Source organism: Arvicanthis niloticus, chromosome 4, assembly GCF_011762505.2.
Source record: "Arvicanthis niloticus isolate mArvNil1 chromosome 4, mArvNil1.pat.X, whole genome shotgun sequence".
Taxonomy (NCBI): domain Eukaryota; kingdom Metazoa; phylum Chordata; class Mammalia; order Rodentia; family Muridae; genus Arvicanthis; species Arvicanthis niloticus.
This window is the reverse complement of record NC_047661.1, coordinates 46,262,492-46,334,580: the sequence shown is the minus strand read 5'-3', so window position 1 is coordinate 46,334,580 and position 72,089 is coordinate 46,262,492. Positions and strand designations below refer to the sequence as shown.

General features: G+C 38.5%; 1 protein-coding gene across 3 annotated transcripts; it reads left to right on the top strand.

Annotated features, from left to right (window-relative positions):
* Positions 1 to 27,765: 27,765 nt before the first annotated feature.
* Positions 27,766 to 59,030, top strand: LOC117707502 (vomeronasal type-2 receptor 1-like). 3 transcript variants are annotated; one of them, XM_076932474.1, is made up of 7 exons: positions 27,766 to 28,007; positions 30,622 to 30,913; positions 33,292 to 34,129; positions 37,653 to 37,681; positions 47,532 to 47,762; positions 56,310 to 56,433; positions 57,792 to 59,030. In XM_076932474.1, the coding sequence occupies exons 1-7, from the start codon at positions 27,766 to 27,768 to the stop codon at positions 58,772 to 58,774; spliced, it is 2,739 nt and encodes a 912-aa protein (XP_076788589.1). In that variant the 3' UTR covers positions 58,775 to 59,030. The 3 variants fall into 3 exon arrangements, with proteins under 3 accessions (XP_076788589.1, XP_034356786.2, XP_076788590.1); XM_034500895.2 differs by lacking the exon at positions 37,653 to 37,681 and having other exon boundaries at positions 33,292 to 34,161; XM_076932475.1 differs by lacking the exon at positions 37,653 to 37,681 and having other exon boundaries at positions 27,772 to 27,998; positions 33,292 to 34,161.
* The last annotated feature ends 13,059 nt before the right edge of the window (positions 59,031 to 72,089 follow it).

Below are 72,089 nucleotides of genomic sequence, written 5' to 3'. Positions count from 1 at the left end.
TACTTAAAAGTTTCTGAAAGGCAAATGACACTGTCAACAAGAAAAAAAAAAGCAGCCCATACAATGAGAAAATATTTTGACAAAATTATAAAATGAGGTACAGATCTAAACATAATTCTCAGGAGAGGAGTCTTAAGTGGCTGAAAAACACAAAAAGAAATATACACCATTAGCCATTAGGGAAACACAATTCAAAACTATGTTGAGATGCCATCTTACTCCTGTCAGAATGGTTAAGATCAGTAACAGAAGTGACTGCTGATGCTAACAAGGATGTGGAGCATGGGGAACACTCCTCCAATGCAGACAGGAGTGAAAGTTTTGAGAACCACTTTGGAAATCAAAATGAGAATTTCTCAGAAAGTTAGAAATTAACCTAACTTAACACTTAAATATACCCCTTATGAACATATATCCAACAGATACTTTACAGTACCACAAGGACACTTGCTTAATTCTATTCACTGAAGCTTTATTTGTAATAGCCAGAAGCTGGAAACAAGCTAGATCCCCCTCAACAAAAGAATAGATAAAGAACATGTGGTACATTTACACAATGGGGGTATGACTCAGTTGTTTAAAATAACTACACTGTGAAAATCTCAGGCAAATGAATGCAAGCAGAAAAAATTATCCCGAGTGAGGTAACACAGACCAAGAAAAACAAATTGGTTGGTGTTCACTTACAGGTGGATATTAGTCATTAGGTAAATGATAACAAAGCTACAATCTATAGATCCAGAGAGGTTAAAGAGAAGGGGTGAAGAGAAGGGGTATAAGAAGATGCATGATTCCTCATGAGATGGGGAAATATAGGTCAACTGGGGGCAAGTGGAAACAAGAGAGGGTTCTTCTTGAGGAGATGTGATGAAAGGCAAGATAACTGGACCTGGGGAGTATTTGGGGAAGGGGGTTATGGAAACCTAGTGCAATGAAAGCCTCATGAAATCTATGATGGTGATCCTAGGGAGACCTCGTAGTAACGGGGAGAACAAAATCTCAATTGACAATCTCAATTAACCAGGCAAGTCTTCTAGTAATAGAACTGAGTTTAGTTCAGTTGAGTTTTTGGTAAAGTGGCTTCCATGGAGATACTCAAATAACTCTGCTTATGCAACAGAGTTACTCTCTGAAAACTAACTAGGGAGCCACATTGCCAAAGGCAACATTCACACAGCTCACTGCATATGGAGATGTCGAATTGGTGTCTGCATGGTGTGCCTTTTTTAGAATATTCTAGTATCTTTGATGTATGAAAGTACTCTGGAGGTTATTGAAAGGGAAAAATGGACCCCAACAGCAACCAATCCTTTGGACACCAATCTATCTAGCCTGCAAGCTGTGCTGGCACAATGGTTGTGCAGAACTTGTGTGAATGACCAACCAATGTCTCATTTAACTTCATGCAATCCCAGGAGAGGAAGCCCATGCTGGATACTGCTTGGATAACCAGGAACCAGAAACTGTATAGCCCAGGATCCTAGAGTAAAACTAAACTTAACTGGTTAAAAAATCAATTAAATCATTCCTAATGATAATCTTTTATAATCATAAAAATGTGCCTTGTCCTGTCATTATCAAAGAGGCTTTATCTGGCAACAGACAGGACCAAGTGCAGAGATGTTCAGCCAGACATTGTGTGGAGAGAGGGTCTAAATCGGAGCTCTTCATCAGATACCTTCTCTTAGAACGCAGGGGTAGACAAATAAAAGGTAGGTCTCATGTTCAGTTCACAAAATGTATTGTCGTATAACAAAGCTGGAAGTGGACAATGCTAGTATGAGTCACAAAATGGCTTGACATATATAGGACACACAGAGTCCCATAGCACTGTAATTTCAGTAGCAGAAGGGAAGGTGTCATGCTGATACTTGCAATGTTGTAAGGACACAACTAAGAAGAACACATTTCTGGTTCTTTATCCGTATGGCTACTTCTTTCTTGTTCTTCAGGTCTATTTTCAAATCTCAGCTCATTCAGAAAGCCTTGCATTAACCCTGAATCAACCTACCCCTCTTTATCAGAGTCACAACTTTATCACATTGTACAGGAAGTTGCAGTACAAAATCTACTATCCCAAAAGACAGCAAGTACCCAAAAATGGGAGTATATATCTTGTCACTGCAAACAGTCTATGGTCAACCCTGAGTCCAGTATTCATCAAGCATTCAAGAGTGGATAGACGGACAAATGCAGGAATAGATGGTGTGTGGGAAAAAGTGTATTCATGGGTGGAATGCTACTAGAATGTTAAACAAAAGGGAGGAAATATAAGCATGGAATGAAAAGCAGCATTCCAAGAACTGCAGAACAACTAGTCTGTGTTACAAGGATGTGGGTAGAAAGGCGAAGCTATCTTAGAAGATCTTTCACATTAAGTATCAGTTAGATTCAGGTCTTCATTGACAACACAAAGCACCCAAAACCAGAACAGTGAGAGAGGCTGTGTATGAAGGACGTTCATTAAGGAGTTAGAATTTCTTACTTAGTTTTAGTCTCAAATTTTATTAGTATAATTTTATTAGCCACTCATTAATTAACAATATTAATGAGTAAGGAATTAACCATGTGGTGTGAGAATTAAGCTGCTTATGCTGTAAACATTTTTTTTTTATTAAAAGAGCCCATACATGTCAGGTAATTTTGAGTCAGATAACGTTGATTTGAGCTTTTGTTACTTCCCACACCAACAACCTCATAATTTTGATACACCACCTTGAATTTATTTAGGCCTCTCTCTAAAACCCATCATGAGCTATCAGCAAATATTCAGATACAGCAAGGAACATCATTATCGAATTTTAGTTAAGATTTTCTTACAAAAAAAATGACAAAGATTTTAGACTCTCACCTGAAATGAACTTTAAATAAAATACTTTATTAATTCTTTGAGAATTTCATATATACATACAATATATTTTGATAATATCTCCATTTCTTCCTCTAAATATACACCTGTGTCCTCTACACCTTACCAACTTCATGTATAAGTTTTTATAAGCTAAGTCCATTTTGGGCTGCTCCTATATTAGGTGTAAGATTAACCAACCTATCAGAGTCCTCCCCCTGTCTTTCTCTTCCAAAATCCACCAACTATTAATAGCTCTTCAGCTAGGTGTAGAGACTGGCGAGTTTCTGGGGTTTGCCCCAGCTATCAGACAGGTTCTAGTGAAGGAAATAAGGATCAGGCAGAGCACAGTAATGGATGAATGAGTCAGAGACAAGGGCTGAGTAAATGTGACACCTCTAACTGACTAGCAACCAGGATGTTTCATTATTAGTACAGATTCCACAAAGGAGGCAAGCTTATGATTTTAAAAGAAATAACGACCATATCATCTTGTCCCTGAACCAACTTTACAAGTACAGAGAGTATAGGTATTATCGCATCTAAGGTCATCTCCATTTTTCTTTAGTGCCTCCCTTATCGCAGGTCTCTGTCTAGTCAAAGAGGCATCTTCACCTTCTCATCCCTGTCAGTTGAAGATTTCCATTCATGTACATGGCTATCTAGCCATCACTCCTGTCCTTCCCCACACCTGGTTCTGAACCACTCCATTGCCCAATCCATCCTGCTCCCTCCCAGGTTCCTACTTCCATGTTCCTTTTGTGACTATTTTATAGAATAATCTTTTTTAAATCAGTGAATAAGATCCTGACTTTCCCTGATTAGCTAGTCATCATGATTTCACTTTCTGCTCTGACATACTTGCAGAAGAAATCTCTGCCAATTTTAAGAACTGAAATTCACAAATACTAAGCTTCCTTGAAAACACATTACATGCTTCTCTTTTTGTATGTCTACAGCCAAATACATACATTCAGTTTACACTACCTACACTTTTATAAGTTCTATTTGCCACACAAGCATCAATCCCTAACGCTATTAATGATACTCTGTTATGCTTGAGACAGGAGTCTAGCATGGCTCTCTTCTGAGTGGTTCCACCTAGCAGCTAACCCAGAAAAATGCAGACTCGCACGCTAAACAATAGATGGAGCTTGTGGACTCTTGTGGAAGAATAGGTGGAAGGACTGTGGCCCAGGGGGGGGGTTAGGAACTCAACCAGAAAGCCAACAGAATCAACTAAACTGGACCCTTGGGGCTCTCAGAGACTGTATCACCTACCAAAGAACATACATAGGCTGGACCTAGGCTTCCCCGAAAATATATCAGATCAACTAACCCTGGATGATAAAAATGTTCCAAAATACTCAAAAATTGTTAGGAATAATGAACTTAAACATGGCACTTCTGAAATTTGAATTTCTCAACTGTCTCATAGGAAATTTCTTCATTATCCACCAATAGCCAGTTTAGGATATCATAGTGTCTCTATTTCAAATCCCCAGTTTCATCTCAAACTGTTCATCATGTGATTTAAGTTTAATTTCCTTAATATAGTACATTAGCTAGAAAGCAACAAAGGAAAAGGAAGAGAAGAAAAGAATTTTAAAATTCAATGATCTAAAAATTGTTTTATAAAGAAAATCATTTCAAACTCATATTTAATTCAAGATATCATAATACTTCATCCAGGTCTTTCTATTTTTAATAACTATGACAAACTCTAGCTATATTATAAAGATTTCACTCAGAACGTTCTGGTAAAGGTGATAGAAGCTGCCAGTGTGTAAGTTAGTGAAAGTCAGAATAAGAGGGAAAAAGACTCCAGACCAAAAACAAATAGAAGGAAATGAAGAGGTTCAGAAAGGGAAAGGAAACATACATGAAACCTGCAAAATAAAAAAAAAATGGTGAGCAGTGCACCAAAAACCAGTAAATCAAACATAATGTCAACCTGTTAGTCACCTTGCATGGAGAAAAGAAGCCACCTCCAAAGGGAGATGGGCTGAGGGGAATGCAGCTCTACCCTGTGGAACAGGCTGTAGCCTTCAAAAGCTCATTCCTCAGGGAGGAAGCTGTGGTGTGCCATGGTGTGTCACCCTTGTGTCCAAATAACTGTAGTTGGAAATGTTCATTACAATGAGTCATTGGTCTAGTACGAGGCCTTTGGCTTCTGTCACACCACTGGAGTGCCTTGACATGGAATTCATCAAGAGTCATAAAACAAAATTTATGAAGAACAAAAGTATGATTCCTACAACAGATGGGTCAGTGATGGAGACGAAGCCCACTTCGTCACTCTGTGTGTCTCAGAGACTAGCACTGAGTAACATCTCAAGAGGAAACAGTGTTCATCATGGAGCCTTCCTGGGGGCCTAAGATTAGAGGACAACCACATATCAGGAAGGTTCAACTTGGCCTATCACAGGTCCTGAGTGAGGAAAGAATGAAGGAGTCAGTTGTGTAGAGCAAGGTAGCTGATGCTGACAAGACTAGTAAGCAGGAGCCACAGCATTGCTAAGAAGTGCATAGAGAGAGGTGGCCCCAACCAACCCAATCAAGAGATTTTACCAGCTGAAACCAACCCTGGAGCCTCATAACTATCAGGCTGAGGCCAGTGGGTTTACCAAACTCTGTAGTAACCTATTTGTTCCCTGCAGCTGTAGGACTGAAGTTCCAGGGGTATGTATGATTCCCACACCTGCATGTTTCCAAAAGGGTTATTCTGTAGTTTTTTATTTTTAATTTATTTTTTTTATTCAATTTTCAACACAATATAAGGCCTTCCTCCCCTCCCATTACCTCCTTACGCAAGTCCTACCCCAGTTCCACCTTCCCATTATCTTTTGAGAAGGGTAGGTTCTCATCTCTGGTTGTCACCTAACCTCCCTCCCTACACCTAGAACGGCAAGGTGCTGCTGGAATATGTGCATCTTCTTCCAATGAAGCTAGACAAGGAGATCCATTTAGGGGCCCAGAATCCATAGGCAGCCCTTGGCCCAAAGACAACCCTTGCTCCAGTTGTTGGGGGACCTGCATGAAGACCAAGCAGCTCATCTGCTACATATAAACAGAGACCTAGGTCCAGCACTTACTTGCTGTTTCTTTGAAGATTCAGTCTCTGGGATCTCCCATGCATGCAGGTTAGTTGACTCTGTTGGTCTTCTGGTGGAGTCCTTGTCCTCTTTGTGTCTCTCAGTACTTCTCCCAACTCTTCCTTTAGACTCTCCAAGCTCCATCTAGTATGTGTCTGTGACTGTCTGCATCTCTTTCCATTGGCTGCTGGCTGAAACCGTTCAGAGGACAGTTATACTAGGATCATGTCTGCAAGCATAACAGTGTATCATTAATAGTGTCAGAGATTGGTTCTTGGCTGTGGGATGGGTCCCAATTTGGGGCATTCATTAGTTGGCCATTCCCTCTCTCTCTCTGTTCTATCGTTGTCCCTGCACATCTTGTAGGCTGGGCATAGTGTTTGTGAGTAGGTTACTGTCCTTATCCCTCCACTGGGAGTCCTGCCTGGCTAAAAGAGGTAGCCACCTCAGGATTCGTATCTCCCACTGCTTGCAGTCTCAGCTAGAATAGCCTCCATACACCTTCTGTGGCCTCCACCCATACCAGATCTTTGGAATGTACTAGAGATTGCCCCCCCCCAGGCCATAGATCTGAAGTCTCTCTCACTGCTCTTCCCACATATGACTTCAAACCCCTATCCTGTTTCCCTCCCCACTTTTTCCCAGTTCCTTCCTTCCATAGACCTCTGACATCTATTTTGTTTCACCTTCTGAGATTCAACCACTCTCCATTAAGCCCTCCTTGTTATTTGGCTTTTTTAGGTCTGTTAAATATAGCATGGTTTTCCTATACTTTAGGGCTAATATTCACTTAAAATTGAGTCCATACCATCCATGTCCTTTGGGGTCTGGTTTACATCACTCAGGATGATATATTTTGGTCCATTCATTTGCCTGCAAAAGTCATAATATCTTTGCTTTTAAAGGCTGAGTAGTATTCCACTGTTAAAATGAACCAAATTTTCTTTCTCTGTTCTTCAGTTGAGAGACATCTAGGTTGTTTCTAGTTTCTAGCTCCTATGAATAAAGCTATTATGACCATAGTTGAGCAAGTGTCCTTGAGGGATGGTGGAGCATCTTTAGGGTATATGTCCAGGTGTAGTATAGCTGGGTCTTGGAGGTGGAATTGTTGCCAATCGTCTGAGAAATCTTCACATTGATTTCCAGAGTGATTGTACAAGATTGCACTCCCACCAGCAGTGGAGGAATGTTTTCTATTTGTTCTACAACCTTACCAGCACCTGCTGTCAATTGAGGTTTCTTCTTCTTCTTTTTTTTAATCTAGGCCACTCTGGTATAATGTAAAATTTGAGTCCTTCTTTGCCACTCAAGATTCCTCATTGAGAATTCTCTGATTAGCTCTGTACCCCATTTTTAAGTAGTTTTGTTTTTGTTTTGTTTTGTTTTGTTTTGTTTTTGGATTGCTGGTGTCTAACTTCTTGATTTCTCTATAAGTTTTGGATATTAGTCCTCTGTCAGATGTGGAGTTGTGGAAGTTTTTTTTTTTTTTAACTGTAGGCTGTCATTTTGTCCTAATGACTGTGTCCTTTGACTTACAGAAGCTTTTTAGTTTCATGAAGTCCCATTATAAACTTTTGACGTGAGTGCCTGAGTCATTGGTATTTTGTTTAGGAAGTTGTCTGTTGTACCAATGAGTTCAACTCTATCCCCGCTTTCTGGTTTTTTTTTTTTTTTTTTTTTAGATTTAGTGTACCTGGTTTTATGTTGAGGCCTTTGATCGATTTGGACTTGAGTTTTGGGCAGGCTGATATACTCAGATGTATTCAAATTCTTCTACATGCGGACATCCAGTTCAGCCAGCACCATTTGTAGAAGATGCCCTTCCTCTTCTATTGTATACTTTTAGCTTCTTTCTCAAAAGTCAAGTTTCCATATGTGTATGGAGTTTGTGATGATATGAACAAAAATATTTCACTTGTATCAAGTTGAGTAGTGTTTGCTTCTCCAACTCACTATACACAAAGGGCAAAACTCACTTAAAGCCTTAGCCTCACTAAGAGAACAAAGTAGAGAACTAAATCTAGGAAGTCTCCCTGGGGTAGGGAATGAGGCAAAAGAACCAACCAGCCTGAACCCACGTTTGTCAAGGTAAGTGTAGACAGCAGAGGCACCTGTAAGCAAAGACAGAATTCTAGTGAGGGGGAAAAAAAGAAGCTCTTATGATAGAAGACACAGGTCCTGTAGTGATGGGAAAAATGAAAACCATAGGACAGAAAAAGAGTCAACAGATTAAAGTGACAATTTTGCCCTATGAATAGGGATGGAATTCTCTAGAAGAAGCTATGTGAACTAAATCTCCCTCCCCTCCCCCAACTTTTATACTCTCTCTTGATTTACTTTTTTTACTATTTACTTTTGTCACTTTTGTTACTTTTTTGTATTATTTCAATTTTTATGCATATATCAGTGATTTCCTTTAGTTAGATATTACATTTGTCTACATGTCTATCATTGGGATTGTTTTCTGTCTATTTCATTGGTGTACCTTCTTGTGCACTTGTTTTTTTGTTTAGTTGGTTGGCTGCTTGTTGATTATTGTCATTGTTTCTGCTTTTGCCACACCCTTTCTACATTTAATAATTTACTTTAATTTACTGCTTTTTAAATGGTCCCACTGTATTATCTTTATACATGTTCTCACACTTATTTACTGTTGGTTTTGAAGTTTTTATTATTGGATTTTGTTGTTATTTTGTTTTTGCATTTGATTTTTTTCTCAAATCTCTTCCTTGTTTCTCTTTCCCTCCTATATCTTTCTTCACTCCTTTCCCTTCTTTCATCTAACTTTATTTCTCCTCTGTTTCTCTACTTTGTCTGCCTGCTTCCTATATCTCACCCATTTACAAGTTTCACACCAGCCCTAAACACTACTTTTATATTTTATATACAGACTATAGCATACTCTTTAGTAGCTGTTCTCTTTTAGTTTTATGGACAATGGTGGATGTCTGGGCTGTAATAAATGTCATGCACATTTCTAGACCTTTCCTGGGTTTATTTTATTGCTGTTACAACAGTTTAAATTCTTGACACTGCATGGTTTTGAGGGTTAAGCCTTTGTAAGTAGCCCAGTCAATGAAAGGCATCTGAAATAAAACCAGAACAGATATTCAAGCCACAACATAAAAGCACAAAATGCTGTAGGGGTCTGTGGGCAGTTGTATGAATGCTAACAAGCTCGATGTATCTATTGCACTTTTCAATTCACAGATTATCTGCACAAAGCTGAACCAACCCCTCCTCAAAATGGAAGCAAGTGGGATGATGCAGCCCCAGTTCCTCCTAGGGATGTATATACGGTTGATGGTTGATAGGGAAAAGGGCTTACTCTTCAGTAATCCAGTCACTGATAAGGTTTACATGATTTGTGAACAAACTCTCATTTATCCTATAAGCAGCTCTATGAAACTCATTGGGACACACACACATACATACACACACACATACACACACACACACACACACACATACACACATACACACACACATACACACACATACACACATACACACACACATACACACATACACACACACATACACACATACACACACACATACACACACACACACATACACACATACACACACATACACACACACATACACACATACACACATACACACATACACACACAGAGAGAGAGACAGAGAGAGAGAGAGAGAGAGAGAGAGAGAGAGAGAGAGAGAGAGAGAGAGAGATCAAATTAGAAAGATGGGAAGAGGGACAAGAAAAAATAAAAGGTGATTATGATTGGAGATGTATAAAAAGGTTAAAATGAAACATTATATATAATTAACATAATAGTAACTATATCTGTTTGACTTGAAATAAATAGGGGTCATACAATCATTTAAAATAACGGGAAAAAAAGAAATTTTCTGGGGGGTGGTACCACACAACCCTTTAATCCCAGCACTTAGGAGGTAGAGACAAGTAAATCTCTAGTAGCTAACCTTGGTTCAGGGAGGCCATGGATACACAGAAAAAAAAACCTTATCTTGAATATAAACAAACCAACAAAAGAAAGAAAGAAATCAATGGGGAAATCTTATTCACATTAGCTTTAAAACCCACTTAGGAATAAACCTAACCAAGGAGGTGAGATATCTGCTTTAAGTACTTAAGACACTGAAGCCAAGTATGGGGGGACAACTTTGATTCAAGCACTTAACCAGGCAGATCTCTGTGAGTTTCAGCTCAGTAGGGAAATCACTTCACAATGTAGAGAAGAGAAGGGCTTTCTGGAAAGTACTACAACAGCATGCAAAGTGGTACAAAGAGGTGTAAGACTGAATTGATAGCGAATGTATGCAAATAGCTAATTAAACCCTACACAAGAATCCAGTACGAAATAGGACACTGAACTGAATAAATATTCAAAGGAAAAGAAAGTAGGCTAGAGACATAGCTCAGTGATAAAGGCACTTGTCACTCAAATTCTACAACCTGTACTTAAATCTCAGAACTCAGGCAAAGGAGAAGAGGGAAACTGATTCCACAGAGTGTCCTCCTATCTCCACATGCACACCATAGCATGCATGCCTATATGGGCACCTGCACACATGTCAATGCATACACTCACACACAGAAAAATAATAAAAGAAAAAATTTAAATTCTTTTCAAAGAATATTAATGTTCAATAATTGCTGCCTTTTAAAAAATGTTCAAAATCCTTAGCCATCAGGCAAATGTAAAAGTTACAATGTTTGAGAGTCTATTTCACTACAGGCAGAGTGGTTGCCACCAAATGGTAGACCATAACATGCAAGTTATCCTACCGCTTACTATGTTACTTCAGGAAACTTGAGAACCCCTACAATTGAGACAAGGACTACTCAAAAACCTGCCCCCTCTTAAATTCCCCAAGGAGAGTAGGCCACTTCAGTGTGTAGATGATTTATTAATCTTGCTGTCAACCAGACAAATATACTCCATATCAACATACTATTCTAATTCTTCAAAATTTAGGGGCACATGGATATAAAATTTCTCCTTTAAAAGCCCAAATTTCTCAACACAAAGGTCCAGCTCTTAGTACTTGTATTAGCCCCATCTGCATGGAACTGGGCTTGTCAGGCTTCCAACTCAGGTGGCCCGTACACATTCCAAGACCCACCAAAAAGACTGCTGGAGCATTTCTCTGAGTAACAACAAGACTAATCAACAGGTAAAACAATAGGCTTAGCTTTTACTTCAGTCTGCCTTCCTTCAAATTCTCACCCTCCAAAATCCTTACTACATCCCTCAGTGGACTTTATAGACTTTAAACCAGAAATTCACAGCATCATGGAGGGATGGTGGCACAGCCCAGAAAACAGCCTGTTACTCCCAGCATTTTCCAAATAGAAGAGTTTGACATACTTTGAAGTTCAAGGCCATTCAAATATAAGTCAAGAGTTTTATACTGGCACCAGAGGTCCTCATGATCTATTTCCCATGTTTTTCCAACCTGTTGTCAGGGCAATTCTAAATGAGCCTTCAGACCACTTTCTCTTTACAGACAGCCCAACACGGTGGAATATGTCAGAAGATTAGACAGTACAGTTCATTTACTTCCATGTAAGAAACTCAAATACCTTTTGTTCTTTTAAACACCTCTAATGAGTGACTAGATAAATTTCCCACAAAAATTAAACACTCTAATCATCTTTATAGAATACATTGTCCTTCACTTTGGATTCCCTCTGTCCGCCAAATCAGATAATAACCCAGTTTTCATTTCTAATGTGTGTCCCTGATCCCAGAAAGGATTCAATTAGAGAAACAACCAAGACTTCCTTCCCATATCCTGCTTTGTGATCTTAGGAACACAGGGCCCATCCTCAGACCTATTTCATTGGTTTACCTTTCATTTCATACCATTAGCCTAGGAAGCATGTCAAACACACAATCAAAATACTGATTTTTAATTGGATATTTTATTTATTCACTTTTCAAATGTTATCCCCTTTCCTGGTTTCCCCTCCCTCTCTCTGCTCCTATGAGGGTGCTGCCCTACCAATCACCCACTCCCATTTCCCTGCCCTGTCATTCCCTACACTGGGGCTTTGACCCTTCTCAGGACCAGGGGCCTCTCCTCCCACTAATGTCTGACAAGGCTATCCTCTGCTACATATGCAGCTGGAACCATGGTTTTCTCTATGTGTACTCTTTGGTTAGTGGTTTAGTCCCTGGGAGAACTGGGTCTGGTTGGTTGATATTGTTGTTCTTCCTATGGGGTTGCAAACTCTTTCAGATCCTTCAGTCTTTTCTCTAACCCCTCTATTGGGGACCCCATGCTCAGTCCAATGATTGGCTGTGGGCATCCACCTCTGTATTTGTCAAGGAACCATGCTCTTCCCCAGTATACAGCAAAGTAAACCCTAAGCCCAAGATCAGTACTCTGAGTTCCAGCTTCTTACAGACTTTTGTTCAGTGAGGCTACATAAAATTAACACTTCAGAGGTCTTCAAGCATCATCACATTGATCTTCCCCAGTTTCTACACTGTTGACACACCTGAGCTTAAACCACTATTATCAAACAGTGATTTTGTTATTAATTTGTTTGTTTTTCAAATTAAAAAACAAAACTTGGTTCCCTAAACCCAGGTATAACCTTTCGAAGGGTACATTTGAGTGGTACACATTCTACCATGAATAGCACTGCTTGTCCTGAAACCTGTTTCACTTTTCATTGGCACTAACTTTGGTCAAGGAGCAACTTGGATCTCTTGTCCAAGTAAACTGAAAGGGAATCTTAAGTGTCTTTCATCCAAAGACTTTGTACATGGTGTAAAAACATGATCACAGAGTTATTCACAATCTACTTCAGAAAGATATCTAGACAGAAAATCTACAAAATAAAACAGGTCCCATGAGAGGTGGAAACCAGATTACAGATACAGAAACTGACAGGGTAAATCCTGTCTAGAAGCATGGTTAATGGTTGCCTTTTAGTCTTGGCTCCCAGGAAAGAGTAGAAGTTTAGCATCAAAGACAAAGACAGGGAAGAAGTGATGTCACTCCAGCAAAGGAAAGAGTAAATGGGGCAACATGGCAAACTAGTGAGGAGGGAAGCCACCCAAATGGAGCCAACTTCCTGACTCTTTTTGGCAAGCTGATCAGCCTTCCATGCTTAAGTAGCCTCCTTTGTGACATGGTGATGGTAATATTTTCTAGCTCTTGACACAGCTGAAATGAAATGTTGCCTGTAAATTGCATCACATAATGTTGGCTACAAGAAAAACCCTCAATAATTATCTTTAAAAGGTATTAAAATTTATTTTAAAAAAAATATAAAATTATTTGAACTATTCAGAATTGGAGGACATGAAAAGGAGATTGAGAAATAAGGTACTCACCCCACAAAAGGAGAGGCTCCAATTCAGGATCCATCAGGTTTGGATTATAGGGTTTGTATCCATACACTCATGGAGATTTCCTGGAATGTGTGAATACTCAGCTGGTGCACACAGAGACATATGTGCATAAACACACATACACACACACACACAAACACACACAGCTAAAAACTCAAACCTAAGTGTATCACAAGAGGTAAGCTGGAATAAACTATTAAAGAAGGACAAGAAGGGACAAACACTTGTATTCAGCTGATCATTGAGAAAAGGCAAATGTCTGCACATGATCTTTTATTACCTGGCTTCATTTGCTAATTTTCACAACACTCTAAGTGAGGCATATTACAAGGTGCTAAAATGTTTCTATTGGTTTTGAAATTTTATAGAGCATTATTTTAAAAATAATGAAAATAGAAGAGAAACAAAAGGTAGAACTGACATTTACTTTTTACATGGGTTCTAACAGGAGAGTTCCTGAGTAAGTCCTGAGATGAATGAATATTTTAATCAAGCAAAGCCGTGTTGAGAATGCTAAGACCTTGGACCCATGGGACAATAGCCAAAGCAATTACCCAGACTCAAAAGAAATCAGAACAATTTCTCAGGAGGCCAAGTTTGAGTGTTTGTGGGCAATTGTTCTGTGTGTGCAAAGACCAGCACCTGCAGCTTCCACCTTGCACATGTCTATAGCCTGAGACTGCTCACTAAAAGAGACTTCTTACAAGACTAGATTCCCTCACCCCATGCTATAGCTAGTAATAATACTGACTGCCCAGCTTGCAGAGGTAGTGGTGCAGGAATCAACCTGACCTTATTATCACTGTATATACATGTGTCTGTGAGTCTGTCTCTTTTTCCTTCTCTCACCAACACTACCAAGTGTTCCAGGATCCAAGTCATGAAGGATAACACATACCAGCCAATCTTTTCATAGACAAAATCCAACTGAAGAAATATGTTACTAATATTCAATCAAGAGGGAACCACAAAATTTCTCCTGATTACAGAGGTACTGTAGAATATGTACCATGATACATAAAGGACATGTATGAGGTAGTCAGTTACTTAACTGTACAGAAACAAAGCCCATCCATTTATGTACCAGGAGTTACATAAATATTGTGATATGGATATACAGAGAGATTTTTTAATTCCTTTTTTATGTTAAAAAAATATTCTCAGTCCAGGCGGTGGTGGCGCACGCCTTTAATCCCAGCACTTGGGAGGCAGAGGCAGGTGGATTTCTGAGTTCAAGGCCAGCCTGGTTTACAGAGTGAGTTCTAGGACAGCCAGGGCTACACAGAGAAACCCTGTCTCAAAAAACAAAAACAAACAAAAAAAATATTCTCCCAAAATTTCAGAAAACTGTTTTTAATTGGATAGTATCTTTCCTCTATTCATCACATGTAGACTTGAAAAAGCAAAGGACCACACAGCAGACACCCCAGGTGCAGCTTACCCCCCCCCCCCAGGTATTCAAACACATCCAGCTTCACAGGTGAGATCATAAACCCTGCCCAAAGATCTGGCCGACTTAGAAAGCAGATTCCCCTCCCAACTAGAAACCCAGGGCCCTTCTGAGTCCCACCTGTGTCTACCAGGAGCAGAGACCTCATTCCACACAGCACACACACCAGTGAAAGCTCAATCCCACAGCTTGACTCCCCAGGATCACAGGAAGAAAAGGCTCCAATCAGAGACAGGGAGGCCAAATAACACCAGAGATAACCAGATGGTGAGAGGCAAGTGTAAGAACATAAGCAACAGAAACCAGTTTCACTTGGCAGCATCAGAACCCAGTTCTCCCACTACAGCAAGTCCTGGATACCCAAGCACACCCTTAAAAGAAGATTCAGATATCAACTCTCATTTCATGAATATGAGAGAGGACCTTAAGAAGTACATAAATAATTCTCTTAAAGAAATGCAGAAGAACACAAGTAAACAAGTAGAAGCCCTTAAAGAAGAAATGCATCAATCTCTTAAAGAAATAATATCTTTCTACTAATCCAGCCCTACAGAAGATAATAGAAGAAAATGTTCAACACGAGGAGGAAAACTACACCCAAGAAAAAGCAAGAAATTAATCTTTTCACAACAAACCAAAAAGAACAGAACATAAAAATGTAATTCCACCTCTAATAACAAAAATAACAGGAAGCAATGATCATTGATCCCTAATACCTCTCAACATAAATGGACTCAATTTCCCAATAAAAAGATAGGCTAACAGATTGGATACATAAACAGGGTCCAGCATTTTGCTGCATACAGGAAACATACTTCAGAGTCAAAGACAGACATTTCCTCAAATGGGAAAATTTTTTCCAAGCAAATGGTCCTAAGAAACAAGCTGGGGTAGGCATCCTAATATCCAACAAAATAGATTTTCAACCAAAATATTTAAAAAGTTGGAGTAGGTCACTACATTCTTATCAAAGGCAATATCCAGCAGGATGAATTCTCAATTCTGAACATCTATGGCCCAAATGCAAGCACACCCACATTTGTAAAAGAAATGCTACTAAAGCTTAAAACATACATTTAACCTCACTCAATAATAGTAAGAGATTTCAACACCCCACTCTCACCAATGGGAAAATCATGAAAACAGAAACTAAATAGAGGAACAGTGAAACTAAAAGAAGTTATGAAGCAAATGGATTTAACAGGTATCTACAGAACATTTCACCCTAAAACAAAATATATCTTCTTCTCAGCACCTCATGGTAACTTCCCAAAAATTGACCATATACTTGGACACAAAACAAACCTCAACAGATATAAGAACATTGAATTAATTCCATGTATTCCATTGGACCACCACAAACTAAGGCTGGTCTTCAGTAGCAACAAAAACAACAGAAAGCCCACATACACATGGAAGTTGAACAATTATCTACTCACTGATAACTTGGTCAGGGAAGAAATAGAGAAAGAAATAAAAGATTTTTTAGAATTCAATGAAAATAAAGGCACAACATACCCAAACTTATGGGAATGAAAGCAGTACTAACAGAAAAACTCACAGCTCTGAATGCCTCCAAAAAGAAACTGAAGAGAGCATACACTAGCAACTTAACAGCTCATCTGAAAGTTCTAGAACAAAATGAAACAAATACACTCAAGAGGAGTATACAGCAGAAAATAATCAAACTCAGGCTAAAATCAACCAAGTAGAAACAACAACAACAACAAAACACTATACAATATCCACAAAACCAGGAGTTGGTTCTTTGAGAAAATCAACAAGATAGATAAATCCTTAGCCAGACTTACCAGAGGGCACAGAGACAGTATCCAAATTAATAAAATGAGAACTGAAAAGGGGAAACATAACAACAGAAACTGAGGAAATTAAAAAAACAATCAGATCCTACTACAAAAGACTATCATGAATGAAATGGATGATTTTCTAGAGAGACACCAGGTAACAAAGTTAAATCAGGATCAGATAAATCATCTAAACAGCCCCATAACCCCCAAAGGAAATAGAGGCAGTCATTAAAAGCCTCCCAACTAAAAAGAGCTCACCATCAGATGGTTTTAGTGCAAAATTCTCAGACCTTCAAAAAAGATCTAATACCAATTCTCTTGAAACTATCCCAAAAAATAGAAACAGAAAGAACACTAATTCTTTCTATGAAGCCACAATGATATTGAAACCACAAAAATACCCAACAAAGAAAGAGAATTACAGACCAATTTTCCTTGTAAATATCAATGCAAAAATACTCAATAAAATTCTCACAAATTGAATCTAAGAATATATCAAAATGATCATTCAACATGATCAAGTAGGCTTCATCCCAAGGATGCAGGGATGGTTCAATATATGGAAATCCATCAATGTAATCCAATATGTAAGTAAGCTTAAAGGAAAAAAAACACACGATCATCTCATTAGATGCAGAAAAAGCCTTTGACAAAATACAACACCCATTAACGTTAAAAGTATTGCAGAGATCAAGAATTCAAGGTGCATACCTAAGTATAATAAAAGCAATATACAGCAAACCAATAGCCAACATCAAACTAAATGGGAACAAACTCAAAGCCATCCCATAAAATCAGAGACTAGACAAGGCTGCCCACTCTCTCCCTACCTATTCAACAGAGTACTCAAAGTTCTAGCCAGAGCAACTAGATAACAAATGGAGATCAAAGAGATACATAATGGGAAGGAGGACATCAAGTTATCACTATTTGCAGCTGATATGATAGTATATATAAGTGACTCCAAAAAAATTATACCAGAGAGCTCCATCAGCTGATAAACAACTTCAGCAAAGTGGCTAGTTATAAAATTAACTCAAACAAATCAGTAGCCCTCCTCTACTCATAGGATAAAAGGGATGAGATAGAAAATAGAGAAGCAACACACTTCACAATAGTCACAAATAACATAAAATACCTTGTGTGTGAGGAGCCAACAGAAGGCAGCTATCATCCTTGCAGCCATCTTGAGCCATATACCCTGACAAGAGACTTGATTACAATAGCCTACAACAGCTGAGCACACTCTGATGACATCTTGTTTTAGATACCCAGGATCTTCCCTTGGGTGTGTGAGACTTAAAGGTGTGATTTAGAGCAGAGACTTAAGGGTGTGACTTAAGGTGTGACTTAGAGATAAGACCTAAGGGCATGACTTAAAGGCATGACTTAAAGGTGTGGCTTAGAAGTGAGATATATAAAAGGCGAGAGGCAGACAGAAGAGATTATTTTTAGGTATTAGGCACTTGGCACTTGGAGGAAGAACTTGGAATTAAGTAGTAGGCACTTGAGACTCTAGACAGGCAACTAGGATTAGGCACTTAGCACTTGGAGAAAGAACTTGGAACTGGGAAAGAGACTAGCAACTGGAACTAGGATTAGGTGCTAGGAACTAGGGACTTGGAACTAGGGACTTGGAACTAGGGACTTGGAGAGAAGAAGAAAGACTGAAGAATAAATGGGATTGAATCACACTCTGGTCTCCATTCTTCGCGACCGTCCTCACTCTCTCTCTTGCTAAACCCCGACACAGGACTGGAGCAGCTTGGGGCAGTGCGGGCTCTAACAGTTTATCCTCCAAGGCTTTTGGCAGTGCGGGTTCCAACATTCATAGAGCAGTCCTCGACATTTTTGGCCCCAAGTGTGGGGCAGCTCGGGCCACAACAGTTGTGAATCTAACCAAACAAGTGAAAGATCTGTATGACAAGAACTTCAAGTCTCTGAAGAAATTGAAGAAGATCTCAGAAGATGGGAAAATCTCCCATGCTTATGAAGTGGCAAGATTAATATAGTAAAAATGGCCATCTTACCAAAAGCAATTGACAGATTCAATGCAATCCCCATCAAAATTCCAACTCAATTCTTCATAGAGTTAGAAAGAGCAATACTCAAATTCATTTGGAATAACAAAAAACCAAGGATAGCAAAAAACTATTATCAACAATGAAAAAATTTCTGGGGTGAATCACTATCCCTGACCTCAAGCTATACTATAGAGCAATGGTGGAAAAAAAAAAAAAACCTTGCATGGTATTAGCACAGAAACAGGTAAGTAGATCAATGGAATAGAACTGAAGACCCAGAAATAAACCCACACACCTATGGTCACTTGATCTTTGACAAAGAAGCTAAAAATATTCAGTGGGGGAAAAATAGCATTTTCAACAAATGGTGTTGAATTCAACTGGAGGTTGCATGTAGAATACAAATTAATCCATACCTATCTCCTTGCAAGGAAGCTCAAGTCCGAATGGATCAAGAACCTCCACATAAAACCAGAAACACTGAATCTAATAGGAGAGAAAGTGGGGAAGAGCCTCGAATACTTGGGCACAGGGGAAAACTTCTTGAACAGAACACCAATGGCGTATACTTTAAGAGTAACAATTGATAAATGAGACCTCATAAAATTAAAAAGCTTCTGTTAAGCAAGGTACACTATCAATAGGACAAAACAGCAACCCACAGATTGGGAAAAGATTATTTACCACCCCTACATCTGATAGAGGGCTAATATACAAAATATAAAAAGAACTCAAGAAAGCAGACTCCAGAGAATCAAATAACCCTATTACAAAGTGGGGTACAGAGCTAAACAGAAAATTCTCAACTGAGGAATCTCAAATGGTTGAGAAACACTTAAAGAAGTGTTCAAGGAAATGCAAATCAAAATGACCCTGAGACTCCACCTCACACCTTTCAAAATGGCTAAGATCAAAATTGCAGGTGACAGCACATGCTGGCAAGGATGTAGAGATAGAAAAACACTCCTCCATTGGAGGTAGGATTGCGAGCTGGTAGAACCACTCTGGAAATCAGTCTGGTGGTTCCTCAGAAAATTCAACATAGCACTACCTGAGGACCCAGCTATACCACTCCTGGGCATATATCCAAAAGATGCTCCAACATATAACAAGGACACATGTTCCACTATGTTCATAGCAGCCTTATTTATAATAACCAGAAGTTGGAAACAATCCAGATGTCCTTCAACAGAAGAATGGATACAGAAAATGTGGTACATATACACAATGGAGTATTACTCAGTGACTCAAAACAATGACTTTATGAAATTCAGAGGCAAATGGTTGGAACTAGAAAATATCGTCCTGAGTGAGGTAATCCAGATACCAAAGAACTCGCATGGTGTGTACTCAGTAAGTGGATATTAATCCAAAAGCTCACAATGCATATGATACAACCTACAGACCATATGGAGCACAGAAGGAAGGAAGATCAGGGGATGGACGCTTCAGTCCTTCACTGAGGGTGGAACAGGACAATCGTGAGGACATGGGAGGGAGAAAGGAGAAGGAGGAAATAAGGGGGCAGTATCAGAATGAGACTTGAGAGAGGTACAGAGGGTCAGAAAATTGAATAAAAATAGGTGGGGGAGGATGAAGAACTGGGGATAGCCACTGGTGGGTCCCAGTCACAAGAGAAATGTGATGCTCCCAGGACCCAATGGGATTGGCTTTAGCTGTAATTGGCAGAGAAAGGTGAGATAGAACTTGTGGAGACCATCTCCAGTAGATAGGCACGGCCCCTGTCTAGGCATGGAGCCACCCACCCATCTCAATTTTTTTTAACACAGACATGTTTCTGTCTAAAGGAAGAACAGGGACAAAAAAAAAAAAAATGGAACAGAGAGTGAAAGAAGGGCCAACCGGGGAACGGCCCCACCTGAGGATACATCATGTCTGCAGACACCAACCCAACACTGTTGCCATGGTCAAGAGGAGCTTGTGGACAGGAACCAAGTGTGGCATTTCCTGGGGAAGTCAGGCCAGCAACTGACCAATGCATAGGCAGATACTTGGAACCAACCATCAGACTGAGCTCATGGAACCTGATGGGGGAACTGACAAAACATCTTGAAGGATAAAGAAATTACGCTTCTGTTGGACATCAACATGTTCAAACTGGCTTTTCATGGTGAGCTTTCTCACACACAGTTTAGATGAGTGAAACAGTTGAAGAAAATAATTACAGAGTGCAGGTTGAATTTCTATGACTGTCTCATCAACTTTATTCCTGTACCAAAATTCTCCTACATTGGATTTCTTTCTAAAGAAGAGTATTTGGTTGAAGGTAGTCATGTGTAACATTGATTCACTCAACACAGCCATTGAGAGAACATAAGCATGACTTTGAAATAGACTTCAAAGAATAGGAATAGCTTTTTAAGGTGAATGAAGCTGTTCTCTCCAAAATAAATTCAATGCTGACACACTGGCCAGTCACAGAACTGGAGCCTGCAAAGCTGAAGCAATGGAGCAGGTGTGGGAATAGATATCTGAGCCTTCCGGAATCAGGAATATTATTGAATGCTTTGTAACAGTGCATGACACACATGTTAGAAGTCACATCTGGAACACAGGCTGGACACCTGTTTTCTCTACATCGTGCTCTGAACAGCAAATATATGCAACCCCTAAAGACAAATTGAACAGGAAATATTGACCAGAATGTCCATCCTCACATTAGAAATTCCTTCTGAGCCTTAGATTTCTGTCATCCAGAAATCCCTGGTCATGTTTTTCCCTGTGATGGAGATAAGGAATGCCATTACAGATCCAACTATCAATTCATACACTTTAAACTCACAGGGGAACACTGATGTTCCCTTCCATACAAATTTTATGTGTGGTGTTGGGACTTACTACCTATCATTCTTTTTTAAATTCATGCCATTCAGCAGAACATTTGATTGCATATCACCTCTTCTCATGAATTTTATTTACTTATTCATTCATTCATTCATTCATTCATTCATTTATTCATTTGTATTCTTAACATCTAAGTGATCAGTTTGGGGTATAAACTGCATCTAAAGACACACAAAACTATTAACTATACCAGAGATTATAATATGATATGTGCAGTAGCTCGAGCACTGCAAAAAAATGTGAACAAGGCATCTATACAAACCATCATCAGACATGTAAAAACAAAAGAAAGTCCTTGAAAAGCTGTTGAAGAAAAAGTCCATCTTGTGCTGTGCTCAGAGAGTTTAGAAAGCAGTCATCCCCCTCCCCCGAATTCTTACACCTAAGCCTTTCTGTGTGCAGATATTTCATTACTTAGCTTCTTTCATTGCAACTTCCCACCTATTGCTATAAAAATAATATATCCTTAGGATCACTAAACATTGGATTAAAAATGGTTTTAAAGTACTTTAATGTACTTTACTGACTTGGAAATAGCCTACAGATCATTTTCATACATACTTCTTAAGGAAAATGTAAGCCACCTTTATTTCTAGCCCTCCAAAGGCAGACATAGGAAGATCTCTGTGAGTTTGTACACTGACAACCTGTCTTTAAATTACAGAGAGAGGGGGGTGCAGGGGGGACTTTTCAATGCCAACCTGAGCCACAGAGTGAGTTCCTGGACAGCCAGGGCTACACAGAGAAACTCTGTATCAAAAGCCCAAACCAAACCAAAGAAAAAAGAAAACGAAAATTCAAAAAGAAAAGAAAAAGGTAGAAAGCATTTGATCAGCAACTGTTTCCTTGAGACATTTATAATTATCCCTACTTTACAATTTCCAGGTTATTTCAGCCCTATGCTCACATTTTAGTGTGTTTGCCATTCATCAGTGCCTTACTGTTTGTTTGCCAGTATAAAAACCTTTCTAGTTACTTTCTATCTACTTTCTCTGATATGGGTCTGAAAACCATAAATGTAACTCGGCTCCTCTGAATTAAGGCCAAAGTGCTAGCTGAGCTGTTTCCTAGAAGCTCTTAGGAGTTGCTTCTTTGGCTTAACTTAGTGGCTGGAAACCCAAAACCTGACCCAGTCCTTCTCATTTAGGTTATGTTCTGTGAAGCAGCCCTCTCTGCTACTCTCTATAAAGAAAACTGTGAAGGTATCACTGGACCCTTCAAAATGATCAAGGCGCTGTTTCCTGGGTGTCTTACATCCCCATGTAAGAGCCATGTAATGGCTCTTACAATTTTTGTGCCTCATTGTCCACATACTTCCCATATCCCTAAGGAGAGGGGTTTCTTGGAAACATCACATTTAGGACTGAGTGTTCCAAAGTCTCTCACTTTCTGCACATTTTCCAGTTGTGGGTCACTGTCTGACTTCCCATGAGATTTCAGGAGGAATCTCTATGAGTGAGAGATTAATCTATGGGTATAGCGGAGTCTCAATAGAAATCTTTTTACACCTACATTCCTTTGGCAGAACAGGTGATCTTCCCCCATCGAGTCTCAGGTTCTTGACCACCCAAGCAGTGTCAGGAATTGGTTCCACTTCATGGAATAGACCCTAAATACCACCATAGAGTGCTTGGTTACTCCCAAAATGTTTGGGCCACTGTTTCACTAGAATATCATGCAGGCAGGTCACTACTGTAGATAGAAGTGTTTGTAGCTGGATTGGTGTTTACCTCTTTCCCCTGGATAGTGTGCAGAGTATCTTCTAGTACCAGTAGTAGTAAAGGATCTATTTAGGCACTCGCTTTTAGGTTTCCCTAAATTGAAACAACCTTTGAAAATTCTTTATCTATGTTTAGGAGAGTATGGTGGGCTCAGGTGTTCTCCTTGCTTACAGGCAAAAACAAGTCTGGACAGAATCTGTCCCTATTCCTAGAGGACAGACTGACTATTGCCAGTGTCCTTAGAGATCTGCAAGGATGAAACACAGCAAGGGACAATGGAGTCTCATCTTAGACCCAGGAGGCTGAGTGTTTTTACATGCAATTAAACATCATGGTTGCTTGTATCAACATATATATGGCATCATTTGCCCGAGTCAGGGATTCTTAAACCTAAGTTCAAATGCTATGAGAGAAACAATCTCACCTTGATAGACAACAAAACAAGTTTCCCACTGCTAACTCTGGCATTGTTCATGTTGGTATGGCATTGAGATTGACTCTGTAAATATGTACCCACAACCAGAGAATTTAAGGCACTCAGAGTAAAAGAAGGGAGGGCAGGGATCCTAAGAGAGGAAAAGAGAGCCAACTAGTGAAGGGACTAGAGCTAGAATCTAAGCTCCCAGACTTGACTCATGTTCTTTCTTTTTATAGGACTAAAAGAGGTGTTTGTATCCCTATCTGAGTTTGAATTTGTCATGAGAACACATGTCTGCTCATTTATGAAAAGAAAACCAAAACAGTCACCTGAGGTGGTGTGCTTGACATGAGGCATTGAGCTCCCATAGAAGAGCATTTCACAAGACCCCTCACAGTGAAAGAACAGAGGTGGCCTTTTGTCACCTTTGCTTAATCTTTGTTGACTTCTATGGCATTTGGAGGATTCATTCACTGTGCCCCTGACAGAAATAGACCAGTATTCTGAAGGGTCCCAAACTGGATAACAAATGCTGCTACACAAATCACAAGTCTCCTCAATTTGCATCTAATTTATGATGTGAGAAACACTAAGGGATGAAGATACCACTTTAAATTATAAAATACTAGTTTTAAAATAACAATAAAACTTAAAATAATATATCCTAATAATTTTATGGTCTCTAGAACACCATTTCCTGCGAGGATTAGGACAAGTCACTGTGGGTGATAAACATAATTTGCCTAGAGGTATCCTTGGCAACCAAGTGGTAATTATCTCAAAACAGCTGTCCTCAGGGAAGAAAGGGAGGCCAAGCTTGAGTGAGACATCATTCCAAGGCATTCTGGAAAGGTTGTGGACTGAGAAGCTCAGTAGGGATTCTCATGCTGTTAGCACTGGGGAGTGGTCTCTAACCAGTGAGACATTTTATTAGATGAAGCCAAACTCTAAAGACCATGTGTGGAAAGAGCCCCTGAGAATCAGACTTTTCTCTTAGACTGGTCAGCAAAATTCTGAAAATACAAAAGAGATTATATGAGACACACACATTTTGAAAAATGAAAACTCTATAGACACTTGGCATACCAATAGCAATTGATCAAGGCAGGAGTGTCACTGCAAGGTGACTTATAAAGGTGGGTTGGTCTCCTAGTTCACCAGTGAGTTAGAAATAAGATCCTTCCTTTGGAGTTAGTGGGAGATGGACTATGCTTAACCAACAACTAAGAAATCTTACAATGAGGATGAGGTGAAGGTTGTCAATGTGCACCATAGTAAGGTGTAGCCAGGGTTACTGGTGATTATAATGATATCATGTGGAAAACATATGCATGTTGGGAGTTAAAGAGTATGTGAAAGAATTGTTTTTAAAATGAGAAGGAATTTATTTCAGTAGTATATTTTTATTCATTATAGAAATAGAAGCCATATAATTCTGATACCTTTCTGGATGTTTTAACTTTGCATAGTGAGATTATGAATTTAAACAATGTTGCTCTGCTGAGCTTTGGTGTGGCAGATACTGCTGATAAAATTATTCATGGCCTGAGGTCAGTATTTCCATTTTGGTCAAATTTCAAGGATGGCATATATAACTTGATCATGCTAGCTCTTTTTGTCCTGCGTATAATTTTATTCCTGCCCACCATGTGAAAGCTTGTCTTTAATGATGTCAACATGTTGGCAGCCAAAGTACATGGCTTGAAACTGAAAATGGACCCCCAGACAGAGTTATTAATTTAACAGGCTGACGAGCCAAGGACAGGTAAGATTCTTCTGCACAGAGCCTTACCACCTGCATATTCCATGATGGGTAAGGAAGGTATTCTTGTCAGAATGACCTAAGACAGGATCAGTCTTGTTTATAAAATAAAAAAGGAGGAGATGTGAAGAGCTTTTGGGGCTGCTTGGCAAGAATCTAACATTGGCCAAAGGCGAGGAAATGGGCTTCAGGCAGGAATCTGACATTAGGCTAGAACAAAGAAATAATTTTAGACAGGAATCTAAATCTTAGACTAGAACAAAGAAGTAATTTCAGGCAAGAATCTAAATTTTAGGCTAGAACAAGAAAGTAGGCTTCAGACATGAAAAGAACTTTGGGCTAGGACAGGGAAGTTGGCTCAGATATTTTGGTCATCCTGATAAGCCCTTAGAAACAGTGATCATGGGAGTGATCACGGGACTTTTTTTATTGCCTTGCTTGTTCTTTGACTATTTGTGTTTATTGTCTTGTTTGTTCCTTGACTATTTGCATCTACAGTATTGCTAGTTCTTCAACCTAGAACTTACCTTAATACTTGCATGTAATTAAAATGGTATAAAAGCAGATTGAGGAAAATAAGTAATTTTGAGAATGTAATGAATTCTTTTTGTAGGTTATCTCAAACATTTTAAAATTATATTAGTTAATATGAATGCAAATTTATTCTGGAATTGTTATTATACATAGAATTTGGTTTTAATAAACTTATCAAAAGGTTTTTTTTAAAAGAAAGATAGTACTCCAGTCCATTGTCTAAGACACTGTGAGGTTATTAGGGGACTGGAGACCTCTACCAAGAGATTTTCATAAAAAATAAATGTTTATGGGTCTCATTTAGACTTTCTTTCATTTCTTTATATTTTATCTTTAATTTGTATTATTTTATTGTTCTATATTCATTGTATACTGGGTCTCATACAAAGATTTTATTTTAAATTAAAGAATTCTAAGTATTGTAGAACTTTAAAAAACACAATTAAAACCCCCCAAAAGACAAAAAAATGAAATAGAAGCCATGTCCTCATAGTTAATGAGATAATATAGAAAAATACAAAAAGTTAAAACCTTGCACAGAATATGGACATCTAGTGCATTATGTAATCATTGATTGTAGCTGGACATGAATATGGAAACACAAAGATGATTGGCTGTTAAATCATTAAAGAAAAGGATCATCCCATGCCTTCTTTTGCCTTCTTGCTCACGGTGACTCTCTTTTAGCCTATTAAAGATATTAGAGAGGTAAAGAACTATAAAATACTAGTAAATATCCAAAATTTGGGATGTAATTGTAAGTGTTTCTTTGTTATCTTGTTATTTTCTTGAAGTGTATTGGGTTTAGCTTTGGTCAGCGAATGCTTTCAGGAATATGATCTGCAGGACCCTTGTAGCCCATCAGGTGACTAGATTATAGCTGATTCCAAATTCCCTTTGTAGTGATTTTGGTTTATTATAAATTTTAATGTTCTAAGTAAAACTGACACATCAATGCTGTTTTAGATATCTTCTAGTTCCTTAAAATGTTCTTAGAAGCAAAACCATGTCACCAAATGTTCCACACATTTTCTATGATCCAGAAACTTGTGCTGAATTTTATTCTGACTATACTTTATGAACTTTATTCTAAGCGTGGGAAGGGGAATGTTTTAGAATGAGCAATGAGGGATGACTGTGAGACTGGGAATCATGATAAATTGATTTGGAGACAAAAAAAAAAATGTCTCTGAGGCCTAGCAAGCAAGGGACCACCTAGCAATAGGTGGAGATATGTCTCCATGGTTGAATGCTTGCCTGGCATGCACAAAGTCCTGGAAATATACAGGATTTTTCTAAGGTAATTTAGCCATTGTAGGGTTAATGTGGTACAGAAACTGTGTGACTATCTTACAAATATACTAATAAAAATGGCAGAACACAGATTTAAGGTGAAGTCTTGTATTCCAGCTCTTACAGTTTTTCATTCAGTTGTTTCTGTACCTGGAAGACAAAGTTCAGCCTGCCAATGCCTCTTTTGATACTTTATGATAAAGCATAATACCTTTCTTCTTCTTCTTTGGGGTAAAGAGGACCACAGAGTTGGCTGAAGTGACACTTGATAAACCTGACAATGTCAAACAAGAGGGGACAGTTTCTACAGCTTAAAATAACTTTCAACCTGAATCCCATGATTCTGCCATTATTTATCACTGCAAGGCATGCAGAATATCCAGGTGCTTCCTCTCAGAGGATTGCTCAGCTCCTATTCCAGATCCATAAATTGCAACTGATTTTGACATCTGTGTCTACAACATGAAATTATTTAGTCAGGAGCAGCAAGCAGGTTAGACACACACACAATCCAACACTCGATCAAGGTGCTTCCTTAAAACCTGTGTCACCTCCACACATTCATTACCCTCAAGCTCACCACATGAAAATGGCTAGCAGAAAGAAATGCTTGATTCTGGGATTAACTGTATTTTTGTGGGTTGAATTATATGCTCAATATGGGGAACAGAATGTGACATGCAGGTTGCTGCGAAAATTTAATTTGACTGGATATGTAGAAGCTGAAAACCATTCTATGGTTATTGGAGGACTATTTCCTATTCACTCTAGAACCATCCCAACAAATAACTCTGACGAAGAACCCGTATCAGCCATGTGTGAGGGGTAAGTCATTGAGAAATCTTTTTTTTTTTTTTTTCTTTTTTCATGTGGTCTGAAAAGATTGGTTAGCATGGAGCCTGGATTCCAGTTCAAGTTCTTCAAATCTGGCTTTCTCTGACTTTGTCAAAGTTTATAGCGGGAGAGGTTTTCTGTGGTTGGTTCTCCAAAAGTTACTCCTAAGAGTGTTCTCTGTTGACCACCAGCAGCAGTATCTAAAAGCTTGTTAGACATGTAGAAACAGGGGTTGCCCTACCACTTCTGCAGAAGAGAATCTATACACTCAGAAGACCTCAGTTGGTGTGTGTAGACACTGAGGTTTGAGAATGCTCAAACAGATGCTGCACAGTGTGCTGCAGCCTCACTGTTAATTGTTCAAGTGTGCAGTCTGGGAATCCTGCTTTGTGTCTGAGGAAATGTTCATGATAGGATTCTGAGTTGAAGGAAAACTTCTGTCCCTACTGCTGTCTCATGGAAGATATCATGTCCAAAAAAATGGAATTCCTAATGCTCAAACATAGAAATCTTTTGTGAGAAAGACAAAATTGGGATAGAACAGATGTCTGTTAATATATATATATATATATATATATATATATATATATATATCTTACATACACAGAGAGAGATACGTGGGGAGTTTAGATATAAAAAGAATGCCAGAAAGTAAGAGAAAGCAAATAAATTGCCTACAATCTCACTGCTATCACAAAGCATTTTCTTTTTCTTTTTCATATCCAATTTTGAGTCTCCTGGGGAATAAATTTATGACTGTGTACATAGTACATAATAGTTCTGCGCAAAACTTAACAAAAACCAATGAATGAAGAAAATTCTCCCCAATACTTACTTATTTACATTGAGATGTTTTTCTCATTAATTTTTAAGTGGCCCCCATCCCTTCTATGCAGTTTTAATCATAGGAAGATGCCTACTACCCATTTCAATGCCTGTTCTATCCACACTATTGTATCATTTACCTGGTAAACGGTTTTTAATAATAGAAAATATTCCCATACAGCTTATAAGCCACCCCTGGATATCAACGATGATTCTGGTTTTTCCAGTATTGTAAATAACTCAGTTTGGGGTAGATTGTTTTTTCCTTTGGGAAGAACTAATTAAATCTTAGGCTAATTTAAATGTGGGCTTACAGGCTCAAATCAGGTGGGTATTTTTCTAGCTCTTAAAATGAAATTCTATCTTACTTTAAAGGACACTGCTGTACTTATTTTGAAGTATAATGCCATCAGTGTGAACTTGGAAACTAAGTAACAGGGTGGTAAAGTCTTTTATGTTCTAGTCTCTTCTGTTTTCTGCCTTTCCTTAATTGTGTTACCATCCACAATCTTCTCTCATAAATACTTATCTCTTCAGTCCTTCATTGTTTTTCTAGTTGGAGGAACTTTCTCTAGTTGTAGCTTCGCACCAGCTGTCTGTAGCCCTGTTCCCGTCTTTCTGTCATCCTGCAAGCCTTGGTGTAGCTGTTATAGTCTAGGCTGCAGGCTCTTTAAATTTCACTGCTCATAAATCTATTCCCATTACTGTTTGTTTTAATCACGTTGCTTGATTATTTTTGTTTTTCCATACATAGATCAACATTTTCTGGGTAAGGACACTGAAAACAGGTTTTTTATTACTGTGTTTATACTATATAACACCAGAGAAACTCAACAGCTGCATAGTAAATGAAAACCAAAACTAAACCAAAGCAAAAATTAAATAGACTGATATGGGGACATAGCTCATTTGGTAAAGATCTTGCCTTGCAAGAAAGAGGACCTGAGTCAGAGGTCCTAGGGCCACACAAAAAAAAGTTTGGCATGGTAGCAATCTGCAACCCAAGTGCTCTTGATAGCAAGAGAACAGTCACTTAAATAACTGCTTTGCACAAGTTTTGTTAAATTATTATTAGAATTCAGAAGAAAAAAGGGGGCTAGAAGAGGAGGCGCTGGTGTTGTTTCATGTAGAAGGCCTTGAAAACATTATAGTGATGGCTACAGAGAAAATATGTCCCTTTTAAATGGATGCAGAAAAAATAAGAGGCTCACATTTATGTTTTTACATGAGAACAGCAAGAAGAAAACTTCAGTTAAAGGTCTCTCAACAGTAAGATGCATGTGGTAATTAAGATACAGAAATTTACATGCTGATTTTAATAACATCTGCCATAAGTACTTAATGTATTAAAGTTCTTTTTGTTGTCATAACAAATATTAAGTGGAAAATAAGCCAAGAATGTCCCTAGAGACCTCCAGTGAAGTGAGAAAGTCTGTCCGAAAGGATACCTAGGTGCATTTGGTTAAGAGAATTATGACTAGAAGAACAATTTTGAAAAAGAAATAACCAGAAACTTCAAAATATTGTAGCATATAAGAGACATATATGTTAAGAAAATGTAAACCTGTCACTTATAAGGACAGACTATGACTAATATTTGAATCTTTTAATATTGTACTGTCATTTGTGAACATTTGACACGTACAGAAAACTGAGGTACCTGCTGCTGCTTCAGCAAATGCTGTAATCACTCACTTAACTGAAGATTCTTCCCTAAAAATCTTCCCCTTTTCCTAACCCCCTTAGTGGCCACTGGTTCACAAATGCTTTTTCTTTCCAGGTTTAATTTCCGGGGTTTCCGCTGGATGAAAACCATGATCCACACCATCAAGGAGATTAATGAGAGAAAGGATATTTTGCCCAACCACACTCTGGGCTATCAGATCTTCGACACCTGTTTCTCTGTTGCCAAATCAATGGAGACTGCTTTGACATTTCTTACAGGACAGGAAGAAAACAAGCCCAATTTTAGAAACAGCACTGGAAAATATCTAGTAGGAATTATTGGATCAGGAGGTTCATCCTTGTCAGTTGCTGCTGCAAGAATTCTGGGGTTGTATTACATGCCTCAGGTAACTTGGAAGAGTGTGCTATGTACTTAGAAAAATTTACAAACACTGTACCAGGAGGGGTGGCACAGGCCTTTGTTACAGAACTTTGGAGGTGGAGGCAGGTAAATCTCTGTGACTTCTAAGTCAGCCTGGTCTACAAAGTGAATTCCAAGACAGTCAGGGCTGTTACACACAGAAAATCTGCTCAAAAAAAAAGAAAGAAAAAAGAAAAAAAGGAGAAGGAAAGAAAGAAAGAGAGAGAGAGAGAGAGAGAGAGAGAGAGAGAGAGAGAGAGAGAGAGAGAGAGAGAACAGAAAAAGGGAGAGAGAAAAATACAAACAGCATGTAGAAATTATTATTGCAAATAACAGTGTGGTCCAGAGAAGATGAATTAACCTACAACATGAAATGAGCCCAGGTTCTCCCAGTTACTCTGTTCCACCAAACTCAAGTAGTGCACACTATGGCCTATTTAGAGTGACTTGTGATCTCCTGGCGCATCATGCTTGCATTGATTATCGGTGGTGTAGTGATGAGGATATTAGCATCCTGCTAGTCACCATGCTTTGTGCACTGTGTGGAGCAGAGTAAAGGTCATCCATAAATACTTGGTGGTTGACTGGGGGCTGCACTAAAGCACAGGGTTTTCTGTGGGTCTCTGCTGATGCTTGTGAATTATGAGCAAAATCATCACACTGACATGCTGATGGGCCTAGGAATTTCACATTAGCTAACTTAGTCAGTTATTTTAAACCTAAAGAGAGTAGCATGTTTCAATACAAGAATTATTAGGAAAATAAAGGAATCTAGAATTATTTCAAAGGCAGTGTTATTAAAGGGTCAGGATGTGTTGATATGAATGATGAAAAGATTATTGGTACTTATGACTTAGTGGAAGTATTTTACTCACCTCTCTTCCTCCATTCTCCACTCTCTCTTCTTTCTTCTCTTTTATTCTCTCTCTCTCTCTCTCTCTCTCTCTCTCTCTCTCTCTCTCTCTCTCTCTTCCCCCCTTTCTTTCTTTCCTTTTCTCTTGTGATACTCAAGATAAAATCCAGGAACTTGTTTTTTGTAGACAAATGCTACATTAATGACCCACAACCCCAGCCCAATATAGTATTTAATTTAAAGGCAGATAAGTTGGCATATATGTTAGTGACGGGCTTCATGTACCTCATTCAAAGTGCATCTGCTATGACCTCTACCTTTCAGTAATCTCTAATGAACTGAAGCACAGCCTAGAACTTCTTGATACATTTTTTCATATTTTAGTAAATCTAGAAAAATTCTTAAATCTTCTGTTTAATGCCTTTATATTTAAAAACATAGCTTATCATTATTTTAATTTTCTTGTAGGGTAAACAAAAACTCAGGGGGTACAAGTAACAAGGTTTTATATGATAAATAATTCACCAAGCCTCAGAAATCTGATATCATTTCTTCTTAAAGAGGTTTCTTCCTACATAATACTTTCCATGAAGCTGCTTTTTTGTGTGATTAGAAAGAAGAATACAAACATTAGCCAGTGGAATAAGAACAGGAAAAGGGAAAGAGGAAAAGACGACACAGAAATAATGCAGTATCCATGAAGGAATAAATTGGAGATCAAGAGTTATAGACCATCACACTGGAAGTTATGCCTTAGTACATGAGATTGGATGGAAGAGAAAATAACATGTTTGGGGTGGGGGGCTGGTCAGCAAATGGAAAGTACAGTACAACAAAGATACATGAAAGAATGTCAGTAATACGTGCTCACCTGATCTTCATGCCTAATGAAGACATGCTAATGCTAAGTACAAAGGAGGACTACTGAGCAAGAGAGGAAGGCATGCTTTTCATTTATCTGGCTATGTACTTTAAAAAGAAAGTTTCTGGTAACCTTGTGGGAAAATAGTGTTTAGGCTTCTGGTTGTAGTCATCCATTCTATCATCTCTCTCAAGTCAAGTTTTAGGACATACATATTCAGCAGAAAATTAAAAGAGGGAAGAAAGAACAGAATGTAAGTAAGGGAGCAGGAGTGAGACCAGGAGAGCACATAGGAGACAAATTCGGGCTACTTAGCAGATTGAGTCTTGGGCTCAGCCCATCATCTCTGCACATGAGATGCTAAAACTGATGAAAAGACTGAATATCCTCACTCAGGGGAGTCAACAATGTCAAGGAATGTGAAGGAAAATATAAGTTACCTTCCTGACACTGCCATGGTCTCATCCATGAAAAGCAGTGATATTGAATGTCATCTTAACAATTGGCATCCCTGATCCAACAAGTAGAAAGTCATTGTCTGCAGAAAGGGCAAAGAAAGGATTGATCAGCCCCTTCCCTCTCAGTATTCTGAAGATATTGAAGAGTTGTCTCCTGCTTCCTAGTAACTGTAAATATTTTTTTATTTTAGGTAGGCTATACTTCTTCCTGCGCAATTCTTAGTGACAAATTCCAGTTTCCATCTTTTTATCGCTCAATACCCAGTGATAAGATCCAGTCTGAGGCCATGGTGACTCTTATCAAACACTTTGGTTGGGTCTGGGTAGGTGCTATTGCAGCTGATGATGATTATGGAAAATATGGAGTAAAATCCTTTAGGGAAAAAATGGAGAGTGCCAACCTCTGTGTTGCTTTCTCTGAAACCATTCCAAAAGTCTACTCCAATGAGAAAATGCAAAAAGCTGTTAAGGCAGTAAAGACTTCCACTGCCAAAGTCATTGTGCTTTTTACAACTGATATTGATCTCAGTCCGTTTGTGCTGGAAGTGATTCATCATAACATAACTGACAGGACATGGATAGCCAGTGAAGCCTGGATTACCTCAGCTCTCATTGCAAAGCCTGAGTATTTTCCCTATTTTGGTGGAACTATTGGATTTGCAATACCAAGAAGTGTTATACCAGGATTAAAAGAATTTCTTTATGATGTCCACCCTAGCAAGGATCCAAAGGATGTCTTGACCATTGAATTCTGGCAAACTGCTTTTAACTGTACCTGGCCCAACAGCAGTGTGCCTTACAATGTGGACCACAGAGTGAATATGACTGGTAAAGAAGACAGATTATATGACATGTCTGATCAGCTCTGCACTGGAGAGGAGAAGCTGGAGGATCTGAAAAATACTTACCTGGATACATCTCAGCTAAGAATTTCAAACAATGTCAAACAAGCTGTGTATCTTATGGCTTATGCCCTGGATCGTTTAAGCACTTGTGACTTATTGGAAGACTATAGGAATGGAACAGCATGTTCACATATACCTGACTTTGAGCCCAGGGAGGTACGTTATTTGACCCAATGGTATAGCATAAGGTAAAATCAAGGTTTGCTGTAAAGTACATACCATTGAAACTGCTGATTTGCTTCCATATGATTTTATAACATCAAAATTTGAATGACTTGATTCATTTTACGTCCCCATTTCTTACAAATTTACTAGGTTTGTTGTCAGTAATAACAAACCTGTCTCACACACACAAAAAAGTCCTGTTTTTCTTCACAGAAATGAAACATAAAAGTATCTAAGAGTAAAGTATGAGTTAGTGACTCTGGTTACTTCCTTTGGTCTGTCCCCTGTATACAATATGGTACTTGTTATCTAAAGAGGTCAAATGATACAATTACCTTTCATTATTACTGTCAAGTGATGCCACCGTTTTTAATCATCAGAAAGTATTATGTTTCTCTACGGAACTAATAATTATCTTGTGGTAGTCACTCATGCTTTCTATCCACTCTTTGCCATCACTCCTGTAACTCATGACTTCTTCCTAGCTGAGACATTATTGCCTTGAATTTAAAGCTAACTTCAACTACATTGTGAGTTCCAGGCCCACCAGAGATACAGGGTAAAACATTCTCTCAAAACTCAAAACAAAATGAGTGCTGCAATTATACTTCTAGAGAATATCGGGCAGCTGTGAAGCTGTCTTGCGTTCATTATACTTTGCCTATCCAATTTTAGCGACCATTGAAAATTAATCTTGTGCTAAATACATATGATACCTTTGCTGTTTAAAAAATGATTCTTTTGCCATTTTCTCATTCTGTTCACATGTGATCTGGACTTCTACTTTTCCATTAACAATTCTGGATCTCAAGATAGAATCCAGGAATTGCTTTCTTCTATTAGTTTTAATCTGTAATCTATTTATTTATTTTGCTTCCAAAAGTTCCCAAAGTGTTATGAGCCACTTTGAGTAGGCGCTAGTTTCTGTTACTGACCTTCTCTCTGCTATTTCTAAGGACTACCTATTTTTTGAAACCTCTGAACATTACAGCTTCATTCTGTACTTTCTCTGGTCCAGATTTAAAGTCAGCTAGTTCTGTTTTTAAAAAAAATGCTGTTTCCAGTAACTAACATGGGACTTAGAAATGCTACAGGGTCTGAATGCTAAGGGGGCTGATTAGAATTTTATTAGCAATATTATCCAACCTAGAATCACCTAGGAAGAGGAAATATCAATAGAAGCATTTCCTAGATCACATTGCCTTATGTCCATAAGAGCGTGTCTCCATTTATGACTGATGTAGGGGGGCTCAGTCCACTTTGTGCAGCACCTTCTCTAAGCAGATGCGACTAGACTTTATAAGAAAGATAGCTCATCATACATGCCAGAGACAAAGCCAATAAGTAGAATTCCTCTCTGGTTAAGCCTATAGATTCTTGAACCTGATTTCCAACAACGATGGACTGTGACCTGGAAATGTAAACCAAATAACTCTTTCTCCCCCCAGAATGCTTTTGGTCACAGTATTTGTCACAGAAACAGAACTAGAACAGATATGTTCACTGGTACTAAGAAATTTCTAGCACATACACAATGATAAACATTTTTTAGATGTCAAAGATATCATTTTACTAGAAGTCCTTTGAATGTTTCTGTCATGATAAATAATACTCTTCAATATTGAGCAATGGGTCCTATAGCTTATCTAAACACTAAAATGCTAAATTTAAATTTGCTCAAAGAACTAATTATTGCAGGTGAAAAGGCTTTAAAGATGGGATAGGGATTACATAGTGTCAAGATAAAAGTCAGTCATCGTCCACATCAAAGGCTGTTCTTCTTCAAATAGTACTTTATGTTAACAAGTTAAAAAATTAACTCCTTAAAGTGAAGAATAAGATATAAGCAGAAAAAACTGGTAAATGTATCAATGTAAAACATATGTTTAACAGAAACCAAAATAAATACAGTCTTTATTTATGTTTCAAGCTTATCGTACCAATAGACAAGACTAGGAAACCTTTGAAATTCTGTTATTTACTTGAACATTTCTAAATTACACTGTTTTGTCTGCCTTATATTACTTCTCCTGCACTTTCTACTAATTTTCCTCCTGAGACAAATTTACAATGTGTACATCAGTCAATATACATCAGTCTATGGGATTAGGGCCATGCCCAATACCTACCTGGCATTTCTAAATTCTTGAGAAATACATGATGTTAGAGAAATGTGTCCTACCATCTAAAAGTTTCAAGCAAGTGAAACTTTAGGAAGGCAGATCTAGGGAAGAGTCAGACTGTGAAGGTCTTTGACCATTTATTTGCTTGACTATTGATAAGGAGTAGGGAAAACATTTCATAGACTTAGCATAAAAGTTAAGTTTTCATGATTTCTGACATACATTTCATTATAATAGAGAATAGACATGGAAAGAGTCAGAAGAAAAACAAGAGGCCAGGTGACACAAAGTAGCTCCAGGGATAAATGCTGATTAAAACACTTTCTTTTTCCTTTTTCCTTTTTCTTTTTCTTTTCTTTTTTTTTTTTTTTTTTTTTTTGATATTTTATTTACATTGCAGATGTAATCCCCCTTTCCCCATTTCTCACCCACCCAGGAACCCCCTATGCCATACCCTCTCCTTCTGCTTCTATGAGGATATGCCCCCACCCACCATCCCACTCCCACCTTTCCACCCACGATTTCCCCCTCACACTGGAGCGTCCAGCCTTCACAGGACCGAGGGCTTCCTCACCCACCTATGCCTGACAATGTCATCCTCCCCTACATGTACAGCTGGGACGATGGGTCCCTCCTTACGTGCTCCCAGGCTTGTGGTTTAGACCCTGGGAGCTCTGGTTGGTTGGTATTGCTGCTCTAACCATGGGTCCACAAACCCTTTCAGCTCTTTCAGTCTTCTCTCTAAATCCTCCATTGGGAACCCCATGATAAGCTCAATGGTTAGCTGTGAGCATCCACTTCTGTATATTTCAGGCTCTGGCAGACCCCTAAAGAGACAGCTATATCAGGCTATATCAGCTATATCAGCATGCACTTCCTGGCATCCACATCAGTGTCTACCTTTGGTGACTGCACAAGGGATGGATACCCAGGTGGAGCAGTTTCTGGACAGCCCCTCCTTCAGATTCTGTCCCAATCTTTGTCTCCATATTTGCTCCCATGAGTATTTTGTTACTCCTTTTAAGAAGGTCAAAAGCACTCACACTTTAGTCTTCCTTCTTCATGAGCTTCATGTGGTCTGTGAGTTGTGTCTTGGATATTGCAAGTTTTGGGGCTAATATCTACTTATCAGTGAGTGCATACCATGTGTGTTCTTTTGTGATTGGGTTACCTCACTCAAGATGATATTTTCTAGTTCCAGCCATTTACCTAAGAATTTCTCGAATTCATTGTTTTTAATAGCTGAGTAATATTCCATTGTATAAATGTACCACATTTTCTGTATCCATTCCTCTGTTGAAGGACATCTGGGTTCTTTCCAGCTTCTGGATATTATAAATAAGGCTACTATGAACATAGTGGAGCATGTTTCCTTGTTATATGTTGAAGCATCTTCTGGGTATGTCCAGGAATGGTATAACTGGGTCCTCAGGTAATGCTATGTTCAATTTTCTGAGGAACCGCCAGACTGATTTCCAGAGTGATTGTACCAGCTTCCAATCCCACCAATGGAGGAGTGTTCCTCTTTCTCCACATCCTTGCCAGCGTCTTCGATCACCTGAGTTTTTGATCTTAGCCATTCTGGCTGGTGTAACTTGGAATCTCAGGGTTGTTTTGATTTGCATTTCCCTGATTACTAAGGATATTGAACATTTCTTTAGGTGCTTCGCAGCTATTCGAGTTTCCTCAGTTGAGAATTCTGTTTAGCTCTGTACCCCATTTTTAATAGGGTTATTTGGTTGTCTGGAGTCTAATTTCTTGAGTTCTTTGTATATCTTGGATATTAGCCCTCTATTGGATCTAGGATCTTTTCCCAATCTGTTGCTTGCCATTTTGTCCTATTGAGCGTGTCCTTTGCCTTACAGAAACTTTGCAATTTTATGAAGTCCCATTTGTCAATTCTTGATCTTAGAGCATAAACCATTGGTGTTCTGTTCAGGAATTTTCCCCTGTGCCAAAGATTTCAAGGTTCTTCCCCACCTTCTTTTCTATTAGTTTCAGAGTATCTGGTTTTATGTGAAGGTCCTTTATCCACTTAAACTTGAGCTTTGTACAAGGAGATAAGAATAGATTGATTTGCATTCTTCTACATGTTGACCTCCAGTTGAACCAGCACTATTTTTTGAAAATGCTGTTATTTTCCCACTGGACAGTTTTGTTGGGACCCGCACTGGGCCCATGTTTGGGGGCCAAAAATGTTGAGGACCGAGCTGCCCCACTTTGGGCGGCCAAAAATGCTGCAGCCCTCTCCACTCCACGCTTGGCAGCCACTGTTTCCCGTGTCAAGCTGCTACTCCAGTCTGCGGGTCAGGGTTCAGCAAGAGAGAGAGTGAGGATGGACTCGAAGAATGGAGACCAGACAGAGTGTGATTCAATCCCATTTATTCTTCAGTCTCTCTTCCTAGTCCAAGTCCCAAGTCTTGAGTTCCTAGTTCCTAGTTCCTAGTTGTACTCCTCGTTGTTCCCTTCCGAGTGTCTAATGTCTATTCCTACTCCTAGTGTCTGAATTTCTGTTACTCCAAATTGTTCTCTACTCTCTAAAGTGTCTGATTCTCTCTTGTGTCTGAGTCTCTCTAGAGTCTGATTCTCTAGTGTCTGATTCTCTGATCTCTCTTCTGTCTGCCTCTCGCCTTTATATGTCTCACTTCTAAGCCATGCCTCTAAGTCACACCTTTAATCATGCCCTCAGGTCTTGTCTCTAAATCTGATCTCTAAGTCACACTCTTAAGTCACACATCTTTAATCTCACACACCTTTAATATCACACACCCAAGGTATCTAAACCAAGATTATCAGAGTGTGCTCAGCTGTTGTAGGCTATTGTAATACAAGTCTCATGTCAGGGTATATGGCTCAAGATGCCTGCAAAGCTGATAGCCGCTTTCTGCTAAAAGTCGGCTCCCAACACAGTTTTACCTCCTTTGTTAAAGATCAAGTGACCATAGGTGTGTGGGTTCATTTCTGGATCTTCAATTATATTCCATTGATCTTCCTGCCTGTCTCTATAGCAATACCACACTGTTTTTATCACTATTGCTCTGTAGTACAGCTTGAGATCAAGGATGGTGATTCTCCCAGAAGTTCTTTTATTGTGGAAAATACTATTCGCTATCCTGGATTTTTGTTATTCCAAATGAATTTGCAAATTGTTTTTTCTATCTCTATGAAGAATTGATTTGGAATTTTGATGGAAATTGCATTGAATCTGTAGATTGCTTTTAGTAAGATGGCCATTTTTACTATATTAATCCTGCCAATGTATGAGCATGAGAGATCTTTCCATCTTCTGAGATCTTCGATTTCTTTCTTCAGAGACGTGAAGTTCTTGTCATACATATCTTTCACTAGCTTGGCTAGATTCACACCAAGGTATTTTTTATTATTTGTGACTATTGTGAAGGGTGTCATTTCCCTAATTTCTTTCTCAGCCTGTTTATCCTTTGAGTAGAGGAAGGCTACTGATTTGTTTGAGTTGATTTTATAACCAGCCACTTTGCTGAAGTTGTTTATCAGGTTTAGGAGTTCTCTGGTACAAGTTTTAGGGTCACTTAAGGATACTATTACATCATCTGCAAATAGTGAAATTTTGACATCTTCCTTTTCTATTTGTATCTCTTTGACTTCCTTTTGTTGTCTAATTGCTCTGGCTAAAACTTCCAGTACTACATTGAATAGGTAGGGTGAGAGTGGACAGCCTTGTCTAATGCCTGATTTTAGTGAGATTGCTTCAAGTTTCTCTCCATTTAGTTTGATGTTGGCTACTAGCTTGCTGTATATTGCTTTTACTATGTTTAGGTATGGGCCTTGAATTCCTGATCTTTCCGAGACTTTTACCATGAAGGGATGTTGAATTTTGTCAAATGTTTTCTAAGCATCTAGTGATATGATCATGAGGTTTTCAGTTTGTTTATGTAGTGGATTACATTGATGGATTTCCGTATATTGAATCATCCCTGCATTTCTGGGATAAAGCCTACTTGATCATGATGGATAATTGTTTTGATGTGTTCTTAGATTCAGTTTGAGAGAGTTTTATTGAGTATTTTTGCATCAATATTCATTAGTGAGATTGGTCTGTAGTTCTCTTTCTTTGTTGGGTCTTTGTGAGGTTTAGGTATAAGCGTAATTGTAGCTTCATAGAATGAATTGGGTAGTGTTCCTTCTGTTTCTATTCTGTGGAATAGTTTGAAGAGAATTGGTATTAGGTCTTCCTTGAAGGTCTGATAGAATTCTGCACTAAAACCATCTGGTCCTGGGCATTTTTTGGTAGGGAGACTTTTAATGACTGCTTCTATTTCTTTAGGGGTTATGAGACTGTTTAGATGGTTTATCTGTTCCTGATTTAACTTTGGTACCTGGTATCTGTCTAAAAAGTTGTCCATTTCATTCAGATTTTCCAGTTTTGTTGAGTATAGGCTTTTGTAGTAGGATGTGATGATTTTTTTTAATTTCCTCAGTTTCTGTAGTTATGTTTCCCCTTTTCAGTTCTCATTTTATTAATTTGGATACTGTCTCTGTGCCCTCTGGTTAGTCTGGCTAAGGGTTTATCTATCTTGTTGATTTTCTTAAAGAACCAGCTCCTAGTTTTGTGTAGGAGCTAGTTTTGATATTTTGTATAGTTTTTTGTTGTTGTTGTTTCTACTTGGTTAATTTCAGCCCTGAGGTTGATTATTTCCTGCCATCTACTCCTCTTGGGTATATTTGCTTCTTTGTGTTCTAACGATTTCAGGTTTGCTGTCAGGTTGTTTGTGTATGCTCTCTCCAGTTTCTTTTTGTAGGCACTTAGAGCTATGAGTTTTCTTCTTAGTACTGCTTTCATGGAGTCCCACAAGTTTTGGTATGATGTGTACTCATTTTCATTAAATTCTAAAAAGTCTTTAATTTCTTTTTTTATTTCTTTCTTGACCAAGTCATCATTGAGTAGAGCGTTGATGAGTTTCCACATGTATGTGGGCTTTCCATTGTTTTTGTCATTGTTGAAGACCAGCCTTAGTCCATGGTGATCTGATAGAATGCAATGGACAATTTCAATCTTTTTGTATCTGTTGAGGCCTGTTTTGTGACTGATTATATGGTCTATTTTGGAGAAGGTACCATGAGGTGCTGAAAAAAAGGTATATTCTTTTGTTTTAGGATGAAATGTTCTATAGATATCTGTTAAATCCATTTGGTTCATAACTTCTGTTAATTTCACTATCTCTCTGTTTAGTTTCTGTTTCCATGATCTGTCCATTGCTGAGAGTGGTGTGTTGAAATCCCCCACTATTATTGTGTAAGATGCAATGTGTGCTCTGAGCTTTAGTAAAGTTTCTTTTATGTATGTGGGTGCCCTTGCATTTGGAGCCTAGATGTTCAGAATTGAGAGTTCATCTTGGTAGATTTTTCCTCTGATAAGTATGAAGTGTCCTTCCTTATCTTTTTTTATTATTTTTGGTTGAAAGTCGATTTTATTTGATATTAAAATGGCTACTCCAGCTTGTTTCCTAGAAGCATTTACTTGGAAAATTGTTTTCTATCCTTTTTCTCTGAGGTAGTGTCTGTCTTTGTCACTGAAATGAGTTTCCTGTATGCAGCAAAATTCTGGGACCTGTTTATGTACCAGTCTGATAGTCTACGTCTTTTTATTGGGGAATTGAGTCCATTGATTTTAAGAGATATTAAGGAAAAATGGTTGTTGCTTCCTGTTATTTTTGTTATTAGAGCGGGAATTATGTTTGTGTAGCTGTTGGGAGCCGACTTTAGTAGAAAGCGGCTAGATCAACTTTGCAGCCATCTGGAACCATATACCCTGATGAAAGACTTGGTTGTCAAAAGCCTATAACAGCTGAAGCACACTCTGATAAATATATTGTTTATCCCACATAGCTTGTTTTGCTGTTTAGTGACCTCCGATGTATGGTGCACATGGTAAAGTGTTTTCACCTGTGTTCTCCTGCTTGTGTATAAAAATACCTCAGAATTCCCTTCAAGAGGAGAGACTTGATAATAGGAGAGACTTGATCACACCCTGTCTTGTCTCCATTCTTTGCGTCTCCTGCCCCAAGAGCCCCACTCTCTCTCTCTTGACCAGAGCACTTAGCCCCAAAGCGTTGAGGCAGAGTACGGGTCACAACATGTAGCTATCTTCTTTTAGGGTTGTTAGAGGATTACTTTCTTGCTTTTTCTACGTTGTAGTTTTCCTTCTTGTGTTGGAGTTTTCCATCAATTATCCTTCAAGGTGCTAGATTTGTGGGAAGATATTGTGTAAATTTGGTTTTGTCGTGGAATATCTTGGTTTCTCCATCTTTGGTAATTGAGAGTTTTGCTGGATATAGTAGTCAGGGCTGGCATTTTTGTTCTCCTAGAGTCTTTATGACACCTGTCCAGGATCTTCTGGCTTTTATAGTCTCTGGTGAGATGTCTGGTGTAATTCTGATAGGTCTGCCTTTATATGTTACTTTACCTTTTTCTTTTACTATTTTTAATGTTCTTTCTTTGCTCTATGCATTTTATGTTTCGATTATTATGTGATGGGAGGAATTTGTTTTCTGGTCTAGGCTATTTGGAGTTCTGTAGGCTTCTTATATGTTCATGGAATCTCTTTCTTTAGGTTAGGAAATTTTTCCTCTATAATTTTTTTTGAAGATGTTTACTGGTCCTTTAAATTGGGAATCTTCACTCTCATCTATACGTATTATCCTTAGGTTTGGTCTTCTCATTGTGTCCTGGATTTCCAGGACATGTTGGGTTAGGAGCTTTTTGCATTTTGCATTTTCTTTGACAGTTGTGTTCGTGTTTTCCATGGTGTCTTCTGCATATGACATTCTCTCTTCTATCTCTTGTATTCTGTTGGTAATGCTTGCATGTACAGCTCCTGATTTCTTTCCTAAGTTTTCTATCTCCAGGGTAGACTCCCTTTGAGATTTTTTTTATCGTTTCTATTTCCATTTTTAGATCCTGGATGATTTTATTTAATTCTTTCACCAGTTTGGTTTTCTTGCAGTTCTTTAAGGGACTTTTGTATTTCTTCTTTAAGGGCTTTTACCTGTTTACCTGTGTTATCCTGTAATTCTTTGAGGAGTTATTTATGCCCTTCTTAAAGTCCTTTATCATCATTATGAGAAATTATTTTAATTCTGAATCCTGCTTTTTCCGGTGTGATGGGGTGTCCAAGACTTGCTATTGTCAGAGAACTGGGTTCTGATGATGCCAAGTAACTTTGGTTTCTGTTGCTTATGTTCTTGTGCTTGCCTTTTGCCATCTGGTTAACTCTAGTGCTACCTGTACTCACTGTCTCTGACTGGAGCCTGTCTTTCCAGTTATCTTGCTTGTGTCAGAACTCCTCAGAGTCCAGTTATCTCTGTGATCCTATGATCCTGAGCTCCTAGGTAGAATAACTTCTAAGACTCAGGCCACCTCTGGGATCATGAAATCCTGCTGCTCTGACTGCAGTGGTTCCTTCTCTGCTGAGTGCACTGGTTCCTCTAGGATAGCTCAGGATATGGTGTCTTCACAGGAGCAGACCAGCTAGGTATCTGCCCCAGCCAGAATGACCAAGAGAGGAGCAGAAGGGGAGTGGTATTCCAGAGGGGTGGGGTTTGGGTAGCTGATGGGTCCTGAGAGCCCCAGGCTCCCAGTGTTAGCTCTGAGGCGTAGGGTAGTGGGAGAGAGTTCTTACCCGCTGCTCTGAGTGCAGTGGTTCCTCTAGAATGGCTCAGGATATGGTGTCTTCACGGGAGCAGCTAAACACTTTCTTAATATATTCACTTAATAAATTCTTTCATGTACATAGCCTTAATCCCTATGACAAGTATTAGGAAGAATAATTATCTTCTCTTTACAAATCAGGCAAATAATGCTTGCTAAATGTGTGCCTTCTTTGTGGTCACAATATTTAACAGAGCCAAAAGACATCAGATCTTCAGACTCAATTTTGTAGGCCCTTTCTACCAGCTTCTATAGTCTTGCTGGTCTGTGGAGTGATTGTGACCACACCAGATCCTTTGGTTGAGAAATCCAAGTGCAGCATGTAGTGCAGATGAAGATGAAGGATATGCCTGTGTAATGGATTTCCTTTATGGTAAAATAAAGCAGCCTCTTACCTACCTAAAGTTAATTAAGTAAGGAGTGAGTTAGACATAGGTTGTTTTCTCATTGAGAAGAAAGAATTCTTCTCAATGTCTCTTTGATTCTAAAGATTTATCATCAGTCCCATGAACTATTGTACCACTGGCCATGGCCATTTCTGCATGGTGGAAGCTTACAATGCAGAGGCATACTCTCAAGGCAATTTCCTGCTATCACTAAAAGTGGAGCTAAAGTGGACTCTGACTGTTGTGGTTTGTATATGGTTGGTCCGTGGAGTGGTACTATTAGGATGTGTGGCCTTGTTGGAGTAGGTGTGACATTGTTGGAGAAATTGTCTCTCTGTGGGGGCGGGATTTGAGACCATCCTCCTAGCCAAGTGGGAGCCAGCTATTCCTGACTTCCTTCTGGATGAAGATGTAGAACTCTCAGCTCCTCTAGCACAATGCCTGCATGGACACTGCCATGCTTCCTGCCTTGACGCTAATGGACTGCATCTCAAAACCTATAAACAGCCCCAACTAAATGTTCCTTATAAGATTGTGTGGTAATGATGTCTCTTCACAGCAGTAAAATCCTAACTAAGATACTGAGAATTGAAGAATTTCCAGTTTCCCAAGTCAGTCAGTCATTACCTCCTCTGTGCCCTTTTCAACATTCTTTCTCCAATAGCAACTGTGATGTGACAAAACTTTTCCTGTGGAGATGCAACACACACATCTACTTCACCCAGATAGGAAGTCCTAAACACACCACATTCAGACACCACCAAAGAACTCAGTGAACCAATAATTTTATTGGGGTTACTTAAAGGAATATGAGTGAAGGCTTAGTTACAGGAACAGAAATTACTCTAAGACAGATGCAACACCAAGGTACACTTCAGCTGGGTGACATCTCACAAAAACTGGGAACTTGGAGCATGGCCCTTCAGGCAGCTCTAAGGAGAATCCTTCCTAAGTTGGCATAAATAACTTCCAGGCAGCTCAGCTGATTTCTGTTTCTCCCCAGCAAACAGACTGGTCTCCAGAGCTTTCTTTGCACCTTGTTTTGTCAGAATCTTCTTTGCACTTTAAACACAGTCTGAGAAGGTCTCTCAACTTTCATTGCTTTCTCTGGCAGGGCACTATCTAGTGAATCTGCTCAGTTTCATGGACTTCCTAAAGCTATTTTGAGATATTTACGTTACTACTTAAAGAGCTTCCCTGAAAACAATGAACTTTTTGAATATAGAAGGAAACTGTTACACAACAGCAACATAAACTTCTTGATTTAACTTTTAGCATCTGATTGTCCAGTCTCTCTCCTAGACTGAGGTCTTCAAAAGAAGGAAATAGTTGTGGACATTTGTATCCTTACACAGGGAAAGTGGGTAAGGGAAAAGAAAATATTCTAAGCATCTCCAGTCTCGTGATAAGGAGCTATTCTACTGTTAAACCTTAGTATAAACTTACACTGTGCTCACAAAAACATACAAGTTGAAAATACATCAAAGGTAAATTAATGTCTCAAATTTCCTGTATGATTTTTATTAGAAACTTTTTAGTTTTACCATTTTTTAAACAATGTATCAATTTCTTTTATGGTATCTTCTACACCTGAGATTCTCCCTTCCATCTTTTGTATTCTGTTGGCAATACTTATGTCTAATTCCTGTTGCCATTCCTAGGTTGTCCATCTCCAGGATTATCTCAGATTGTGTTTTTTAATTGCTTCTATTTCCATTTTCAGGTCTTGAACAGTTTTATTCATTTCTTTCCCTTGTTTGATTGTATTCTCTGTATTTCTTTATATTTAAAGAAGAAGGCCCCAATAAGTCTATGGAGTTGACTTTAGTCTCCTAGCAGTGGAGAATATGGAACCTCCTGTAGGAAGTTGCTACCTCCTGTAGCCAGACAGGACTCACAGTACAAGGATAAAAACAACAACCTACCCACAAAACGTTTCACCTAAAATGTGACCTGCCTACAAGAAGTGCAGGAAAAAGATGGAGCAGGAAAAAGATGTGCAACAGAGGTTGCACAGGACTGAGGGAATGGTCAACCAGTAACTGGTCCAAATTGAAAGCCATCCCATGAGCAAGAACCAACACCTGACACTATTAATACTTTGTTACTGTTTCAGACAGAATCCTACCATAACTTTCCTCTGAAAGACTCAGCTCAGCAGTCAATAGAAACTGAGAGGAAGAAAAAGAGTAAGAAGAGGAGAAGAAGGAGGGGAGAAGCTAGGTGATGAAAAAGAGAAAGAGGGGGGAGACAGGGAGGCAGATATTCATGTATCTCCACCAGTCAAAGATAGTTGTTATATCTAGGTTGGTCAGTGGGTTACACCTCTGATTGAACAATTCCAAACTTATAAAGCTTATGATTAACATTATTTTTTAAAAAATGTATAAATGCAAAAAGGAAAACACAGAATTGACTATTGACTTCAAAGGAGCCACTTGTCACTTTTGACTGTGAACAGTCCAAGCCAGTTAAATACCTGAACAAAGTCTACTGGAAATCTGTTATAAAATAGATATAATATCTTATATTTAATAGTGGAAAAATGTTCTTGGTATCTATAGATGCAGTGACAGATTGAGGGTTGTTTTCAACTTCAAAACTTGGGCGGCATTTCTTCACAACACTTGCACATATGTATCAGATGTTTGGCTTAGTCTTCATGCTGGTACCCCAACAACTAGAATAGGGTCTGTCTCTGAATCTGTTGCCTGCCTGTGGATCTCAGTTCCTTAACTGGGCTCCCTTGTCTGGCCTCCATGAGAGAGGTTGCACAGTACATTGATGTGCCAGGATGAAGTGATTTCCAAGGGGGTTGAGGACTCCCTGTTCTCAGAAGAGAAGTGAAGGGTGAGTGGGAGAAGAGCTGTGTTAAGGGGAAACTGTAGGTAGACAGGGGTATTAGAGCTAATATTGGGGTATAAGCAAATAAGTAAGTAAATAAATAAATAAATAAATAAATAGGGAGAAAAGATAAATTGAAATTGTCCACTGCCCAAAGTTAAGGAAAATAGGTAAAGTTAGATTATACAAATTATTTAACCCATATGTCTATAATACTATTTATTTGTTGTAATAACTTAATGTTTTGTCATGATATTAAAATAATAACATATTATTAATGAGATAGATTGTTTTTTACTCTTTTCTTCTTCTTCCTTATTAGCTAATGCCTTACTTTAAGAAATTGAAAATTACTACCCATGATGGAGCAGAAATAGAACTTGATGGCAATGGAGATGTAGACAATGGATATTATGATATCCTCAACTGGCACATGGGTAATGCTGGAGAAATCACCTTTGTCAAGGTTGGAGAATACAAATTTACTTCTTCAAAATATGAACTTGTTCTTCCAAAGAACTCATCGTTGTTTTGGAACACTGAATCTTCAACGGTTAGTTGGTCTGACATATTTTGTTTATATATAGAGAGAAAACTATTTTTTTCAGGCACTAAATAAGTGCAAAACACCTCACAGTTTTGCCATATTCCAGTTGAATTTCCTTAGTGTAGCATATGTTTTTCATGTTGTACTTTGTCTAATTAGAATTTAAAGAGTCCATGTTGTACTAAAGTATATGAAAATTTTAATATACTTTAGTAGTATATTGATATTTTGAAGATGTTTCAATGGAAATTAGAAATTTTATTTTTATCTTCTGTATTAACATTGGGGTTATATATTTTTCATGATTTTTATTTTTTAGTATTTTAATATGTATTTACTTAACCTATTGGCTTTCTTTTTATTTTACAACCCAACTGCAGGTTCCCCTACATCCTATCCCCACCCCACACCCCACCTGTTTCTGTCCAACCCCACCCCATCTTCTCTTTCTCTATTTCTATTAAGAAAAGGGCAGGCCTTCCGTGGATATCAACTAAACATAGCATATCAAGTTGCATTATGACTACGCACATACCCCTTGTATTAAGCCTGGACAAGGCAACCCAGTATGAGGAAAAGGGTCCCAGAAGGTAATAAAAGAGTCAGAGATAGCCCCTGCACCCACTATTAAGATCCCTACAAGAAGACCAAGCTACACAACTGTAACGAATATGCAGAGGACCTAGATCAGTCCCTGGCAAGCTCACTGGTTGTCAGTTTAGTCTCTCTGAGCTTCTAAAAGCCCAGGTTAGTCAATTCTGTGGGTTTTCTTGTGTTGACCTCTCCCCCTCTGGTTCCTATAATCCCTCCTCTTCCCTTATTGGACAGGATTCTCTGAGTTTCTCCTAATATTTGGCTGTGAGTGTCTGCATCTGTTCCCATCAGTTACTGGATGAAGCCTCTCTAATGACAGTTGGGCTAGTTACCAATCTGAGTATAGCAGAATAGCCTTAGGCATCATTTCATTGACTTTTTTTGTCAGTGTTTATCAAGTGTGAGCTTCCTCACTTCCTCTTGTAGCATGGGTCTCGGGTTGAACCAATCATTGGTTGGTCACTCCCATAATTTCTGTGCAACTTTTAACCCAGCAAATCTTATAAGCAGGACAAATTTTGTAGGCGGCTGGGTTGGTGCCTAATCCTTCCAATTGCTTGGTTAACAGAAATAGCCAGTTAAGGTTTCACATCCTTCACTGCTAGGACCCTTAGCTAGAGTCATTCTCTTAGATTCCTGGGAGTTTCCATTACAGTGTGTTACTAGTTTGTCCCCTAGATGGCCTCTAATTCAGTTAGCTGTCTCAGTATTTTCTCCCTCCATCCTCCCCTCATCTGATCCCTCCTATTCCCATCCCGCCACTATCCTCCACCCACGACGTCTATTCTATTTCTCCTTCCCAGAGAGATGCATACATCCCACCTTGAGCTCTCCTTGTTACTTAGTCTCTCTGGGTCTATAGATAGTAGTAGTATGGATATCATTTACTTCACATCTAATGTCCACTCATAAGTAAATACATACCATGTTTGACTTCTGAGTCAGGGTTACAACACTCAGGATGATTTTTTTCTAGTTCCATCTATTTGTCTGAAATTTTCATAATGTCATTGTTTTTAATAGCTGAGTAATACTCACATTATGTAAATGTGCCACATTTTCTTTATCCTTTCTTTAGTAGAGGGACATGTAGGTTGTTTCCAGTTTCATGCTATTATGAATATGCTGCTATGAATATAATTGAGCAAATGTCCTTCTGGCATAGTAGAGTGTCCTTTGGGTATACCCCCAGGAGTGGTATAGCTGGGTTTTCAGGTAGGTTGTTTTCCAACTTTCTGAGAAACTGCCATATTGATTTCCAAAGTGGCTGTGCAAATTTTCACTCCTACCTTGCTCCACATCCTTGCCAGGATGAACTGTCACTTGTGTTTTTGACCTTATCCATTTTGAAAAGTGTAAGATGGAATCTCACAGTCATTTTGCTATGCAGTTTTCTGATGGCTAAAGTGTTTACTGCCATTTGAGATTCCTCTGTTGAGAATTCTCTGTTTAGATCTATACCCAATTTTTAATTGGGTTATTTGGTTTGTTAATGTCTAGTTTCTTGAGCTCTTTATATATTTAAAAATTAGTCCTTTGTCATATGTGAGATTGGTAAAGATCTTTTGCCATTCTGTGGGTTGCAGTATGAATGGAAGTGTTCATTGCCTTACAGGAGGTTTTCAGTTTCATGAGCTCCCATTTATGAATTGTCACTCTTAGTGCCTGCACTATTTGGTGTTCTATTCAGGAAGTTGTCCTTGTGCCAATGCATTCAAAGCTATACCCCACATTTACTTCTATAAGATTCAGTGTATCTGGATCTATGTTAAAGACTTTAATATACTTGGACTTGAGTTTTGTACATGATGATAGATATGGATCTATTTGCATTCTTCTACACGCCTACATACAATTAGAAAAGTCTTTCTGAGTCTTTAGTATCAGGGTGACTGTGATCATCCAGACAAAAACTAAACAGAGAAATAATAAAGCTAACAGATATTATGACTCAAGTGGACTTAACAGATACCTGCAGAACATTTCACCCAAACACAAAAGAATATATATTTGTCTCAGAACTCCATGGAACGGTCTCCGAAAGTTACCACACACTTGTTCACAAAGCAAGGCTGAACAGGTTGGGTGATCCTGTAAAATGAATTTGACAATGTTCTTTCTGTTTCTATTTTGTAGAATAATTTGGAAAATACTGATTAGATCTTCTTTGAAAATCTGGTAGAATTCTATGCTAAAATCTTCTGGCCCTGGGTTTTTTTTAAAAAGACTATAATTAATGTGACTATTTCTATAGGTGTTATTGGTCTATTTAAATTGTTTATCTGATCTTGATTTAACTTTGGTAAGTGGTATCTATCAAGAAATTTATTCATTTCTTTTAGATTTTTCAATTTTGTGGAGTACATGTTTTTGAAGTATGACCTTTGAATTTCCTTGGTGTCTATTGTTATGTCTCCCTTTTCATTTCTAATTTTGTTAATTTAGGTATTTTTCTCTGCCTTTTAGTTAGTTTGGATATAGGTTTGTCTCTTTTGGTGATTTTCTCAAAGAACTCACTCTTTGTTTCATTGTTTCTTTGTATTGTTCTCCTTGTTTCTGTTTTTTTTTTTTTTTTAATTACAGCCCTCAGTTAACTATTTACTGTCATCTACTCCTCTTGGGTGTGTTTGCTTCTTTTTGTTCGAGAATTTTCAAGTATACTGTTAAGTTACCAGCATGAGATCTTTCTAATTTCTTTCTTTCTTTCTTTCTTTCTTTCTTTCTTTCTTTCTTTCTTTCTTTTTTTTTTTTTTTTTTTTTTTTTTTGGTTTTTTGAGACAGGGTTTCTCTGTGTAGTCCTGGCTGTCCTGGAACTCACTCTGTAGACCAGGCTGGCCTCGAACTCAGAAATCCACCTGCCTCTGCCTCCCAAGTGCTGGGATTAAAGGCAAGTGCCACCACCACCCGGCTCTAATTTCTTTATAATGACATTTAGTGCTATGAACTACCATTGCTTTCATTGTGTTCCATAAGTATGGATATGTTGTGCAAATATTTTCATTGGATTCTAATTCTAGGAAGTCTTTAATTTCTTTATTTCTGCATTTACCCAGTGATAATTCAGTAGAGAGCTGTTCATTTTCCATGCATTTGTAGGCTTTCTGTTGTTTCTAGTTCTTTTGAAATCCAGCTTTAACCCATGGTGGTCTAATCAGGCACATGGGTTGTTTGTTTTTAACCTGTTCAGCCTTGCTTTGTGGCCAAGTGTGTGGTAAGTTTCAGAGACTGATCTATAGGGTTCTGAGACAAATATATATTTTTTTATGTTTGGATGAAATGTTCTGCAGATATCTATTAAGTCCATTTCAGTCATAATATCTGTTAACTTCATCATTTTTCTTTTTAGTGTTTGTCTGAATGGTCTGTCCATTGGTGAGAGTGAGATGTTGAAGTCTCCCAATATTAATATGTGAGGTTCAATGTGTAATTTAGGCTTTAGTAATTTTTTTTTACAATGTGGGTGCCCTCGTATTTGAAACACAAATATTTAGAACTGAGATGTTTTCCTGATAAATTTTTCTATTGTTGAGTGTGAAGTATCTTTCACCATCTCTTATGATTAATTTTGGATAGAAATTTATTTGGTTAGATATTGGAATCACTACACCAGCTTTCTTTTTGGGTCCATTTGCTTAGAAAATCTTTTCCCAACACTTTACAATGAAGTAATGTCTATTGTTGATGATGGGGTGTATTTCTTCTGTGAAGCAGAAGGATGAATCCTCTTATTACATCCACTCTCTTAACCTGTATCTTTTTATTGGGGAACTAAGTCTATTGATATTGAGAGACATTAATGCCAAGTGATTGTTAATTACTGTTATTTTGGTGGTAGTGGTGGTGGTTGTGTGAATATGACTGTGTGTGTGTATATGTGTGTGTGTGTGTCTGTGTTGTATTTGAATGTTTCCCCTCTTTTGATTTTGCAAATGTGATATTATGTATTTTCATGGGTATCTTTAGCCTCCTTACATTGGATTTTTCCTTCTAGCACCTTCTATAGGGCTCAATTTAAAGATGGATACTGTTTAAATTTTACTTTGTCATGAAATATCTTGTTTTCTCCATCTATGGTGATTGAAAGTTTTGCTGAGTACAGTAGTCTAGGCATTTGTGGTCTCTTAGAGCCTATAAGGCATACATCCAGAACCCTTTTGCCTTTCAGAGTTGCCACTGACAAGTTGGGTGTAATTCTAATAGGTCTACCTTTATATGTTACTTGGACTTTTCCCTTGTAGGTTTTTGTGTTCTTTCTTTGTTCTGTACATATAGTGCTTGCTTATTATTATTGTTGTTGTTGTGTGACAGGGAAACTTTTTTCATGGTCCAATCTACTTGGTGCTCTATAAGCACTTTGTACCCTTATATGTATCTCCTTCTTTAGGTTAGAAAATTTTTCTTTAATTGTTGAAAATATTTTCTGGGCTTTGAATTGAGAACCTTCTATTATTTGTACTATTCTTAGATATCTGTTTTTTCATAGTGTCTCAGATTTCCTGGATGTTTTCTGTCAGGAATGTTTTAGATTTAACATTTCATTCTACCACTATATCATTAGGAACTATCATATTTTCTATGCTTCAGATTCTCTCTTTTCATCACCTATATCCTATTGGTGATGCTTGTGTTTATAGTTTCTATTTGCTTACCTAAATTTTTCATGTCTAGGTTTCCCTCAATTTGTGTGTTCCTTATTGCTTCTATTTACACTTTCAGATCTTGAACAGATTTATTGATTTCATTGACCTGATTGTGTTTTCTTGGATTTCTTTAAGGCAGCTGTTCAATTCCTCTTTAAGGGGCTGTATCATCTTCATAAAATTGGACTTCGGGTCTTTTTCTTGTTCTTCAGCTATCCAGAACTTGCTGTAGGAGAATAGGTTATCTCTAGTGGTACCATATTGTCCTGGGTGTTTTTGATTGTCTTCTTATAATGACCTCTATTTATCTGGGTTTAGAGAAAGTATCTGTTTAGGTGCCAATTTCTGACTTTATCTTTGTTAGATGGATGATTTTTGAATATTTTATTCCTTGCTTTCTGTTTACATTCTGGCATCAGTCATCTAGGTTGGGGATAGTATAGGTATAAGTGACAATAACTGACTTTATCCATGTTGGATAAAAATTTTTATTTGAAAGATGGATGTTTTTTAGTTGTTTTCCACTTAGTTTCTGTTTCCTTTCTCTTCTTCTGGCTTGTGTAACCTGTGGTTCTAGTAACCAGAGAATTTTTCGGTCCAGCAGTCTGTCTCCACTGGGATTTTAGTGTCCCATATGACCTCTGACTAGGCCTTCCCTTCTTCCAGTGTTTTACCACTGACCAATGAAAATAAAAGGATCAGAGTAAAAGAGCAGGGTTTAAGATAGCCTGTAAATATGACAGAAATGACAGAGTTCTCTCTGGGATCAGCTTCAGGGAGGCAGCTCAACTTTATTTGGGGTAAACGGTGCTTTTACATAATTTGGGGAGAGGGTAGGAATATCCAAGGTGAGCAAATGCTGAAGGCTAAGGTACTAAGAAACATCATTAGCATGAGGAGGCATTCTGGGCATCTCAGGTGCTTAATGATTGAGGGAGAAAAGGAGTTGGACCTAAGGGCTATGTGACTTTCCCCAAGTAAGGGGTTTGGGACTCAGGATACCCCAGGTATAGAACAGGAAGCCTCATTGACAAAGGGAGTCCATAATTTTGTAGTGACCTCAGGGCTTTCCAGTACTGTCAGACTTTGACTTTAGCAGCAGGGCTGACTAGCACACTGGAGTTTGGGGTTTGGAGTTCCCATGGCCTATGAGGTTCTGGGAACTGGCATGGTCCTTGGGGTTCAGGATATTAGTGTGGACTTTAGGGTTTGAGGTACTTCAGTTACTTGGGGTTCGTAGCAAAGGATGGCCTCTGGTACAGCAAAAGGCATCTGTCAGGGATGTAGACCAGGAAATGGAGTTCAGGAGAGTAAAAAATGTTGATATAATGAAGTTGGTTTCCAACAAAATTGAACTTAACAACAGCACCAAAAAATATGTTTTGTGTCCTAAATGTTTATGATTTTATAGGTTTAACTTTTCTAGGATTTTGTGTGGGTTTGATTTGTTGTTTGTTGGTTGGTTGGTTGGTTTTTTTTTTTATTTATGAGCTGAGGTCTTACTATGTGCTTCAAGCTGTCACTATGCCTGGCTAGGAATACATACGTTTTTTATTTTCAGTGTCAAACCAAATGTGTTTACTTCTCTGATCAATTCATTAGGCAGGTTCATCAGGTAGGTTAGTACTGTTAGTGACATGTCAAATGTATATTTTAGAATTATAAAGCTATATATACAAGACCAAAATGTATATAAAAACATTAAAAATGTCACAAGGAAATAAGTATCAATCCCACAAGAAGATGTCATCTCACATGTGCCAGGACAAACATGGTCTTTAAACAGGTAACACGATAATGATATGGGGGGAAATGGAACACATGTGCAATCATTAGTAGAAATACTAGATGGTGCATTTATTTTGAAACACAATAAGATATTTTCTCAGAAAGATAAAAATAGAGCTACCATAAAATTCAACAATACTTCATCTACTGGTCTGAAATTAACTGAAGTCAAGATGGCTAAGAGATACTTACAGTCCTATGTTCATTGCAGCGTTAATCAATGAACAGAAGATGTGACAAAAACCTGCTTGCCCATCAAATGTCTGAGTGAACAAACTATAAGAATACACAAGCTTGACATGCAAACTAACTTTTTTCCTTTTTATTGGATATTTTATTTCTTTACAATACAGATGTCATCCCCTTTCCACATTTCCACTCCCTACAAGCCCCTATCCTATACCCCTCTTCCATTTTGCTTTTATACCATTTTAATTACATGCAAGTATTAAGGTCAGTTCTAGGTTGAGGGTCTAGCAGTACAATAAATACAAATAGTCAAAGAAAAAGCAAGGCATTAAACTCAATTACATGAACACTCCTATGATCACGGTTTCTAAAGTTTTATTAGGATGATCAAAGTATCTGAGCCTACTTCCTTGTCCTAGCCCAAAGTCATTTTCATTTCTGAAGCCTACTTCCTTATTCTAGCCTAACATTTAGATTCCTGTCTGAAATTACTTCTTTGTTCTAACCTAATATTTAGATTCCTGCCTGAAATTACTTCTTTGTTCTAGTCTAATGTCAGATTCCTGCTTGAAGCCTACTTCCTTGTCCTTGGCCAATGTCATATTCCTGCCAAGCATCTCATTTCCTTGTCCTTGGCCCATGTCAGCTTCTTGCCAAGCAGCCCCAAAGGCTCTTCTTTTTTATTTTGTTAACAAGACTGAGCCTGTCTTACGTCATTCTGACAAGAATGCCTTCCTTACTCGTCATGGGAGGAATACATACTTTTATCTGTCCTGTAAATAATTATCTCCACAGATTAATATATGAATGCTGGGTTTACTCTGTATTTTAAGGTACACATCCATGCAGAGTATAAAAATATAAAGAGCTCTGTGTTACTATTAAAATTTCTAAAAGTAAATAGCAAGAAAACTTTCCAAGTTATGCCTTCTTTACATTATCTTTTGCTCTTCATAGTTTACATGGAAAAGAGCATTCCTTTTTTTCTTCCTTTCTACCAGCCACTTACGATTATGATCAATGTACAATTATTATGAAAATATTTTTGGATACCTTTGCTGAAAAGAGATATCTTGCAGCTGAAGACAATTACTAGGGTCACAGGTCACATCAAATGAGGAAGAAACTAAGTAAACTAATCCATCCACAGCATGTAATGTGAATGAGTTTGGTCTTGATCTCCAAAATGGTAAAGAACTGTAATTAGAGTTAGTTCAGAATTTCCAGAGTCAATCACAAGATTGTTCACTATAAGCAAAAGTTCACTATAAGCTGCTCATATTGCCACATTTTGTCTGTTAACTTTGCTCAAACTTTGCTATACTGATTTTGTCTTTGCTAGATTCCAGATTCAGTCTGCACAAAACTGTGTGCTCCAGGGACCCGAAAGGGAATTCGACAGGGACAACCCATATGCTGCTTTGATTGCATCCCATGTGCTGATGGATATGTGTCAGAGAAACCAGGTAATGATGGGGATTTTTGCATTGGTAGTAATGCAGTTGAATTAACCAAAGTATGTCAAAGACCGTCTTATAAGTCCTTATAAAAAGATATAAACAACCTATAACAGAATTCAAGAAACCAATACAATTTATCACTGTGCAATTTGAACAAAGAAAAATATTAGTTTTCATTTTGGATATAAAACAAGATCTACCACAATAATGTTTATAAGAAAAAATAAAATGTAAAATATAAGTAAAATAATAAAATCTTCAAATTACTTGCTAATTGTAGATCCAGCATTTATTATAGTTGGGAAAAGTCACCCTATAGTCTTAAGGTTCTAAGCACTGACAGCACATGCTTTGCACAGTGGCTGCAGAATGAACTGCTATGACAGTCTGCTCAGTTGCTGCTCTCTGGAGCTGACTTAGACAGGCTTGGTGATATGTACAGTGTTGAACCAGGTTTATTTATATCTCCATGTGGTTTTTGGTTGAAGAACCAAAAATGCACTTGTCTTTTGTCACATAGACCTCAGAGTAATTGTGTAAAAAATGGTAAAATGGTCTATGGTGGAAAGCAAGCACCCTGTAACCTGCACAACTCCCTGGCAACAGTTCCCCCAGGATCCACACAGAATTCTACTCAGAGATGTCCAGACCAGGAGTCAGAGTGGTTGAAAGCAAACACCACTCTTTACCTGATTTTTAAAAGTAAATCTGAATGGACCCATTCCATCATATACCATAACCTCACCTCAACTAGCTTTTCCTTGTTCACCAGTGCTTCTTCTTAGAGCCTCCTGCCAGACTTAGCCTTCTTAGCCTACGGACCATGGTTTGTGGTTTTGTTTTTCCCCCCATCATCATCCTCATCCTCATTGGAATGAACATCTAGAGTTGGGAACATTTGGGTTGGCACATGCATGATTCTCCTCCATGAGTGGATATTGGATGAGAGACTGAAAACACAGGGGGGTTGACCAGCTATGTCCCAGTCATTTGGATCATTTACCTCAGAAGCTGTGACTTTCTTATTCCTGGGCTGTTCTGGACTTGATAAAGACACAGACCTCTTTCTTCAATAGACAGTTACAGGAGAAAACTACAGCTCATCACTGGAGAAGACCAATTCAAGAAAGGCTCAAATTGTGAAGAAATGCCGCCCAAGTTCTGAAGTTGAAAACAACCCTCAATCTGTCACTGCATCTATAGATACCAAGAACATTTTTCCACTATTAAATATAAGATATTATATCTATTTTATATTCCAGTAGACTTTGTTCAGGTATTTAACTGGCTTGGACTGTTCACAGTCAAAAGTGACAAGTGGCTCCTTTGAAGTCAATAGTCAATTCTGTGTTCTTTCTCAATAGGTCAAAGAGAATGTGACCCATGCAGTGAAGATGACTGGTCCAATGCAGATAAGAGCAAGTGTGTGCCAAAGCTTGTGGAATTCCTTGCTTATGAGGAGGCCCTGGGGTTCACCCTTGTCATCCTTTCCATCTTTGGGGCACTTGTGGTCTTGGCAGTCACTGTTGTGTATATAATCCACAGACACACTCCATTGGTGAAAGCCAATGACCGGGAGCTGAGCTTCCTCATTCAGATGTCTCTGGTTATCACGGTGCTGTCATCCATGCTGTTCATAGGCAAGCCATCTAACTGGACCTGCATGGCCCGCCAGGTCACTCTGGCACTGGGCTTTTGCCTTTGTCTGTCTTCCATTCTTGGAAAGACTATTTCACTCTTTTTTGCCTACAGGATTTCTGTATCCAAAACCCGACTTATATCTATGCACCCTGTTATTCGAAAATTAATTGTACTCATCTGTGTTGTAGGGGAGATTGGTGTGTGTGCAGCATACTTGGTGTTGGAGCCTCCGAGCATGTTCAAAAACATTGAAATTCAAAATGTAAAGATCATCTTTGAATGCAATGAAGGTTCTATAGAGTTTCTGTGCTCCATATTTGGGTTTGATGTGCTTCTGGCTCTGCTGTGTTTTCTTACAACCTTTGTGGCTCGCCAGCTGCCAGATAACTATTATGAAGGGAAATGCATCACTTTTGGGATGCTGGTCTTCTTTATTGTCTGGATCTCTTTTGTCCCTGCTTACTTGAGCACCAAAGGCAAATTCAAAGTGGCTGTGGAAATATTTGCCATTTTGGCATCCAGCTATGGCTTGTTAGGCTGTCTATTTCTTCCCAAGTGTTTCATTATCTTGCTGAGGCCAAAGAGGAACACTGATGAAACTGTTGGTGGAAGAGTCCCCACTGTTGACAGGAGCATCCAGCTGACCTCAGCTTCTGTGAGCAGTGAGCTTAACACCACCACAGTGTCCACTGTTCTAGATGAGTAGAAATGTGAGCTCCATGTGACTTGTAAGGATGTCACCTTGGATGACATTGTTAGTCAATCTTCTCTTTTATGTTTCATCTGAATTAGCTGCTGTTGTTGTAGGTTGTGGCTGTGTTGGTGTAAGCTTAACATGGTAAATGATATCTTGTTCTGTGACAATCTATTCCACATAGATTGGAATTTCACTTATGATTTAAATTAGAAACCATATCATTGAGACTTTTAAGTAGAAGTTATAAATAAACATGATTAATCAGAATGTTTCATGGTTCATTTATGTTCTGAGAGGTTGGTAATTGTACTTATGGTCTATAAACAAAGTATTCTAGAGGTCTGTCAGTTTAAAATCAAAGACTCCATTACCTCCTCATTCCACAATGCAGTAAAACTGTCTTGTCTGACACATGTTCTTCATGCTTCTATTTTTTATTAACAATGGACTCTACAACAAAATGTCAATTATACCCCAACATGTAATGTAATTGTTTTCTTATGCAACTTTATAGTTTTAAAATACAATTTTATCTAAACTTTTAGCTACCCTTTGTTGATTAAGCTCATATGCATTGTTATAAAAGGCTTATTACAGCTAAAAAATCTTCTTGTAAAAATGATAGCCTAATTTACAGTGTTATTTTATTCTTTACAATCAATGGTTTATCAAATATTAAATATGTCTTGAATCATTGAAAGATAATTTTCTGTTTGGCAAAACTTTTTTTTTCTAAACATTTTCTTGTAAAAGAATCTAGGTTTGGGGGGTGAAATTTCTTGCTATGGGTGAGCACTTGAACACTGCATTGGGGAATGCCTTAGACTTAATTTCACCATGTTGCATCAAAATTATATGATTCTTGTAAGAGAAGTAGTGAGAAGATAATCATATAACAAACAAAGCACAAAGCAATTTTATTAGAACTTACAAATATATGAAGAAGAGAGTTTTTGTTTATGTTTTGTTTTGTTTTGTATTTGAGCCGTTTAAACCACACAAGACTAATTTCATGTTAATTAATCTTCTGGGCGAATTCTTTTTTTTTTTCCCAATCTTCTTTTATACCATTGTAATTACATGCAAATATTAAGGTAAGTTCTAGGTTGAGGAAATAGCAATACAATAGATGCAAATAGTCAAGGAACAAGCAATAAACACAAATAGTCAAAGAACAAGCAAGGCAAGGAACAAAGTCCTGTGATGACTCCCAAGATCACTGTTTCTACAGACTTATCAGGATGACCAAAATATCTGAGCCTACTCTCCTGTCCTAGCCCAACATCATTTTTCATTACTGAAGCTGACTTCCTTGTTCTAGCCTAAGATTTAGATTCTTACCTGAAATTACTTCTTTGTTCTAGTCTAATGTCAGATTCCTGCCTGAAACCTATTTCCTTGTCCTTGGCCAATGTCACATTCCTGCCAAGCAGCCTATTTCCTTGTCCTTTGCCAATGTCACATTCCTGCCAAGCAGCCCCAAAAGCTCTCCACATCTCCCCCTTTTTATTTCATAAACAAGACTGAGCCTATCTTAGGTCATTCTGACAAGTATGTCTTCCTTACCTGTTGTGGAATATGCATTATCAAAAGCAATGCATTTCTGTCTTAGGTTGGTAAGGCTCTGTGTAGAGTCTTACCCATCCTTGGCTTGCCAGCCTGTTATATTAATAACTCTGTCTGGGGGTCCATTTTCAGATTCAAGCCATGTACTTTAGCCACCAAAATGTTGATGTTGTTAAAGACAAGCTTTAACATGATGGGCAGGAATAAAAGTATTGCCAGGACAAAAAGAGCTAGCATAATCAAGCTACATATGCCATTCTTGAAGCTTGACCAAAATGGAAATATTGACCTCAGGCCATGGATAATTTTATCAGCAGTATCTGCTGCATCAAAGCTCAGCAGAGCAGCCTTTTCTAAATTCATAATCTTACTATGAAAAGTTAAAACATCCAGAGAGGTATTAGAATTATGCCAAATACACTGCAAGTGTCTTTAAACTTTTTCCTAATTATAATGACTATCATTGTAAAGTTTGGAAGCAACACAAATCCATTGGTATTTGGCATGACACTTGAGATGGCTCCTTACTCTTAAACTCTGAACCTCCTTCCAATAATGTGAATAGGATAAAAAGCATAAATTTGTTGTCCCAAATGCCTATCAAAATTCTCTTGAATAATCAACACAGTAAAATTTTTTTTTGCTAAATAATTTTAAAGAGTAGCTGTCTTAACTTCTTGTGTCAAAGTAATTGCAGAAGCAGTGGTGTTAGCCATTAATGTAATTAAAACTGTTATACTATCAATAATCAGTCCCATTACCCTCTTTCTTCTGCTTCAAGCCTGACTTACTTCTTCCAGTACTTGAAAAGCTCTTTCAGAATACCAAGGTCCTGTAATACTCAGGGCAATAAAACAAAACCTGGTTGACAGACCACTATAACAGATTTGCCAGGTTTCAACACAGTGACACAATTAGAAAGTGTGCAATCAATACAACTTACATTAAATACTGTAGAAGAAACAAAGTAGTTTTAACATGACAATTAAAGGTACCTTAACACATGCACTAACACTTGTTTGAAATCCAGATCCTGTCCCAGCTTTATCTCTTGCTAATATAAGATCATAAAGAACTGCAGAAAACTTTCAAATATTTCTCTGAAAATTTCTAGAACCAGTCTTCCAAATGAAGACTGTTATTTCCAATATTGGATTGATTTCAAAACCAGTCCATGATTGAGTCAGAATAACTGTTCACATTTAAAAAAATACAAGAGTCATTATAAATTCTCTGTCCCACAAGGTTCCACAAGGTCTAAAAACTTGAGGCAAGGCAGCTTGTCCCATCTGGGATATAGGCAAGCAAAGGTGGGTCAGGAACTTGTGTCCAATACAACTTCCCAGTCACCATTCATTGTCAGGGCACTCAGCAAGCTCACAGGTCAGCATCATTCTTTGTTCCACCATCAGCATGTCTCACCCTTCACTCTGGCAGCCACATGCTCCTTCAGTAACCTATGGTCCTGGGCTTGTTAAAGCTCCTGGGAGTCCAGCTTCTTCTGGGTGTTGTGGGATTGGGTGCAGAGCTGGTGCCCAAGATATGTGCAGGGCACTGGCACAGACAAGAAGGAGAGTTAATTCTTTGGTAGTTAATTCTTGCATGTAAATTCCCAATAGAAAACAAATATACCAACAGAAGGGGTGATCTATCTCAGATGAACCTCCTTGAAACAGCTTTAGTCTCATCTCTTCCCTGCTTCTCACTTCCTGGTGGTTCTCTATCATGAATGGAGACATCAGAATGCAGCTGACATAGATGGATGGTAAACACCCTCCAAACTGCTTCCATTCTTTAGCAGTTAACCCCTTCAAACCCACCCCATGTAGCACAACTCAGCTCCACCTCTGCAACTCCAGACTCTCCTATCATTTACTTATTTCCTAGTTTTCTTCTCTGTTGCAGTTATAAAACAGTGACCCAAAGCAACTTTGGGTGGACAGGTTTTTCTTTTCATCTAACAACTCCCAGATCACAGTCTATCACTGAAGGAAATCAGGGGAGGAATCTAGAGTCAAGAAGTGATACAGAAGTCATGAAGAAACTTTGCTTACTGTCTTGCTTTCAAAAGCTTACTCAGCTTGCTCTCATATACAACCCAAGACCACATGTCCAGAGTACCACCACCCACAGTAGGCTAGGCTCTCCACATTAATCAGGATAATGTCCCACGGATATGCCCAATTTGATTGAAGCAATTCCTTTGTCAAAGTGCCTTCTTTCAAATGACTCAATTTTGTGTTCCAGTTGGCAAAAAGCTCAGACTTGAAATCACAATAATCTGCACTCTTAAAATCTCTGCCCTGAAAAGTTCTGTCCACTAAGAAATGATATGTAAGTGCTGCCTTTTGTCTAATTCCCTGCTGTCCACTCCAGGAAGTAGAGGACACCCATCCCTGGATTTGTCTCTTCACACCCTGGACCTTCCAATAAATCACTTTCATGGATTTTCTGCCTGGTGTGACTCTCATCTGAAAAAGAAGTAATGAAGAGAAGGAGCAAATGAGGAGCAGGGCTGAGGCTCCTGGGCTCCTCAGCTCAGCTGGAGATGTAGCCCCTTGGAAACTGCAATGCCTCTCCTGAGGAGTTTTCCTCTCAGAGCTATGTGGTTCCTGAGCTCCTGTGTCTGAAGATGCTCTTCTACTGGGACACTGTACCACCTCAGAGCTGTGTGGTTCCTTGGCACACGTGTCTCAGAATGACCTTCCCTAGGGATACTGATCCACTTCAGAACTGTGTGGTTCCTAGGATCCTGTGTCTTAGGATGGTCTTCCACTGGGACATTTCCTTTGGAGATGTATGGTTCCTGGGCTTCTGATTCCCAGGAAACCCTCCCATGTGAACAAAAAACACATTAAGCATTTTAGTTAGGATACTGAAATTTCTTATGTACTTGCAGGCAAAAATTGTATTCATGTAAATTAGTTACACATTAATTAACAATAATAATGAGCAGGGAATTAATTTTTCAGTGAGGAAATTAAGCTGCCTATGCTGTAAACATTTATTTTTTTACTAAAAGAGCCCATACATGTCACATAATGTTGTCTTGAAGGTTTTGTTACTGCCAACACCAACAACCTCATAATTTTGACAAAATACCTTCAGATTATTCAGGCCTCTCTCTAAGGCCCAACATAAGCAACAAGCAAATGTTCAGATACAGTGAGCAACATCACTGCCAAATTATTGTTAAAATTTCCTTACGAAGCAACATTCATGGGTGGACAAAGATTTCAGTCTCACTATAAATAATTTTTAAAATAAAATATTTTAGTAATTCTTTGAGAATTTTATACATGCATACAATATACTTCAATCACATCCTCCATTCCTTCCTCTAATCATCCCAGACCTACAACCCACTCCTTTACCCCTCCCAGCTTTATGTATAATTTTTTTATAACCTGAGTCCACTTTGCCCTGCCCATGTATTAATGGGTATGGGACCATCCTCTGTAGCATAACCAACCTATCAGGGTCTTCCCCCTTAAAGAACTTTCTTCCTCTTTCAGAATCCATCAACTTTCAATAGCTCTTCAGCTAGAAATGGGGAATGGTGAGCTGCTAGGGACCAGCCCCAGAAGTCAGACAGTTTCCAACAGAGGAGGTAAGGATCAGGGAGAGGTGAATAGTGAATGAATCTGAGATCAAAAGGGGGCTTTAATCTTTTTTAATTAGAAAGAAATCATAAGTTTGCCTCTTCTGTAGAATCTGCATACATAAAGAAATATCATGATTGATAATCATAATTGATGATGTTTCTTTAATCTCTGATAGGAATCTTTAATATCTGACTGGCTAGTGTAGTTTTACTTCTTTTTTTTTAGGTACTTTGTAAGTTCTTTACAGGTTCTTCTTCTATCTGTCACTAACAATATGTTTTCTGACTCAGTTCAGTTTCTCCTGGCTCAACTGTCACCAACTGTCTTTTCTTTTCTTGGTGTGTGTGTGTGTGTGTGTGTGTGTGTGTGTGAGAGAGAGAGAGAGAGAGAGAGAGAGAGAGAGAGAGAGAGAGAGAGAGATTCTTTTTATTGAATATTTTATTTACATTTCAGATGCCACCCCCTTTCCCATTTCCCCTCCCTATAAACCCCTATCCTATTCCCCTTCTCCTTTTTGCATTTATACAATTTTTTAATGTTGATCAAAGGCTGTATAAGTTTGGTATTGCTCAATAACAAGATGCCCATGCAATCAGAAGTGTACCCAATATCAAGACCCAACCAAGTGTACCAATACCCAACATAGATATACCAACTATCTTTGACTGGTGGAGATACTCGAACATCCAGCTCCATGTCCCCCACCACCAACATCACTCCTCTCCTCCTCCTCTCCTTACTCCTCCTCTTCCTCTCCTTAATCCTCCCACCTTAGCTCCTCCTACATATCACTCTTCCAGTTAAAATAAAACTTTTCTCTTAAAATACAATTAGAGCATAACTATACCAATTTGTGTCAGTAAGGTATAAGATAGACCTAATACCCAGTCTATGATTTTGTTGACTAACCAGAACCACTGTCATCTCTCCTAACTAAAAGACTTAGTTCTGAACCTGGCTTTTTTTTCTTGGCTTTAGAATAATGTCAGCTGAAAACCATCCACTCAGATCTTTTCTCTCAAAGTAAATGGCCAGGATTGGCTATGAGACTATAAGTCTTCAACCCCATCAGAAATCCAGAATGACTGAGTTAACTGAAATTATGGGAAGCACAAAGCATAGCTTCTAAAACTTAGCCAATTTATAGAGACTGCTGAACACCTGAACAGTCCTTATACTACAAAACGTTGGAGCATCCGATCTTCAGACTTCTGGCCCAAGATCATCTGACAGGCCTAGTGATGCAGAATTATTAAGGGCTGATTACTCTGTCTTGGTAGATATAATCAGTCGACTATTCTGCAAGTGTGTCCTTTTCTGAACAGTAATTTCCCTGTAGATGAAAGGAGGCAATTCTTGCCTAGTGGCTGTCTCCCTACAACTGGAGTAACTCCAAAGATGCTCAATTTTTTCTTAGAATCCAAGACAGGAAGCTGTCAGGAGCAGAGAGGTCTCTAATCAAAATGAACATTAATACAGAAATGTTTGTAACATCAATTCTGTGGAGTTCTGACGTTTTGAAAACCAACTATCCATGTAAGGCAATCTGGACTGTTGTCTGTTAACTCCTCTCAGCTATTTCAAAAGAAAATATAGAAAACACCCTAACAATAAACTCAGAGCCCTGAATTTGCTATAGGCCCTTAAATAACAGGCTAAACATCTCAAATCAGTTTAAAAAAAGTTAAAGAAGGACTGGGTCTAAGCCTTGTATTCTTAAATGTGTTATATAGGCACAATGCCTATGAGAGTAACAATATTCATCTCACTTTTATATCAATAAGACACTCGTACCAATGAAAACCTTAAATTTGAAATGAAAGTAAATTTTGTACCATTTAAGAAAGTATACCTTCATTTTAATAACAATTACACATATTTCTACCAATAAGTTATGGCTATGCAATAAATCCTAGCTGATCCTCCCTGTTCCACTAAAACCACTACTTTTCCTTAGAAAGACAGCCCAATATTAACCACCTCAGTCCCCAAGCCCAGGGAATAGAGGCACCGACTCTTCATTAACTTCTTCAAGTTGATTATGGGTGTAGAGATATTAGAAGAGGAGCTGTGGGAAGAGTGAATTGATAAGCCTCTGATGCTGTGTCTTCACTGTATCCAGCTGAAATTCCAGGACATCAGAGGTTTGAGCAGGTCTTCTCAGCTTGATTGATGAGTAGATACCCCAAAGCTGTGTATTCTGCAATATACAATTCTCAAAACAAATTTTAGTTTCAAGATTCTTTAAGGGATTTTTGTGTTTCCTCTTTAAGGGCCTCTACCTGTTTACCTGTGTTCTCCTCAAATTCTTTGAGAGTGTTATTTACATCCTTCTTAAAGTCTTTTATCATCATCATTAGAAGAGATTTTACATATGAATCTTGCTTTTCTAGTGATATGGGGAATTCAGGACTTTCTTGTGTGGGAGAGCTAGGTTCTAATGATGCCAAGTACCCTGGGCTGCTGATGCTTGTGTTCTTGCACTGGCATTTCACCATCTCTATCTCCTTAGTGCTACCTGCCCTGTCTCTGACTAGATCCTATCTTGGTTGTTTCAGAACTGTGTGGGGTAGGTGTTACTACTGGGTTTAGAGCTGGGGTCCGAGATCTACTCAGTGCTCAGGTGCCAACAGGAAGGAACCAGTGCTCCTGGCAGGAGTGCATCCTGGGTCCTAGTGGGTCCCAGTTACTCCCTGTTTGGGGAGGGTGTTGCTGTCTCCTCACCTAAGATACTGCCCGGGTTAGAGTTCCTGGAAGGCCCACTTAATCTGGGTTCTGTGAGATTGGGGTAGAGCTGCTGACCCAGGATCTGCTCTACCAACTGTCATTTCAATTTCAACTGTCTCTTATTTTCACTTTGCTCAATCTCTTCATCTCTTCTCTCCCCTTCTCTATCCCTTTTCAATCTTCTTTCTTCTTGGATCAATTGTCTTCTCTGACCCTATTCTTCTGTCTCCAGGAGCCTAAGTCTGCCTTCTCCCCAATCCTGCTACTCTCTACTGCTACTATTACTTTCTTTCAGCTCTCAGTCTCTGATGACTTTTTAGATCTTCTCCTGTTCACAGAAGTCCAAGACCCAACTGACATTGTAGAGCATAGGACCATTAAAAGGGCCAAGCACATAAAATACTTCATAATACAGACTAGCAAGCATGACATTTCTTTATGTATGCAAATTTCACAGAAGAGACAAACTTAGGACTTCAAAAGAAATACAGATAGCATTTTTGTTTCTGGACAAGTGTTACAAGTAAGAGAGAATAGGTATTATTCTCAAATCATTTTGGACTATATGAGAATTTATGACATGTGACATTCTATTCTTAAAGAAAATAAAACATTAAATAGCTACAAAAATATCTGAGTCAGTCTAGATAAGTTCCCAAGCCTTGAGCACTGCATAGTGTTTGAAGTTTAGCTTGTGAGTTAGCCTACCTTAAGTTTGAAAGCTCTCCCACACTGTAGGATGACTAGTTCTATCATTTACTTTCTCTTGGATTTTAGTTAGAAAACTTCACTGTAATTTAATGTGAGCCATTCTGTTTATGATTGGAAAATTCTTATATTTCTTTTATATTAATTTCAGGTCATCTGTATGTGTTTTAATGGTTATTTAGGGCAAACTAACTTTGTTATTAAAATTTCATTTTCATGGGGCAATGTCCTATAAACTACATGTAGGAGGAAGCCAGTAATCTGATTTGTTACCAAATCTATTGTTTCTGAGTTTGCTTAGGGACAGGTATGCCAAGAGAACTCTGGAACTACCCAACATTTTTGTGCTTTTCACAATGAAGATTTCCGAATAACACCACATAAGGTTATTTCTTTTACAGCAGAAATAATTTTCTTCAAAAAACACATGAATTAATCATAATGTAAAAAGTCTCCAACAGCTCTGCCTGGTCCTTTCTGCTGGGGAAGACTCCTAGCTGGTCTGCTTCTGAGAAGACACCATATTCTGACCCATTCTAAAGGATCCACTGAAGTCAGAGCAATTGGTAAGAACCCTCCCAACAATCCAAAGTCCCAGAGTTGTAGCTAGGAGCCCAGCACATTCAGGACCCATCACCCACCAAAACCCCACCCTCCTGAATACCACTCCCCTTCTGCCCCTTCAGCCTAATCCTTTCTGCTGAGGCAGATCCAAGCTGGTCTGCTCTCGTGAAGACACCATATCCTAACCCATTGGCATGGGTTCCTTCCGGGCTGAGCTGATGCCCTGAGCAGACCTATGCCACTAGCTCTACAACCAATCCCACAACACCCAGAGGAAGCTGGACTCCCAGGAGCTCAAATACACACAGAATCATAGGATTTCAGGATCCCAGAGACAGCGTGACTCCCAGGAGCTCTTACACCCAGGATCTCAGGATCAAAGGATCACAGAGACAGTCTGACTCTGAAGAGTTCTGACACAACCAAGATAACAGGAGAGATAGGCTCCAGTCAGGGACAGTGAGTGAAGGTAGCACTAGAGATAACCAGATGGGGAAAGGGAAAGCATAAGAATATAAGCAACAGAAACCAAAGTTACTTGGGATCATCAGAACCCAGTTCTCCCACCATAGCAAGTTTTGAATACCCTATAACACCAGAAAAGCAAGATTCAGATTTAAAATCACTTCTCATGATAATGATAGACAACTTTAAGAAGGACATAACTCCCTCAAAGAAATACAGGAGAGCACAAGTAACCAGAAGCCCTTAAAGAGGAAACACAAAAATCCCTTAAAGAATGACAAAAAAAACCACAACCAAACAGGAGAAGGAATTGAACAAAAACCATCCAGGATCTAAAAATGGAAGTAGAAACAATAAGGGGTAAGGGGATAAAATCGGAAATATAAATATAATATCAAAAAAAAAAAAAAAAAAGAAAATGACAAAGGGAGACTACTCTAGAGATAGATACCTAGGAAAGAGATCAGGAGTCATTGACATAAGCATCACCAACAGAATACAAGAGATAGAAGAGAGAATCTCAGGGTCAGAAGATACCATGGAAAACATTGACACAACTGTCAAAGAAAATGCAAAATGCAAAAAACTCCCAAACCAAAACACCCAGGACACAGTGAGAAGACCAAACCTAAGGATAATAGGTATAGAAAAGAGCAAAGATTCCAAACTTAAAGGGCCAGTAAATATCTACAACAAAATTATAGAAGAAAACTTCCCTAGCCTGAAGAAAGAGATGATCATGAACAATCAAAAAGCCTACAGAACTCCAAATAGACTAGACCAGAAAAGAAATTCCTTCTATCACAAAATAATCAAAATACCAAATGCACAAAACAAAGTATATAAAAAGAAGTAAGGAAAAAGCCCAAGTAACATATAAAGGCAGACCTGTAAGAATTACACCAGACTTCTCACCAGAGACTATAAAAGCCAGAAGACCCTGGACAAATGTCATACAGAAATACAACAAATGCCAGCCCAGGCCACTATACACAGCAAAACTCTCAATTATAATAGATGGGAAAACAAAGATATTCCATGAAAAAATAAAATTTACACAATATCTTCCCACAAATCCAGCACTTCAAAGAATAATAGATGAAAAACTCCAACATAAGGAGGGAAACTACAACCTAGAATAAGCAAGAAAGTAATTTTCTTCTAACAAACCCAAAAGAAGATCGCCACAAAAACATAATTTCAGCTCTAATAACAAAATAACAAGAAGCAACAACCACTTCTCCTTAATATCTCTTAACATCAGTGGACTCAATTACTCAATAAAAAGAAATAGATTAATGGCTTATGCTCTAAGACCAAGAATTGCCAAAGGGGACCTGAGATTTCACCTCACATCAATCAGAATGGCCAAGATCAAAAACTCAGGTGATAGCAGAAGCTGGTGAGGATGTAGAGAAAGAGCAATACTCCTCCATTGTTGGTGAGATTGCAAGCTGGTAAAACCACTCTGAAAATCAGTCTGGCGTTCCTCAGAAAATTGGACATACAATTACCTGAGGACCCAACTATACCACTCCTAGGCATATACCCAGAAGATGCTCCAATATATAACAAGTACACATGCGCCACTATGTTCATAGTAGCCTTATTTATAATACCCAGAAGCTGGAAAGAACTCAGATGTCCTTCAACAGAGGAATGGATACAGAAAATGTGGTACATTTATACAATGGAGTATTACTCGGCTATTAAAAATAATGAATTCATGAAATTCTTAGGTAAATGGATGGAACTAGAAAATAGCCTGAGTGAGGTAACCCAATCACAAAAGAACACACATATTATGTACTCACTGATAATTGGATATTAGCCCCAAAGCTCCCAATATCCAAGATACAACCCACAGACCACATGACACTCATGAAGAAGGAAGACCAAAGTGTGGGTGTTTTGGCCCTTCTTAGAAGGGGTAACAAAATGCTCATGGGAGCAAATATGGAGACAAAGCATGGGACAGAATCTGAAGGAGGGGCCATCCAGAGACTGCTCCACCTGGGTATCCATCCCTTGTGCAGTCACCAAAGGTAGACACTGATGTGGATGCCAGGAAATGCATGCTGACAGGAGCCTGATATAACTGTCTCCTTAGAGGTCTACCAGGGCCTGAAATATACAGAGGGCAGATGCTCACAGCTAACCATCGAGCTGATCGTGGGGTTCCCAATGTAGGAGTGAGAGAGAAGACTGAAGGAACTGAAAGGGTTTGCAGCCCCATGAGGAGAGCAACAATACCAACCAACCAGAGCTCCCAGGGCCTAAACCACCAGCCTGGGAGCACATAGGAAGGGGCTCATGGCTCCAGCTATATATGTAGGAAAGGATGACAGTGTCAGGCATAGGTGGGTGAGAAAATCCTTGGTCCAGTGAAGGCTGGATGCCCCAGTGTGGGGGAAATCATGGGTGGGGAGGTGGGAGTGGGTGTGTGGGGGCACATTCTCATAGAAGCAAGAGGATGGGAGATGGGGTAGAGTGTTTCTGGCAGTGGGTGGGGAGAAATGGGGGAAGGGAAATAACATCTTAAATGTAAATAAATAGAATATTTATAAGAAAGAAAATAGTCTCCAACAAATGTGACACATATAGATCTGAAACCCATGAAAACAGCACAATGGCAGAGACAGCGTCTGGATCAGCTCTTCTAGGCTGGGTCAAACAGCTGTGCAGGCTTCATGGCTCTCCTGTTTTTCACTAGTCACAGCTGCTCCAGTGACCCCTCTTCCCTCCATGCTGGAAGACTGGGTTTTAATGCTAGATGTAATTTTTAAATGATATATTTATCAAAAAATCTTCTAATATTGTGGAAAATAGTTTGATGTTTGATGTGTAATTAATTGCAAATTTAAAACACTACAAATAAAAGTATAATCTTTTGATGATTAAATATTTTTAACTGCCATCAACCAGTTCTATAACATTTTGTGTCAAATCAATAAGAGATAACCTCAATTTGTTTCACATTAAAACTGTAAAGACATATACATTGTCGTTAAGTGTGCAAATCAAAACAATATTTTCTATTTTATATCTGTGATTTACTGAACTTACTGCTGATTAGGAAAGTAATTGCAATGAATACAAAATTTAAAAAACAGTATTACTGAGAAACACGGGCTTCTGTTAACTAAACTTTTTGAAAAGCATATGTTCAATATTCAACATCTCAGAAGAATAATTCAGGGCATTGAGATTGAAATGGTATGAGTAGAAAAAGCAAGCCATGTCATTACAAATAGATCATCATCGCTGGGCAGTGGTGGCACACGCCTTTAATCCCAGCACTTGGGAGGCAGAGGCAGGCAGATTTCTGAGTTCTAGGCCAGCCTGGTCTACAAAGTGAGTTCCAAGACAGCCAAAACTATACAGGAAAACCCTGTCTCGAAAAACCAAAAAACAAAAAACAAAAACAAAAAACAAAAAACAAAAAAAACCAAATAGATCATCATCTAGCTTTGTTTGAAAATTGAAAGTATTGTTAATATCTTTCAAATTGAATGAACAATTGAAAAAGAAGTTGACTTGCGGATTTTTATTTTCTATATTGCTCTATGGTTTGAAAAATCATTTTCTCTTTTCCAGAGTATAGCTCTGTGAATGAAAAGCCAAATAAATAGACAAACAGAATAAAGCAATGATGGCCATCACAAGTAAGTGTCCTCCTCTGCATACCT

Bases quoted from the DNA above. Each gene is read 5' to 3' on its own strand.
- LOC117707502 (XM_034500895.2), top strand. From the start codon at position 27,766: ATGAAAATGGCTAGCAGAAAGAAATGCTTGATTCTGGGATTAACTGTA. The intron at 34,162-47,531 runs GTACGTTATTTG...CTTCCTTATTAG, and splicing joins CTGACTTTGAGCCCAGGGAG to CTAATGCCTTACTTTAAGAA. The intron at 47,763-56,309 runs GTTAGTTGGTCT...TGTCTTTGCTAG, and splicing joins GGAACACTGAATCTTCAACG to ATTCCAGATTCAGTCTGCAC.